The sequence below is a fragment of the Gymnogyps californianus genome, chromosome 5, assembly GCF_018139145.2.
Source record: "Gymnogyps californianus isolate 813 chromosome 5, ASM1813914v2, whole genome shotgun sequence".
NCBI classification, from domain to species: domain Eukaryota; kingdom Metazoa; phylum Chordata; class Aves; order Accipitriformes; family Cathartidae; genus Gymnogyps; species Gymnogyps californianus.
In genome coordinates, this window is record NC_059475.1 from 26,789,145 (window position 1) to 26,845,814 (window position 56,670).

Below are 56,670 nucleotides of genomic sequence, written 5' to 3' on the forward strand. Positions count from 1 at the left end.
CACAGCACATCCAGCACTGGTCACAACTGTTGTTCCCTCCTCATTCATGCACACGGCATAGAGCTACTCCTCTGCAGAAATAATCATAGTTTCTCTCTGACCTGCCTTTCTAGATGGACCTACTCCAGATTTCAACAAACCCGGAATATCTCCCTTCTTGGCTGTCTGCCATTACAACACACTCCAGATGACACCTGATATGATCAATGACCCCCAAGGCTCAAGCTTTGAATTCTTCTAAAGGAAACGACATGCGTATCTCTCTTAAGTAGACTATTCAGAATCACAGAACCCCAGATCATGAAAAGAAACAAACCAAACAAAAGCTCATCAGATCCCTTCATCTCCAAGAACAGGATTTGCAGGTGGGCTCTCAAAAAATCCCGTTAGTTAGTCACCCATGATAGTCATTGATGGTATCTTTTCTTTGCTGTTGAGAGACTTCATTGTAAGTCAAGTGATGCCATCTGCTAACAGCTGATCATTCCATTTCCAGGTTAGTAATAAATATACAAACCAGCAGCAGCCTAATGCAGAATTTTGAGGCACCTCCCTGTTAACTGTTACCACATCAAAAGTGGAGCACATATAGGTTTACTTCTTTTAGCCTTATACTGTCCCACTACAAGTTGGTTTACCTCTTAGTGAGTCTTTACATATTCTTGCGGTATTCTTTTTAATCCCTCGGCTTGTTTGAATCACTGCTTACTTTGACATTTCTCATGTTTATAGTGATACAATACAGATCAAGGATTAAAAATATGGCACATATTGATTACCAAGGATACAATCAACAGCAATAAAACTGGTAATAAGGAATATGCATACATCAAGACCAGAAGGTCTGCACTCCAATAAGGCCACATCGAAGATGACTTAGCAGCAGAAAGCCTGGGGTCTGATAACAGGAGGATGGGAACAAGGTTTCAATATGTCACATGGGCCATTCCTGTTCTCTCAACAGGAAGGCAGCAATAAAAATACCCAGAATGAGAAAACAAAGATGATAAGCAGCAGCCTTACTTAAGAATTAGGGAGGATGAAGAATGCAAAACTGAGGCCATAATCATGTCATAATAACTGCTTGATTCCCAGAGGATATAAATTATAGTTTGTTGTGCCTGGTCAAGACAAACCTAAGAGACATACCAAGGACTCAACAGCTAGTGCCCCCTGTCCTTTGTGTCACACACACATGGTCCTGAGCAGACCACTTAGACACACCTCTTGGTGCTTGTGAGCATGAGTGAATGAGTGAGTGAAGTAGGAGTGAATGAGTGCAAGTGACTGAAATCAATTTTATTTAAAATAACTATGAGCATCCTCTTCCATGGAGTCTTGAACTGAGTTTTGTAACACTGATTCTTACACTTCTAAGGCTGCCATTTATTAATGAGTTATGCCATGAGAATTTTCATGATACTAACACCAAAAAAACATTCCAGTACACCCATGGGGCTTCAAGGGATATGTCCTTGTGGGGAAGAGTTTCACCTGCAGTGAAGGCAACAGTATGAGATGGCACTAGGAGGTCTAGCACTTTTCGTTCTTCCCTTCTCCATTTTTGGGAAGTCTATTCCTTTCCCCTCACAAAACCTCTACCCTCTCCTGCCTCCTTCCTAGGGACCCACAGATAAGGCAGCTCTGCTCTGTTTCAACACTTTTCCAGGGAAAAGGAGTGAATCCACTGGCTGCTACTGGGTAGAAGCACAGTCCGCTTTTCAGCCCTCTGCCTCCCCTCAGCTGGGGCAGAGAAGGCATGTAGCAGTATTGCCCCAGTGAGAAAGAAAAACTGGCGGAGGCATAGACACGACTGGCAGAGGCAGAGCAGAGCACAGCTCATCTGGATTACACAGGACAATACAAAGTATATACCTAATTTATAATACTGTAGTATCCTAGTACTCAATCACTTTGACCCCAGTGGCAACATATATATTTAGAAGGGCAATTCTGTCATACTGTTGATAAATGACTCATCACTGCTATCATTGCTAGATGATTAAAAGGAATGCATTTGTCTAGGCTATGCTTAAGATGAGCATTCTCATCTCCTGGGAGTCAGTGGTCCATTCATTCCTCCAGGAGCAGTAAATTGGCTGTTGAGTAATCTGTCCTCTGAAATGTGTAAAGAAGCTGTTAAGAGAGCACAAAATATGTTTAGCCAGCAGTACCAGCTGGGTGTGAGCCCATCCAGGATACTCTGTTCAGCTGACAGCTGTTACCAGAACCACATGAGGGTTAGTCTCCAACTCTCTCATGTCTCATTCTGCTTGTCATCGTCCCCTTTGTTTTGCTCTGTAGGAGGGGAGAAGGAGAAAGATATAACATAGGGATGATGCAGCCGCTGGTGGGTAGAGAGCTAGAGAGGATTTGTGTGGTGGCAGGTGTTTAATATGATGTGCACGCCACGTTAGACATGCTATTGGGGAAAAGAGTGGAAGGAAGTTCTTGTTATGCCATAAATTGCATCCTTGCACTAAAAAGGAAATGACTTTCTGGTCATTCCATCTGTCAGTCCTCTTCCTCTCTGAGGAAAGCTATTCCTTTTTCTTTTTTTTTCATTCTCTCACTGTTTGTTGTGGGGATCAGCCTCATGACTGGTACATGGGTGCACCTGAGCTCTGACACCTCATGAGGAAGGGAGTGGAAAGGTGTTATGTGAAAACTGATTCAAATGTGTCGGTGCACAAGTCCAGCACTTGCTGCAACAGGGGAAAATCCTGGTGCCTGCCACAAGAGGGTTAAGTGGAGATGGAGGTTGGAAAGCAGAGCATGCCAACACAGGGCAACAAAGGCTTCTCTAGGAGAAGCATTACTAGGTGCCCCATCTGTACTCTGAGATGAGTACACTGGCATCTAAATTTCTCCCATAGCAGGTGGGTATAGTCGAGTGAAAGACCTTTGGTGTTGGAGAGCTAGAACTTTTTTTAAACATTCAGATCTTTACATCTTCTTTCTGGAAGTCAGCATTAGATTTTACAGGGCTAACAATAAACATGCTTTACAAAACCCCAAATTTGCTCTTCAACATAGAACAGTAATGTGAAAAGCCTGCTATTTTGCTGTCAGCAAAAATCAATGCCGAGTTTCAAAGGAACAAGCAGTACCCTTGTTGTTGTTAGGTGACGATCTAAGGCAAGCCAAGCTTTCTAGAGAGAGATACGAGCTTTTGTTGGACCGAATAACACAGCTGGTCTATAGACAAGCTTTTGGACTCACAAATCTCCAGAGCAGGAGAAGGTCAGACATGAACATGGTCTTGGGTAGACAAAAGCATGTCGTTTCCCCCAGTTACATCGTTTAGTCTAACTAACGCTGTTACCTCCCCCTCATCAACCTGCCCGAGGACCGCCGAGGTGGGAGCGCTGCCCCGCGGGTCGCTTCGCCCGGGAATGGAGGGCGCCGCGCTCTCGCCCCGCCACCCCACCGCGGCCCGGCCGGTCCCACACCGCTGCCGGCGCGCCCCCATCGCCCGGTCCCCCGGCCGATGCCCCCGCCGGCGGCCTGCCCCGGGAGGGGAGCAGCGCAGGGCGCTCCCCCCGCCTCCCTCTGCCGCCGGAGACGCCGCTGTGGTGAATGGATGGTGCATAATCCCACGGCGCCGGTTTCCAGCGCCCTTCCCTCCCGGGAAGGCAGCGGGGAGCCCAGCCCGGCTTTCACACACCGCCGCATCGCCCCGCCGCCCCTTCCCGTGTCGGCGCTCACACTCCTCCCCCGCCCGCAGCGCCCGCGGGCGTCGTCGCCTCCCGGAGGCCGACCTGCTGCCGGCTGCGACAGGGGCTCCAAGCCCCTTCGCCCCGCTGCCCCCCTCCCCTTCCCCTCTCCCGCCCGCCCCCGGGCCCTCCTCCCTTCACTGATTCGGCGCCGGAGCCCCGGGTGCCCGCGCCCCCCTCCCCAGCCCCGGCCCCCGCCGCCGCCGCGGCTCCCGAGCTGTCAGTGCGCAGGCAGCGCCGCGGCCCCGCGCACAGCCCCGCGCCGCCAACGGCCGCCAACCGCCGCCAACGGCCGCCAACCGCCGCCAACCGCCGCCGCGGAGCCGCCACCGCGGGGCGGCAGCAGGTACCGTGCCGCGGGAGCCGTGGCTGGCGGGGCCGGGCTGCACCTGAAAGGCCGGGGGTTAAGACTGGGATTCCCCCACCGGACAGGAGCGATGGGAGGGGGGCCGAGGGCGGGCCTGTCCCTGGCGGCGCCTGTGCGGAGGCCGTCGGTGCGGAGCGGTGCCCGGGCGGCGGCAGAGGGGCCGTCGGGGCTCTCACGGCGGCGGCCGCGGTTCTTGCGAAGGCGGGCGTTCAGGACACGCTGCGGTGTCCGAGCCCGTGGCCCTCGGGGGCGGCGGACAGGGCGCGGACGGCCGCCCGGGCGGGCTGCGCTCCCTCTCTGTTCCCACTGAGAGGCTGGACAATAGCGGGAAATGCCTGAGTTACCCTCCCTCACCCCTTTTATTTCCAATATTAAATGGCTAGAATTTATGTGGGAAAGAGTATGAAATTTTCGCCCCACTTAGCATGGAGCCGAGGTTGGAGAACCTCGCAGGGGCCGGCCATGGGGAAGGGCATCCAGGAAAATTCCCACAGGGGCAGTTTCTCAGGTGGGAAATAGCATTAATCTTGCATGGATCTCTACTTTAGTTTCCTGGGGGAACTGAGTCCCAAGGGTTTTCCCAAGAGTAGCATGTGTGACTGCTTCTGTAATGTACAATTTTCTGTCAGATAATCTAGTTTAATCCTTCTCTGTGTACTTGGCAATCCCACAGTCATCTTCTCGACCCACTCCCCAAAAGCTCCCAGGGAAGTGGGTCAGCATCTCTAGATGATATTTCTTATCAGACACTCGGTGAGTTTCTGCACTGCTGACTGACTAGAAGGCAGCAGTGTGACCCTTCAGTTTATGCACATACTGAATGAGCCATGCTTCAATTATTCATTCTGATGCTATTGCAACCTTCTGCAGTTTCTCTTCTCCAGGGACATGATGTGTAACAAGACTTTGAAATACGTTGCCAATGAGGCTGCAATGCTATCTAGGCATATGGCAGCTGTTTACTTGTCTAGCCATTCTTAAGGGTTAATTTATAGCAGTAAAAGGTATGTCAAGGAAGAATGAGGATTCCCAGTAGGGCAGCATTACCCTCTACGTTCCTTCTCTTCCCCTCTAAAAAGCCATAATTCAGAGTACTGAATGGTTAGTAGACTAGGCTTTGCAAATGAGTTTCATATTTTCTGTCTGGAAGAAGTAATGCCTTCAAAGTACATTTGGTCTCCGTAATGGAGAACCTATGGCTTCAACATGGAATTGATTTAAATCTGATAATTTCTCAGTGTGGCAGACATTTGCTGTTTTGTAGATGAAGAAACAAATGCAGAAATTAAATACATTGGAACCAGAGATTTGGCGGCAAAACTTGGAATCCCATTTGTTGTTATTTATGTTTTACTAGTGTGATCATCTGTCCATTGTGCTGTGCTCTCCAGAGAGCGATCATTGATAAACTGAGAACCATTCATGTTTTCCAAATACAGGAGGCTGGGTGGACCCACAATGGCAGCAGCTATACTTACGGAAATACAGGATAACTATGCTGTGACCTGTAGTCAAGTAGATGTATGATAGCTTTTATATTCTCCATTTTAATAATAGACATATTTCTGAACAGCAGCAAGGCTGACTGTTGATCACCAGTTCTTGGAATACTCACTCTTGTATCAAATAATAATAAAGATGAACACAGGCACACAGAGAAATACTGTATGTCTAAGGTGTAAAGAGCCAAGATAGTTTGAACCTTCTGTGCATAGGACCCAGTAATATGAAGACCAAAAGAAAAAGAGGCCAGTGCTTGTGAAACGTGAACATGCAGTGAGCCTCCAAGTGATCACTGTCATTCCACCGAAATTTCCACATTCTTATGGTTAGTTAGAGGCAGAGAGGATTGAAATGAACTAATCCGATAGTGACGGTAGATTTCCAAGGTGGAGAGTACCTCTGAGAGTATAATATTCTCAACCGAGAAACGTCTCCCTCCAAGAGATATTCATCTCTACATTGACTCTAAGGCATGAGAATAGAGCAAAAAATAGGGCTTAAAATTGCTAGAGTCTTAAAAATGCTGAAGTCTAGGGCTTTGTTACCAGCATCTGAGGTCAGATGTTAGGATTTGGTGGGTTTTACTCCTGAACTCTTCCTTTCACCCATCCTTTTAAACGCTCAAAGTATGAAGTGTACATTCTACTCCAAGGTGCACAGTTAAGGAAAATGATGTTCCACTTGCCTTAGAATTACAGCTTACTGACTAGTTTGTAGGGGCGAGGATCTTTGTACTGTGTTGGAAGACACATTAAGGCTTGGCAATTTGATAGTTCGTCATACGATATTTGAAAGACTGACTCCGATTTTCACCCAGTAGATATTAAAAGCTTCAGCTCTTACTTCTTGATTGACACCCAGAAATTTAGTATAGATCCCATTGCCCAGCAGATCCAAGCTGAAGTAAAGTCAGGACTTCGTTTTTCCTTTCAGCTTTCCTTTACCTTTTCCTTTGCCCCCATCCCAGGAAAGGAAATTTGCCTGATGCTCAAAGGAGATACGCCAGTAATACACAACTGCTGTGCTGCTGGCTCTCTTGTCAATCTGTTGTCTCCCCCTGAGTGCTTTCTTGTCCCTGTAAAGCCTCTCTCTAGCTGCATACTTCCTCCAGACAGGTTAGAGAACAAAGGAGGAATTCCTGCTGCATCTAATCAAAGGTCTGAGGTTTCCAGCAGAGGTAACACAGCCAGAATCAGGAGATGATCACAGCGCAAGCAATAAGTGGCTACTCCAGAGGCTAATAATTGATTACTAGCGCCCCATTGGGAAACAATACAAATTCATAAAGTCCTATTTCTCCCTCTCTACCCTCCAGCTGGTTAATTCATCCCATGCATGTTTTCTGCTGTGCCAGAGCCTCAGCCACAGTGCCAGGAAACCTGTCCATATTGGGTTAAGGAATCTGGGGAGACTGTGGTAGCGGTTACTGGAATGAGAGCCAGAGCCAGGTGAGAGAGTCAAGCCACTGTTGTCAGGAGGAATACCAGATCATCTTTATTCCTTTGTACACAAAGGCTTACTATCTGTTATGTGTCTGCTTGTGACCACAGCTGGTGTTTGAGCTCTGAGGAAAGGAACCTGCAGTCCTTTGGTCAAGGGCAGATGCAAAGAAAATGTTTAGTACATTGAAATCAACTAGCTGCCTTGGTGCATCCCTTCCAGTGTGTGCTGCTGGTGTAACTACAGTGAATGTAGTAAAGTATGACATTTCTAATATACCCCTAAGTCTATGAAGAGAGCTGGTCACATCTTTCCCATTCATCATTTCAGTATGCCAGCAGGTTCTAACAGAATTTGCTTTTGTTCATTTTACATTTTAGAAGATATTTGTGGCATAAGAGTGAGAGATTTAATTTGGTTTTTTTAAGTAAAAGTTGAGATTCTTGACCGTGGTTGCACATTAATTTAAATATTTGCTTTGGTGAGGCACAGGGCATAGCAGGTGAAGGAGACTATAAACTGGGTAAACATGATTTTCTGAACGGGAAGATCTTCTTTAAATAATATCAGAAGATTCAGAGCTCATAATCTGTGTGCTTTTAGTCTGTGCTAGTCCTTCAGAGAGGCCACAAGCTGCTTAAAACTGATATGACAGCTGTGTCGGTGTGTCCTGGATCTGCTTTTGTTCAGTGTTTTCTTAGATGACCTGGATTGTAATATAAAGAGTGGATGTATCACATTTGCCAGGGACATAAAACTGTGAGACTTAAAATATACTGGAGGAAAAGATTAGAATTCAAAATTATTCCAACAAATTGGAAGAACTGCTAGGAAAAGAATTGGATGAAATTCGGTAGGGATAAATGCAAGGTACTACAATAAGGCAGGAATAATCAACTGCATAAGCACAAGAGAGAAGTAAATGACTAGGTTGCAACTCTGCAGAAAAGAATCCGAGTGTTATGATAGATCACAAGCTGAACATGAGTCAATGTCATGCTGTTGCAAATGAGGGCAAACATCTTGCTAGGATATATAAAAGACATATAGTCTGGAAGACATGTGAAGCAATCCTCCTGCTCTGTTCAGCATTGCTAACGCCTCAGCTTGGAGGCTGCGTGCAGTTTTGGTTATTACACTTTGAGACAGGTGTGATTCAATCAGAGAGAGTCCAGAGAAGGGCAGCAGGACTCATCACAGGTCAGAAAAACGTGACCTGCAAGATGATTTGAAATAACTGACATTATTTAGCCCAAAGACCAGAAAGCTGGCAGGGGAATATTACAGTCTTCAGATATAAAATAGAGAAGGGAATGATCTTTTCTTTGGGCTCATGGTGGATGGAGCAGAAAGCAAGAAGTAGCAGAAAGAGAGATTATTTTAGACTGAAGGAATAATTTTCTAGGACCTAGGATAATAAAAACTGTTGAATATTTTGTCTGGGGAGGTTGTGAAGACTCCATCATTTTAAGAACAAGTTAGACAGTTACCTATGAAGAATGAAATTAGGCTAGTATCTGTGAAGAATGAAATTAGGGTAGTGATCCCATCATGGGAAAGACTATATGACGTCTTAAGTTCTCTTCTAGACCATTCTTCTATCATTTTATGAAGGCAACATGCTCATTTCATGGAAGTGAAATAAAAGCTGTCTGCTTGCCCTGTTCTGATGTTTGTCTGATATCCAAGGGTAGCACAGCACCAAGAACACAGTGCAGCTCTTTCTGAAAAGAGCCTGAAAGAAAAGTAAGAGCTTACTAGAAGATGGTTAAAAGAGGTCTCTCTTTTTGGAGAAGACATAAGGAACGGGACATTCTGATTTCCCTGGAGCAGATGCTTGACTGAGTCTATGAATGCTGAAAACAACAATATGGAAGAAGAAAAATAAATGAGGATTAGCAGTTAGCAAAATGATCTGAACTGAAAATACAAACTCTTCTAGTATTTTACTCCTTGAATGAAAGACTGCAGTCCAAAAATGCTTTTTTAGAGATAAAATGAAATAAAATAATGGAATTCAGAATAGGAATTAAAAAAAGCATAGTTCTACAATTTATGGTTTTAGGCATTTCTCCAGGGAGAGAAAATCTAGGTCCTGTAGTATTCATGGTTTAACATATATTGTTTAATACAAATGGAACAGACAGTCCCCTGTGCATGGTGAAAAAATGCTGGATCTCTGTGAGGAGTCAGGTAGAAAGAAATAAGACAGCAATGATCATCTCATTTGGATGCTGCAGTGGAGAGCTGCACATAAGATTCTGAATAGAACATGTTTTGAGTCCAACCAAAGCATTTTTTAATCCTCTAAAGGGAGAAGGATTTTTCTCTCTCCCCAGGCTTTAGACCTTTCCACTCAGACAAAAAGAAAAGCTCTTAGAGAAGTTAAAGACATACTGGGAGGAGTGTAAGTGGTTTTTATAACAACCAGGCAATAAGGAATTTTTTCTATGAAAACAGGTATTCTCTGGGACTGAAAGGCTGCAAAGCAACAATTGGAAAGAATCTGTGTTGAATGAACAAGACAAGGAGAAAATGAAGAATTAGGCTGCGCTTTTTAGAAGTCTGTTTTCATGGAGCTGTTGCTCAGTGAACTGTAGCATATTAGCATTATAATCTGGTGTCGTTTAAACACTTACACTGGAATTATCCATAATAAATTGATGGAAATCCTCATATTTTGATTTACTCTGGGACATGTGAGCACAAACTGTGACACTGTATAAGCTCTGATTGCTTCCCCCTGTTCCCATCTTCCATTGCTTCTTGAACACTTTGGGAAAAATAATGATTTGCTTAGAAAGCTGGTCACTTGTTCCCCCAGATATTTCAAAGTAAATTCACATCCCTTCCACCCAAGGACTGACCAGTGCTTCACATTAGCTTGTATTGCTTTGCCTCAGTTTATTTCATTGCTCCTCCTCCCATCCTTCCCTTTGCTTTCTTTACTTCTCATATGAGTATATGAAACCCAGTCTTTATTTGGGAGACAGAAAGGGTATCCAAAAGAAGGCTTACTGTGACCCAATGCTAAAGGAGATTCAGCTTTGGAACAAGGTGGTTGTGGAAAGAGATAAAGCAAAGGATAGCTGATGTAAAAAAATCTCCTTTTTACTAGTAGTAGGAGGAAACAAAGTGGAGGGGTTGTTCTCTAGGGAACTTGGGAGGAAATCTGAGGCAGGCTGGGCAGAAAAAAACTGAACGTGCTGGAGGGGGTTTGGCAGACGGTAATCTATTGAAAGCTGATGATAATTGTCTTGAAAAGGAAAGGTGTTAGAAGTAGCTAGAAGGAAGGTAGGGGACTGAAACAATTTGAGTAGAGAGAGCACTGGCTTGAAATATGAACTGAATGTGAACATTTGGGTTTAGGGTGCATGGCTGAAATTTCTCAGTGTGGTTGTGAGGAAATTGTGTAGGCTATTGCAAATGGCACTTCTGTCAGTATGAGCTGCATATTTAATGCAATGTAACAATATCCAAGCCTGCTTTAAATAAAGCATCTGCATAACAGTGTTCAGAGCAGCCATATCCTTCATGTTAATTCTTTTTTTTTTCTTTTATATTATGTCCAGTTAGGGTCTAAAAGTGTAAAACCTGCCAGTGGGTTGCTGGAGTCGTTATTTCAGTATTTTAGCAAAATTCTTTTCCTATAAGCAAAAATCAGAGGCAGCAGCTTCAAGCTGTCAGAGGCAATTTTGCCTAGGAGGAAACTGGCTGGTCACGCAGATGAGCCTGGAATCTGTGAACACTTGACAGGCTCTGAGCGCTTTCTCACTGTGAATGAGGAACTGATGAGTGAACAGCAGTGTCCAGCAGCGCTTTTTGATGGTAATGCCAAAGCCTTTTACCAGCAGCTTCCCAGTGCAGATGGAGTTTTGCAGAAATAGCCACACAAGCATTTCTACTGCCATTATGAGGGGACTGGCGTTTTTTAAATACTGGAAACCATATAATGCCAGAGAGCAGATATGGGAAAACTTTGTAAAACTATGTATGTATTGAGGAGATTGTTCAGCAAATGCTTCTCTTTGTCCCTCCAGCCAGGGCAGTAGACTCTGCCTTGTGGGCAGCAGCACCTCTGTGTCAGATTGTCACAGAAAAATCCAAGTTCAAAAGCACAACTGTGAAAACTTGACTTGTACAGGATTTAAGGGAGGACCTTCGTAGCTCCCTGTTGAAGAAGATGACAAGCTGATGAAATCCGTGGACCAAAATATACTCAGAGTTTAAAAAGTGGAAGAAGGAAGAAACCGGGGTTTTCCTGAAGATATCAGCTGTCAATTCACAGCCTTGGGATGTCTGATTTGCATCCGCTATAGCCTTCTGAGAAATAGTTGTTAGTAAAATGGCTAAAAAATTGAAAGGGCCCAGGTTCCAGCTGTCTATAGGTATTCCTCAGAGAGGTCTCATTACAAGGGATTTGGCAGGAAAGACCACCGGAAATGGGGAACTGCACATTGCTGATTGTGAAGGGCCAGTATTAACAAACATTGCAATGACTAACTTAGCTAACTTACTTTGCTACTTTTAACTGTGTATCTGTAGACATAAAAGAAAGAATGCTACTGGGCCGAGAATTTGATAAACCTGATTCATGAAAAGCAACTGATACTGAAGAGCACTATGTGTATTGCAGAATTTCATTGTTAATCAAGAACTTCTGTACCAGCCAGGGGAAGTCTGGGTCTCAAGAGACTGTCTGGTGACAAAAATGGGGGTAGTCACATGCAATGATTATTCTTTAAATGATTGTTTCGTGATCTGTCTACCAATTCACTGGGTATGAAAGCAACAGGATTGTCATGTTGGACAACTGGAGAACAGGACCAGAAAAAAGACTAATTAGTGTATGTGGACTTTGACTGACATCTCCCTTTCCCCAAATAGAGTTTGTCAGAGCAGAATTTTCATTCTGGAATAATACTGGCCTCTGCTTTGGTGCTGAGCACATGACGCTTGTTTCTTCTCAGTTCTCCAGCTCCAGGCCTGTATCCTGTCTCAGCAGGAGGAGGAGCAGAAAAGAAGATGCCAGAGCAGAGATGGAAGATACACAGATCTTAATGCCTTTTATCACCTTTTTCACTAAACTAGAGCTCAGTGAATTTCCAAATTGAGATGTTGCAGCATGTTGGCAGTGAAGAGCAGCACTGCAGTGCAATTCACAGTGTTCTCTGAGCATCTTTGCAGTAATGAAACAGCAGGGCATGAAAAGAAATGAATGTGATTTTTTGGCTGAGTGTGGTGGCAGATGTTAAAAGACAGCATGCTTTCCTGCCTTACCTGTCAAGACAAGAAAAAAACTCCCAAGGAAAGCAGCATTCCAGTAGGCAAATGCCCCAGTACAGACAGAGTTTTTTCAGATGGATTTGCAAAGTCTACTGTCAGAAAATACCAGTCAATAGCATGTGACATTTTCTCTACATATGTTATAGTGCAGCCTTTGATGGGTAGAAAGACCAAAGCAATTATGTTTCCATTGATGAAACATAGTGTTACAAGTTGATCTATCAAGCAAAGGGAACTGAATCTCATCCTTTCTGAGTTTTCTGTTAACTGCAGGTAATCAAGAGGGGGACCAGAGTTACCCAACTGTGAACATCTTCAGTTGCATTGCTAAATCAACTCTTAGCAGTCAGTGAGCTCAGGCATGACTAGGAAACAAAAATGCTTTTTATTGTCGTTGCATCTAATCCCAGCTGGCACTCAGGTATCCATTAATTTCCTTAGGGAACGGCTACTGGACGCCACAGGCTCATCCTAACTTGTGATTTGATGATCAACCAGCAAGAACCAGCATATTCCCTCTAGCTTTTACCCAGGTGGGTGATGTGGCAGGTCTTAGAGCAATGACTGGAGGGCAGCATTCCAGTGAGTGGGGGAACGGGTTGGAAGCAACAACTGCAGGCACAGAGCTCCAGGAAAAATGAGAATTATGTGCCCACTCAAGTGAGAGAGAGAAAGAGAAGGTGTGGCTATGCAGCTAGAGAAGAAAATGGACAAGAAAAATCTAAAACTTGTTCCTTTTATTTATTAGGACCTTACATAGCAGTTAAATTAAAATCATATATTGGCTGATACAAAGTGCAGGAGCACAGACCCACAGAAAGGAAATTGAGGACATAAAACCATTACAGAGAGGACAATGAAAAACCTTGAGAGTACACCATAGATTCCAATATCTCTTATAATATCTCCAATATCTCATGTACAACAGTTTTCAACAGGAAGGTATAACACAAAAGTTGCGATTCCTGTAATGTATAGACAGTCAAAACGACTTTCCTATTTAGTGTACCTTCATGGGTGTCAGGTTCCACAGATTCCTATTAGTTCCTCAACAAATAAAGCTACTATTAACAGCTGTTTTCATTCTTAATGAGGGGACGAGAGGAGAACATGAAAGCAACGCTGCAAAATTTTTCCCGACTGATGGTGCTGTACCTGACAGGTCTGCTGGATGACTGGGCATGTGAATGAAAGTGACAGTATGGAACAGGAAGGAAAGTCAGTACAGCCTGTGTTTAACTGGAACACTTACTCTCATCCTGATGAAATTTCCTTTAATGTCTATAAATATTTGTTACAACTAAGGATTAAAAAAAAATTGACAAATAGGGCATTGTCGTGGTTTAACCCCAGTCACCAACCCAGCACCACGCAGCCGTTTCCCCCTCCCCCTCCCAGTGGGGTGGGGAGGAGGAAAGGAAAGAAAAAAAAGTAAAACTCGTGGGTTGAGATAAGAACAGTTTAATAACTAAAGTAAAATAAAATACTAACAATAGTAATGATGAAATATAATAATAATAGTAATGAAAAGGAATATAACAAAAAAAAGGAAGGGGGGGGAAGAAAAAAACCAGTGATGCACAATGCAATTGCTCACCACCCACTGACCAATGCCCAGTTAGTTCCCAAGCCGCGATCCGCGCCTCCCGGCCAACTACCCCCTGTCTATATACTGGGCATGACGTTCCATGGTATGGAATACCCCTTTGGCTAGTTCAGGTCAGCTGCCCCAGCTCTGCTCCCTCCCAGCTTCTTGCACACCTGCTTGCTGGCAGAGCATGGGAAACTGAAAAGTCCTTGGCTTAAGATAAGCACTACTTAAGCAACAACTAAAACCTCAGAGTGTTATCAACATCGTTCTCACACTAAATCCAAAACCCAGCACTGTACCAGCTACTAAAAAGAAAGTTAACTCTGTCCCAGCCAAAACCAGGACAGGCATCAACTCTGAGAACAGCATAGGAACCTCCTCTTCTGGTCTGCATGGCTGGAGGATGAAAATATTCTTTCAACTGCATTGAAGGGAACTGCTGCTTAGATACATAGAGGAAAGTGTGGTTTAGAAAAATCAAAAAATAACAACCTATAGTGTAGATACCTACCTGTAGTAAATACTGTAAATACCTACCTATAGTCTCTGAACTGTTGCTAGATTTACATTTGTTGACAGAAGGAGTGGGGATTATCCCGAGAGCTAAACTTTCCTTCACTGGAAGGAAGTGGGGTAGAAAAACTGAGCCATGGTCTGTAACAATAAAACAGAAAGAATAAAGGTGTTAGAATCTGAGTTGATTCCAGAGTACTGATTCTAGTGTCATGCTGCGCACCTAGTGTTTCCACTTTGTGACTCACAGTTCAGTTTACCCTATTGATTATAATGCAGAGATGGTTTTTTAAAAAATGTCCCTAAGGATATGAGCTACACCAGCACTTCAGGAAAACCTAAGAACAAGCTTGTGTTCAGTGGGGCTGTCTAAACAGCTTTTTCATTCTTTATTAACCCTTTACAGTTCCCATGCTTCATTAGTTCTTGGGAAAAATCTTTTTTCTGCCCAAACTCTTACTAAAAGAGAAAAATTACAGGAGTAGTCTGTGATGCTGAACCCATCTGCATCTTCCTTAGGTTCCCAGGTTTTGTCTCCAACCCAGAAACATCTGCTGCAAACACTTCTAAACTTTCTCCCTCATTACCTCTTAAGAGAGTCTGTCATGGTCTGTATAGCCATTACCTTCCTCTTCACATTCTCCTTTAGCACTGCTGTGGTACTAACTGGTTCTTGCTTGTTGATTCCAGTTGGTCAGATGATGAAATGGAACCGTCCTACTTGCTGACTCTTTCATTTTAGCACCTTTAATCCTGCAGGGTTTGGGTTTTTTTCCCCCAGACTTTATAATAGCATAGTAAAAGTAAGAAATCTTATGCTACATTTGCTTGTTGTTACCCATGTCCCCTATCCTATGTCTTCTAGACTGTAAGCATCTTTTAAAAGCTCTTCTACGCAGTCCAGCAATGTGCAGTTCAGCAGGCTACCAGCTTCTTTGCAGACTACCATAGTTTAAATATCTTAAGCCAGGTGAGAAGTTTAAAATCAAATCATCCCTGTAACTAAGTCTTGTTCATTTTTAAATAATAATTTCCCATTTGCCTTTGGAATAGCCTGAATTGCGCTGCTTGTGCTCAGCGTTCTTCCTCATAAGGTGTCTGTCACTCTAGTAGGTCTGTTGCTGGGGCAGTCTGTCTGGCAGCGTCCCTGTGCTTCATATGGTTTTACCTCCACAGCCAAAGCAAAAAAACCAGGACTTCTGTGAAAAAGTCCTCCCGCTACATGGCTTCCAGCCCAGCCACCTGGAACAGTGAAATTGCCCTCTACTCCATTCTCTGAGGTCTCTGTGCCTTTCTCTCTCTTTAGAGCTAGCTTTTGCACTGGCCAGTCTGCCTTTTGGGGCCTTCCTCTCTCTCTGTCTTAACTGAGATCTTTATGGTGTATGCTGCCAAAGTGTCAGTTACTTCCTTTTACCTATCAAAATACCTCCTGGTATTCCAGGCCAGACTGTGTCTGTTAATCCTTTATGCCAGTGTGATCTGCCTTCTGGTGCAGCAATCCGGTTCCTCCTGGAGAGAGGGGATGCTTCAACAAAGCCTTGTTCCACAGGCTCAGCATCTCTTGTGCACACCAGGAGACAGAAATGCACACAAAAACCAGGCTAAAAAAGGAAATTAGGTTTGGGGGTGGGAAAAGAGATGATTTAACTTTAGCATTACTGTAACTGTAACTGGATCTATGCAAAAATTCCTACTGTTGAAATGGTCTCAGTGTTTTATGTCTAAAGGTAGCAGTGTTAAATAAACACTGTACAGCAACAGACTTCTGGCTTTCTGAAGCTGTGGTTTCCAGTCTTCTCTGGCCTATGCTTTCACAGAGACCATTTATCACTGAACTCATTCCCAGCACTGGCTAGTTTTTTTCACTACTTACTGCTGGTGTGATTTCAATGACAGCTTATCAACAGTTTCTTTAACTGCATGTGCAGAACAACTTTATGGTATTCAACACATTTTATGAACTACAATTTAAACTGAAATGTTCTAACAATGTTTTCTGTTCTACCACTTCTGATCAGTGTTAGAGTATGTTTCTTTGCTTTACAGTTTTTAGTCTTGTTTGCTTGGGGAGTGTGTATGTGGTGGAGAGTAGGATTTGTGTAATTTATTCATTTAGAAAAGGACGTAAAAAAAAATTATATTACATTTTAAAGCATTAGTCTGTTAGAATAACTTCTTGCTCCCACCTAGGGTTTATTGAGCCATCTTCTCTACTAAAACACCACTTTTGTCTGTCTAAATGAACATATTTTTAAATATACATAGTAGCCAAAACAGAAGACACAGTGTGTCACCCTGGCACTTCAAATGTGCATAACAACTTTCCTTGAATGCTGTTACAGGAAGAAAAATCTTAATGTCAGAACTATCATGTTTCCATTTTGATCAGTGAATATACATCATCTTATATATCATCATTTTAGCTTAAACAGAATTGTTAGGGCTTTGGTTGAAATATAGCAGGTTTAATTAATATTCTGAAGTGCAGGCTAACATTAGAGGCTTATGCCAAAATACAGCCTCTCCATTTCCTTTTCCTGAGTATGGCTGGAGTTGAAGCACTTCAAAAGAATTTTTGTCTCTCCACAGATCTTTGAGTACACAGAAGCTGGTTTATTATCTTAAAGGACTCTCTTGACTCAAGAAAACATTTAAAATTAAGTACTTTCTATATTAATGCCATACAGTTCTGTCATTCAAAGTGTGGCTTATAGTTTCCAAAAAGCATCCTGAATGCTTCAGACAATGTTTTACCTCTCAGGATTGTTCCAGAGTTCAAAAAACCACATTCATCAAAAGCAGAGAAAGGCCAAAGCCGTAAGTGAATCCCTGATTTTGTCACACAGTACTCTTGATACAGATTTTGCTTTTGAGGATCTGCTACAATTAATTTCTCCTTGATGTTGGAAGAAGTGATGCATTTGCATCATTATCTGATGCTCTTAATCTGTATTGGATGAGTGGAACAGACAGTATGTGGTATCTGGGGAAAAAAAATCATGCTAACTATAGTCCAAGAAGGCTGTTCATTACACAGGCTTTCACTGATTCAAATAATTGAAACATTTGCAGCTGTCCTTAAATATTAGAGTGAGAGCTAGGAAGAACAAGGCTTTGCTCTTGCAGCTTACAGGATTTTAAGAACTTTTACTAACAGTTAATCCAACTGCACGGCTTCACTTTTGTTTCACATCTCATTCTTCAGTGATCTGGGTAAAACTCCCACTGAAATTAAAGGATTCTTGCCTAAGGTAGGACTAGGGAATCTAGCTCATTAATATTTTGGAATAAAAAGAAAACCTTTGTGAGTTTTACAAGAAGATCTGGCCTGCAAGTCTAGAAATGGGGTGACCTTTCTATTATTGAAAGTCCTTTTGTAAATCCATGGATTTCAGTAGAAGAGTAAAGCTAATTGTCTTTCCACTGGTGGATTGATTCTGTTCCAGGACAGAAAAATCACCTCCAGCAAGCACAAAGCTATTAAAGTTTCCTGGGTCATGCAAATGGTGAATTCTGTCTCTTTCTTCTCAAAAAAGATTTGCGACTCCTATTCTGCAATGTGAGCCACTACCATTTTAGCCCCTTCTTTTCAGGTCATTAATTTAATGTCAGTGCCTTTGAGAACTGTTTAGCTCCATCATGTGTTTTGTGCCTCCTATTCCAAAACTAATTTCTTGACTTCTTCCCTGTGGGCTGCTGTCCCTGTTGGTACTGCCTAATGTAACGGCAGTAGCATACCTTGTTTATCCCTTGGGTCTGCTTAGCTTCATTGCATACTTCTGCGGTGTTACCACAATAAGGAATGGTAGGGGAGGGGACAAAGGGCCCTCATTCATTTGTAAATGTAATAAGAATAACACAGCTGCTATGTATGACACATGCATGGCCCATGCTGAAGACCCACTTTTCACCTCTAGCCTGGGTCTTTCACCTCACTCTGCAGTTTTAAAACTTATGCCATAGCATGAACTTAAGGCTGATACCACAGTGTCCATGGTCAGCCTCACATCCCTAATACTATATCTTCCCTGCTGGAAGAAAGCTATCCCAGTAAAAGACTTGGCCACCAGAACCATTTGCTGGGAGAACAACAGAGCATTTTGGAAGCTTTATCTTTCAGACTTATTACACTAATACTCAAGTCCAAGAGTTGTCGTGAGTTGCCTCTGTTTATGGCAGCCTGGTAGCTAGCTGAGTCTTCCTAATGATTGGCAAATTATTCTTAGACTGGTTTAGTGTGAGAGGCAGTTATTAGATACTTTCTAAATTATTTTAAAAAGATAAAGAACCTAAATAGTCCTGAAAGTGGTGAGTGGGAGCTGTCAAGGAAACAACTTGCTAATGGAAACACAGCATAATTAACTGCCTTATTTAAATAACTTGCCAGTAAGTTATTGGGAAGAGCTGATAAATAAGGGACTGTAGCAGCAGAGAGTCTTTGCAACTGTAACTGAGTGATCCAACCTTTAATAAGTGACCTTATTACAGAGACATTAGCTTTGGGACAGCAGCAAGGGGAGTGGCCATTTGAAGGAACATAAGGTCAGATTCACTACAGAGTTTATTAAACTGTTTTGTCTTTTTGTGGTTTTTTGGCCAGCAGTGACATGCTTGCAGTATATTCCCTGACTCCTGGATATGCTGAGCAAGGTCTGGAGCACAGGCAGCACTTTAGAACCAGGCTGGTTAGCGCGGCTAAAAACACAAATGCCAAATCCTTTCCTGTTATTTCTTGTCTCAAGAGTGTGCAGCCATGTCACAGTCATCCTGGTTTCCCATGTGGCCACACCATGGTGATCACTGGAATAACAATGGATGAGTATGAATTAGAAGCATCTAATAGCCCTTTTAAGTTTGCCTTTAGGGCTTGGTTCTCTAAGCTGGAAGCTGAAATGAGCCTGCTGTGCTAGATGTAGCACTCTGCACTCTGCAAAAATAATACTGCAGAACTAGAGGCTGAGCTCACAGTGTAACAGTTTGGGATTTAGTTCTTGGTGGGATGTCAGGAACTATTAGTATTGTTTAAATGGCAGCAATGCCCAAATGCTGTACAGACATGGGAAGAGAGAGTCTTTGCCCTGAGGAGTTCACAAACGAAATGGCAAAGTGAGGAAAAATAAAGACAGCATGGAAGCAGATGCATGGCAATTAGCTATGGCTTAATAGTTCCATTGAAAATGCTTTCTTAAATTAATTTGCTGGATGAAAGATAATCTGTCAGACCTGCCATTAGCTGGTTAGTTCCATGTAAGTGTCATGGCTAGGGTTAGTAGCAAGTGAATTTTCAACTGTGAGAAGGCAGTAGCTATGGGAATCAGGTATAGAATAAGCAATCATGACTTAGGAGGTCTCTAGTCCGACCTCCTGCTGAAAGCAGGGCCAACACTGAATGCAGACCAGGTTGCTCACAGCTTAATCCAGTCTGGTCTTGAAAACTTCCAAGGGTGGAGATTTCACAATCTCTCTGGGCAAACTGTTCCATTCTTAATTGCCCTTAACATGAAATTATTTTGCTTATATCTGGTCTGAATGTTCCCCTTTGGATTTTATGACCATTGTCTCTTACTCTCCCACCATGCACATCAGTGAAGAACCTAGCTCTGTCATCTCAGTAAACTCTTCACAGGCACTGGAAGGCTACTACTAGATCCCCCCAAAGCTTTCTCTTCTCCAGGCTAAACAAGCCCAGTTCCCTCTGCCTCTCCTCATAGGGCAGGTGCTCCAGACCTCAGCCGTCTTGGCTGCCCTCTTCTGGAGTCACTCAAGTGCCAACTAAAGGGGAATAATCCCTGCCTGTTGTTACTGGCTACGTTCTGTTGATACACCCCAGTGTGCTCTTAGCCTTCATTACTTGCAGGGCACAGCACTAACTCAGGTATAAGTTATTGTTCTCCAGGACTCCTAGATCCTTTGCAGTAGCACTGCTACCCAGCCAGTTAGTCGCCAGCCTGTACCAACACATGGGGTTAGTCCATCCCAGGTACAGGAATTTGCATTCATCCTTGCTGAATTTCCTTTCAGTCCATTCCTCCAGCCTGTCTAGGTCCCTCTGAATAACAGCTGTGCCTCCAAGTGTATTGGCAAACCCTCTGTTTTGGTGTTATCTGCAACCCTGATGAGTGGGCATTTTGTCTCCTTCTCCAGATCATTGATAAAAAATATTAAAGAGGACATCTGAAATTAAATATTAAACATTGGCCCTTGAGCCTGACAAACCCAGCCAGTTTTTCACCCATCTAGTAGTCCACTTATCTAGATTGTAAAATCACAACTTGGATCCAGGAATGCTCTGGGAGACTGTAGCAAAAGCCTTGCTAAAAGGTAGGTGACATCCACTGGTCTCTTCTCACAAGAAGGCAATCAGTTTGATTAGACATGATCTGCCCTCAATTGATCAACACATGCTAAATGTCATATCCTTTGCCTAGAAATGTGTTCCAAGAAGAACACTCCATGATTTTCCCAGGGACCAAAGTGAGGGGCTAATTGGCCGACCAGCCTGTAATGTAGTTCCTTAGGTTGTCTCACTTGTCCTTTCTGAAGATGGGTGGAACATTTGCCTTTCTCCAGTCACCAGGGACCTCCTTTGACCTCCATGACCTTTCAAAGGTGATAGAGAGTGGCCTCAATATGACATCAGTCAGCTCTCTCAACACCCTTCGGTGCAGCCCATGGGGTCCCATGGACGTGTTCAGGAGAAGCAGGCTAAGTCAGGAAAAACATCCTGAATTCAGGCATGGAGGAAAATACTGAGATGTTTGCGAGAGAAGTGATCTAATGTAAAATTAGGACATGGATGGATATTTCTTTTTGTCTTTGCTAGTGTGTCACTTCCATGTAATTAAGTGAGAATCTAATTCATTCTTGGGTTCATATCTATTAGAGCTGCATTTCAGATTTCAGTTTTATTCTCAAGTGTGAAAGAGCAGGGACTGTAGGTCAAGCTGAATTCCTGTTGGTGAGTGATTCTAGGTATCACATCTTGCCAAAACAGGATCCCATCGCCACCTCACAGTCTATGTGGATTCCGTCTGCTTTACTTCTATTACTAGGCCATCCTAGTTGATTCAAATATTTACCCCTTTATCCTTTTTAATTCAGGATTTGTCTTCACCCCTCCCCCCAACGAGTAGCAAGTTTTGCTCCTGTTCTGTGAATTCATTGTTTGCAGGCTGGCAAGGCACCAGTTCTGGGGTGACAGATGGGGCAGACTGCAAACCAAGCAGTTGCCTCCCAGCCTGAATGATATTTTAATAAGCACAGAGAGGTGACAGAGAGAGAAGCTTCTCACTAGAATGACTGGCAGTTTTGTTTTCAGCCTGAAAGCACTAATAGATGATTTTTGGCCTCAGTCCAAAAAAAAAAATCACAGAAACTAGAAGCAGAAAATCCCATTAGCTCCTAGCTTATCCCTCTTTTTTAAGGGTCAAAGGAGTTTTTTCTCTCTGGTCTATTATCCAGATAGGGAGTTGTTTCCCTGTTTCTGGTATTTCAGTTCTCTCTCAGGGATTCTATACTTTGGGAGACTTGCCTTTTATTTATCTTTTGTTTTCCTTCTTTTTTTTCATTTCATTCATTTTCTCCATTGTCTTCCTTCCTTCCCTAAACATTCCCTCTTCTTCTAGTTTCTTTACACTCTTCACAGATTCATGGTGAAGTCTGTCTGAATAACGGGGTCTACCAATTTACTTGGCTTCCAGCTTCCACATCCTGTGAAACAGCTAGTGCAGTGCTAGGCAATGGCATCTGCATGGGAATCTCTAGAGCATATGTCCTCTTCTCCCTGCTCTTCAGCTGTATCTCAGTTGTATAATGTAGGGTCTGTGTAGGGCTTTGTTTCATCCTTGGTCTTATGAATAAAAGCACTACAAAAGGGAGCTCTGGCAAAGCCCCAGCAAGCTCTGAGACCCCTCTGCATTGTGAGCAACACAGTGTTTTGCAGACAAGCTGTAGGATAGCTAGGCTTTCAAAGGAGAAGATTCTTTTTCTTCCTACGAGTACAGGGAAAAAAGGTCCAGCTCTCGCTAGGAAAATATCAAAATGGTGCTGGGATCTGAACTGAGGTATGGTCCCGTACACTGATCAGAGAATGCACTGGAAACTTCTCAATATTTGGACATAGACCTTCATGTCTATTTAGCAAGATTCAGGTCTGGGTTTCAACTGGTGTATGAGCTGGAAATTAATGAGATTCCTGCTAAAATATGCTTCTTTTTCCTTTCAGATACAATGATGACACTGAAGGTTCAGATGCTGTTTGGCTTCCTTTGCTGCATGATTTTTCTGCCTACAGATGGCTTCCCAGCAGACACCAGTACTGAATTTCGCTCTGCTTTCTCTGTGGCCAGAACCAGCAGCATGGAAGGGAGCTCTGAGATGGTCATTACCTTTGACAAAGTGTACGTGAACATTGGCAATGACTTTGATCCCAAGACTGGATTGTTCCGCTGTCGGATCCCTGGAGCCTACTACTTCTCCTTCACTGTTGGGAAATACCCAAAGAAAAACTTGTCTGTCATGCTGATGAGAAACAAGAATGAGGTTCAGGTGATTGTGTATGATGAACATCACCGCAAGGAACGGAAGGTAGCCAGCCAGAGTGCCATGCTGCAGCTTGACTACGGTGACACAGTTTGGCTGCGTTTACATGGAGATCCCAAGTATGCTCTTTACAGCAATGTGGGCCCCTATACAACTTTCAATGGCTACCTAATCTATCCAGACACTTCTGCCTTCTTCCAGAATGCTCTTAGCTCTCAAGAGCTGAGGCCACACCATCACACTATTCAGCAACTTCCCGGAGAGCAGAATGAAGCTTCACAGCGACACATGTTATCTGATCAAGCAAACAGGGAACAAGACCCTCGCTCTGCATTTTCTGTTGCCCGCTCACAAAGTCTCCTGGGGACAGATGACAAGCAAACCCAGCATGAGCCAATCACATTTGACACAGAGTTTGTGAACATTGGAAAAGATTTCAATTCCTCCACTGGCATCTTCTCATGCCGTATACCTGGTGCATACTATTTCTCCTTCACCATTGGCAAAATGCCCTTTAAGACTATGTCAGTGAAACTTATGAAGAACCACAATGAGGTGCAGGCCATGATCTATGATGACAACCACTCCAAGAGGCGGGAGATGCAGAGCCAGAGTATCATGCTGCCTCTGCAATATGGGGACACCGTTTGGCTCTACAGCCATCAGCACGATGGCTATGGTGCCTACAGCAACCATGGCAAGTACATCACCTTCACGGGCTTCCTGATCTATTCAGAGGCTCAGCCAAAGCAGCTTCCAGGTGCCAGCTCACCCCAAGGGTCAAATAATTAAATGCAGATGTGAAAGGAGCATAAGAAAAGCCAAGGTGCCATGAACTTGGGCATAGCTCCTGTTCGAATATCATCCTCTACTTTGAGCATGCTATCATGTGTCCAGTGCTTCCCTTATGCTGCACGCTTGTGCCCTGTCTGCAGGGCCACTGCTGTGTCTGCCATTCATCCGTAGAAAGGTCTTTACAGGTTGTATGTGTGTGTCCCGTGTTGGTGTTTGATTTAAGCATAAAGCATGAGGTAGTTTTGGGGCAGGGGTGGGGCAGTGTAGTGAGATGCTGAGGATCAGAGAACCACTGCAGTAACTTTCCTGCAGATCCCCAGCATCCAGAAAGCAAAGGATGTGGTGACTTTCCTTGCATATCCGGGGAGGGAATGAATGTAATGAAAATGAATGTAATAAAAATACAAAAGATGTAAAATTTTCTCAGATTGGAATTTGTTGTTACTTGTGAGAGTCGTGTGCTTGTCACTGGCTGAGGTACCAGTTCAGGAGAGAAAGCAGCCTGGTGATCGCAGGAGCTGCAGTTACTGAGTGTTACTGAGCCAGTCTGTCTGGGTACACTTTTTTATCGTTTGTGTGTGTGAAGTGTTGGTACCTCTTATGATTTTATTGCAAGTTTCACAATATTTGGTGCTTTTCTTAATCTGACATTGATGAAGTCAAGAAGCTGTGTTTGAGAATCTCAGCTTCCATTTGAAGAAAATAATACATTTAGAAACAAACAAAAAAGTAGGCTTCTAGCCCTTGTAGTAAAGGATGAGGGCTCAAATCTACGAACAGACCATCCTCTGAAAGCTCGGAAGCAAGGTAAGTAAGAAGAATAAAAAATGTATTTTTAAATCTCTTAATATTTGGGTCAGGAGCAGGCTCATAATGTGTAAGTGTGAGTAGTACCATGGCATGCAATGGCAGTGTTGACTGCAGGCGCATTACATGCTCCAGAAATGAGCTCCTTGAATACAAGGGTATGGCTAACCTGCCATATGCTGTATCGGTAACCTAGTGCAAACGGGATCAAAGGTACCATTAAGCGATACTTTCAGCATCTGTGTTCCAGTGGTTTCCTACACACTGTGCTGGGCCGAGCCGCAGTGCTGCTGTAGAGAGAGTGGCGTGGCTGTAGAGGGCACTGGTGTGTTGCCACAGGGCAGTGGGGACTGACGGCGGGATCCCGAGGGGGGGTAGTAGGAAAGCAGGAGGCTGGAGGCTTCATCGCAGTGCGATTGGTGCTGTTTCAGTTGCGCTAAACCCTGGTTTGTGTCCCAAAATACATAAACTGCAAAAGTGCATCATCTTGAGCACGCATGAAACTTTGTGACATCACTTGAGTTTAATTTATAATCTGCTCAACAGATAGCAATGCTCTTAAACTGATCCTAACAAAATCCTGAATTCAAATCAGTGTATTTGCATCAGAGTCACCAAGCCAACCCCCTCAACCTTTATCCAGATATTCGTATAGCTCAGACTGTATATTCTCCAGCTAGACAATATTTTCATGCACTAGTGCCATCCCAGCTTGGCTTTTTGATGATATTCTCTGCTCGAACTGGACTTGTCTGCAGCCACTCCCTGCCTCCATCACTCCATACATATCCTAGACATTAAAGACTGGAGGCGTATTTGGGAAAAGGATGAAGGGTGGAGACTGGAGGCATGTAAAAAAACAGCATAAGAATAGAAGAACATTAGGTGGGACACTAGTTTACTAGAAGTTATACTTCAAATAAAATGCTAATCTGAATTCCTACATCCCCTGGGGGAAAAAAAGAAAAGAAAAAAAACCCAAAACCAAAAAACCCCAAGGAACAACCAACCTGCTTTATGAACTGTGTATATCTGTCTTCTCCTGTCGTAGCCCTGGCCTGACCTCTAAAATCATTCTCTGTGGCATCTCGCTTTCAGGCTTCTTACTCCTGCCTCACCATTTCTCCTCTCCATCTGTTGGGCAACAACAGCTTGGAAAAAGATTAATTAGGTCAAAAGCTAGCAGTTCCCACTTTGAATGTCACACGTGCTTCCTTTGTTGAGCATGGAAAATTAAGAGTGTATTGATAGAAAGGGAATTATGGATCCCATCATCAAAGCACGTGCAATGAACGTTCAAAATTAATGTACCTATAGTGGCAACGGGAAACCTAGTAGAAATGAAAACGAAAATAAAATCAAAACCCTCCCGAGTAGATAATTACATTTATTTAATTCCACACTGCAATGTGTAAGACAGAGAAAGGTTAATGATCTCCTTCTACAAAATAATTGTTTTTCTGATTTTGAGGATAGAGATTGTGTATTTATTATGTTTGGCTTGTAAAGTGCCATAGCTGTACAAAAAACTTCGTAGAAGACAAAATCTGCTGAAGAAATAACTAGGTCACAATCCGTAGGAATTTAAATGAGATTTAAGGAAGTATATGCCAAACTGATAACTGACACAAAGCAGTGTACATATGTAAATATGATATGCAAATACTAGAAAGCTTCATGGAATACATACATTTTCAGGTGGCTTTTTAAAGAAAAATGAATAAGTGAGATGGGAAGTTACTACAGACACATAAAATGTGATGCCACATGAGCAGAAAGCTGAAATTAAATATGTGACCTATATCACGAAACACAACAAAATCTGCTTAGCTGGTTGCTGGGGAGGAGAAAAGATACTGCATTTGGCTGAAACCACAGGGGCAATATAAGGAGGCTGAACTGAATTATCTGAAGTGAAGTCAGCTAGGACACCAGTGTAACATCCTGGAAAAAACTGCCAGGGCATCTCCCCAGTAAGCATCAGTGATCAAGATAGATAACACATCTAAATAGCACTGCCCCCTTCAGCACAGCCCACTTACTTAAAAACCAAAAAACAAACAGAAAAAAAAAAAAACCCAAAACAGGAAAGAGTGAAATGCACTTTATAGTTTTGTCCTATTTCATTTAAAAATAAAAGCTTGTGTATAAATCCTTAGAGGGTTGCCAGCGCAATGCAGAAAGCAGGACAAAAAGGTGTGGCGTATTTGTACAAAGTCCTGAATAATGTGGAAAGCATTCAAAATAACCAAGGTTGCAGCTGAAGTCAAGCGTGTCCTTTTCTACGGTAGTTTCCCTTATTAAGTTTCTCTCTTGGTCCTGGCCAGGTTAGAACGATAGAAATGTTTCAGGGATGCTAAATGTGAAGGCTTCTCCTTCCAGGGCCAGGAAGCCAGCAGGAGAGTGGTATTCGCAGGGCAGAGCCCCTTGCACAGGTCACGAAAGATTTCATCGACCAGCTGAGAGAAAAAACTAATCCAGAGATTTTTATCCAGACCTTGTATGGAGCGAACCTGATAGGCACAGTAAACACCGGTGAAAAGGAGACGGTCAAACTCTGTTAGAGGCAAGGGGGTATCAGTCAGTGAATAATATCTCAGATGCTGCTCAATCTCTGGCGGTGTTTTGGGAACTTCACCCTCTAAAATCTGCATGAACCGCTGTGCCGGGCGCAGGGAGGCCAGCTCTTCATCCCGCAGCCAGATTGTCCTGTTGGCCTGAATATCCAGCCCTCCCCAGAGCATCTGGAAGAGAAGAGCAGCATGTGCATGGGAAGCCCAGCGCAAACCCTCTGCCAATTATAACCGAGCTGTAAAGCCATCTGCAACACTGCCAAATCTCGGGCCAGACTGAGAGGCGGCCGCTCCCTGACTCGCTGCCCACGGCCCGCCTAGTCCCACTCCATGTCCTTCTCCACCAGCCCCACACCCCTTTTCTGACCAAACCCACACCTCAGTTTCCCCGTGGGACCCGTCCAGCTCTTGCCTCCCGCCCTGCCTCTCCCGCCGCAGTCCCGCCCGCAGTGGCTCCCCAGCACGGCCACCTTGGGTGGGGGGCTTGGCCACTTGGTGGGGGAGTCATCTCACCCAGCAGGGGTGGTCCCTTGCCCCACCCCGGAGGTGTGAGGTGCCATGGAGAGGGTCAGAGCCCCCTTCAGCTGCACCCTGCAATGGGAGGGAGCACAAACGCAATTAGGGCATTGCCGAGGCATTTTCCAGGCACTCCTGAAATCCAGCAGGGATGAGAACAAGCAGAATGTGTGAGTTTTTACGTGCAGGCAGGTGGGAGTGCGGGTGCTAACAGTGCCTCTGCCCATGGGCCCCCAACTCCCCGGAGACCTCTAACATGATGTTGGCGTCCTCTGGGCTGCGATGGGGTGTGTTGGCGCTGGCACCATCCCTGCTGTGAGGATGTTCATCTGGAAGATATCAGGCAGACTTTGGTAGCACAAGACCATGGCCCTTCCTGTTTATTTTTGTCATTTGGTTGTCAGTAATCTCTTCAAGATTTCTGAGCTGCCACTCATAGCTTGCCAAACATGACAGATGCTGACCACGGGATTTTGATGATCAAAACAAGCTTTTTAAGAGAAGCAGAAGTGGTTAAGGGAGGCAAGTGTAAGTTTTGGATATGATGGCCCTTAATCCTGCCAACAGAGCTAAAGCGTACGGCAGCAAACACACTTGCTCTGACAGGCAGCAAGGAATCCCCTCACGCCGGGTGTGGGTGGGTTTTGAACTGATGGGTTTTGGTTGTTTGGCAGATTTTGCTGGAGAAAGTAATGCTGCCCAACAGAAGGAGGGTGCTAGGAGGCTCCTTGACCTGCTGGTGGAAACATAACCTGATGCTTATCCTGGTTTTATACTTCTTCCTTGAGCATCTGCCTCTGGTGGGGGCAGAGGGTGAGGGTAGAAGAAACCCGGTCGGATCCATTATGGCTCTTCTTATGTCCGGCTAATCTCTTGCTGGGCCACCCGACATCATTTAAACCGGGAAAAATGGATACGACGTCAGAGGAATGGGAGTTTATTAATATGAGAGTCACATTAATCCTAAGAATTCTTCAAATTTCACTTACTAATACTTCTAGTGCTTTAATTTTCTGCATTTATTTTGCCTTTATTATTTCTTTGTGAAAAAGGAGACACAAGTAGCCTCGGTCCAGGACTGTGAGAGGGAGGCTGCATCCCCTCCCTTCTCTATGTTGATCAGCGTAGTTGTGTAGCCAAGACCCTCTTCTACTTCTTACAGACTCTTCCTTCAGGTCAAGAAACATGAAATGGAAAAAGCTCGTATAAAATAGTAGGCTCTCTGACACTTTTTTTTAATTTATTTTTATGTGGATGAAGGATTTTTTTATATAAAAAAGAGGGAGAATTTATGTTGAGTACTCCAGACTTAAGGTCAGCAGGTGCTTATAAAAAGTAGAAAAATTATTTAATACCGTATGTGTGTGATGACTACTACCGAACCCCACTTCCAACTTTCCATTCTTGATTAAAGCTTTTCAGGGAGACGTACGAGCTGCCTGAAGAAGTGCACTGACACCCCCCAGGCTGCAGAGTTTTGTTTCTCTGCACAGCTGCAGGCTCCCTGATCCAAGCCAGCTGTGGCTTTGGAATGTGCGCAGGGATGTAGCTGCCCTTTCCTACTCCTCCATGGATGTGCCAGCAAGGCTTTTAGCTCAGGTAAAAATACTGCATCATCTGAAAATTTCTTTGCTGGTCTTCTCTCTGCTAACTGATCCACTAGGTTCACAGATCCCTCTACTGAGAGATGTCTGATTGGCTGCAAAGTCAGTGAATTTGTTGAATAGCCGCCAAACTGCTGTTATTAGTAACTGTCTCATAAATATATGCAGTGTTAGATTTTTGAGTAGAGTGAAACAAAAATTAAACAAAGCATAACAAATAACGTATTGAAATTATAACATAAATATCCTCTGGAGAAGGAAAAATGGTCTCTTACTTACTTTATCATTCAACAGGTTTTTATTTCCCCAAAAAGCATCTAGAAAATCCACAAACATTTTTGCAGGAGCAGACTTTTTCAGTGGAGACCCAAGAAAACCCTCCCCCTGCCACCAAAAATAGCAGCAGGTCTTCAGCCTGCAAGTAGGTACAAGTGCCTCCCCCAGCAAACAACCCCAGCTGGGACTCCAGCTCTGTCCCGTGTCAGCACAGCTAGCTGACACGTTTGACCGTATTTGAAGAAGCATGCAAAGTGTCGCGCCACTGGCATTGCACAAACGTTTGCCAAGCCAAGAAGCCACATCGCTAGCAGGTGCACCTCCTACCTGTCAGCCTCTGGGATCCAGCAAACACGCACAGGATCAGCCAGGCATTGAACTGCACCTGGGCCATAGCAGCTGCCACCCACTCCGTGGACAGTGCCGTGCGTGAAGTGAGAGCGGTTTGCTGTGGCGTCTTCCCTTGCTGCTTCTGGTCCCAGCAGCCTCTGTTGGAACGGATCCATCTTTCTGTGCTTCTGGTTGCAGTCCTGGGAAGGGCTTGCAGTTCAACTTGCTGACCCTGAGGGATATTTTCCATCATATTTTGGAAACTTGGAAGACTTTGTTGTGAAGTTTTTGGCAGAATTGTTTAAGCTTCTTTTCCAAAGACTGATTTCCCACTGCAATTTATTATAGGAAGCTATTAGTTGCAAGAAATTTCACTACACTTGATTGCCTCTGAAGAAGGGAGGATCTCCTGGTCCCTTCCACCTCTGCACAGCGCCTCTGTCACATCTCCGTGACACTTCTGCTCAGCTCCTTGGCTTCATTTTCAATTTTCCTGTTTCCTGAGTTTGAAAATCTGCAAACAATCCTGAAATGTCACAAACGGATAAGGCTGGCAGTCTGTGCAGATTCATGGAAGGGCAGTAGCAGCCAAAATATACAAGCAGGCAGATGAAATTTCATTTGTTCAGTTCTGTATCAAACCTCCCGGAGGGAGAACTCAATATACTGACCTAGCAAACAGCAAGGATCAGAGCCAGCCAGGCTTTAGCACCTCATCGTCCTCTCCTCTGACAAGACTTCTGGGTTATGATGAGCATAGTTTGCCTTAGATGTTGTGAATTACACAGACAAAACTTCATCTGACTCCCTTTGCAACAGATATCTGTTGTCTACACATCTTTGCACTTTTATTAGTGCCCAATCCCCAGTCAAGCTGTTCTGTATTTCTACTCTGTATTGCACAGTATGGTCCTGGGTTCTCCAACAGGTTCTGAGATGCCAGGGTTATACAAATATGTAATCATATGTCTAAATAAGTAATAATACCATCTCCCTCAGGTTAAAGGGGGAAAGAAGTTGCCTAGAAAAGAGAAGAGGTGGAGCTGAAATGCATACCTTTCTCAGCAAGTTACAGGGTGTCAGTTTGTAGTGACTACTGTCACCAGATGATAGTTTACTGAGGGTAGCGATGATGTTCCAGTTAGTAAGTTGTCAATGTGCAAAGTAGCATGTCTTCTGAAACTTCCAGGATCTATAGCTGTACCTGGCAATATGTGGACTCAGACCAGCTATGAAGAAAAGCAGCACATAATGGAAGAGTCCCAGATTTGTCACGGAAGGAGGGGCCCTCAATATCCAGAGTCATTCTTACTCTCAGTTTGGATCAAAATAAGACCTGTGTTTCTGTCATAGCCTTGCCTATCTTCAAGTCAGGCTACACTTCTTTCAGTTTTCATTATTTTCTGCTGCTTACGCTTTAGTTGCATCCCTTTCTTCTGGGATGAGATATCTTTTATTAAACTGTGAATCATATGCTACTCAAGAGGCAGACACTGATGACCCGTCTGTGCAGTGAGACTGATGTGCCTTCTGTTTTGTGCCAGAGTCCCTTACAATCCACAGTGTACGCATGACTGTCTAGAAGTCACTATGCAAAAAAACCTGCGTCTTATGGGCCATGAAACAGCCTCCCTTTAGCATGCAGCACATGACACAAGGAGTTGTCCAGGATTTTGGCCAACATTTGTGAAGGCCATATATGATTTTGTCAACAGGAAGATTTCCTAGGAACAGCTTGCAGCTGAAGTGCCTAGAAGAGGACACCCATGTTGGCGGGAGGGAGAAGAGAGGAGGCTCAGAGGCTGTGCTTAGGTGACTGATACAGTGGCAGGCAGGGGACAAGCATCAGTGGTAGATGCTGTCTTGAGCTAGGGGGATTTTGTAGAATTGCCTCACTACTTGGCACAGAAAGGCAATTGCAAGAGTGATAAGCATATGCCTTAGTTGTTTCTAAAGCAGCAGTAGTTACGTTGTGCACAGAAACAAGCCTGAGTTTCTGACAGCTGCACACAGTCCCTGCATGTATGATTGCAATGTTAGGCGGTGCACCTGCTCCTCCTGAGGGATTTTGTCCTTGCCAGGTATTCACAGCTGAGTGTGCACAACCCTGCCCCTCTGCACGCCCCCTGGTCATACCGTCTGTTGGGAGCAGTTTCAAAACATCACATCAAGCCAGGTTTCTGCAGGGGCACCTTGACTGGTTTCATCCTTTCCACCATGACTTCCTGAAGCAGAAAGATGGGAAAGGGGAACAAGATATGAGGTATCAAAAACTGCAGGAGCTGGTTGGATGCTGGTTGAAGCACAAGGTGTGGTTAATACAGCACCAGAAGAGCCTCTTTGGGAGGGAGGTTTCTTTGAGATGGGATTGCAGGGAGATAGGCAGCATTTTCACAAAAGGGAAATTCTGCTTATAGAATTGGAGAAATCTCTTGCTTTGAACATCCCGCCCAGAACTTGGAGAGACCACAGTCCCCAGCCTGGGTCTGTCTGGCAGGTGCTGAGGGGAGGAAGATGAGAAGAAGGTGGTTGAGGAAAGAGGGGAAGGAAGGACATACATGGCTTCCAGGGAAGGTAAGGTTTGAGTCACTGGAGGGGAAGAAGGAAGAAAACCTTGAGGGAAGTAGGAGTGAAGCACCAGATGGGACCTCTACTGTTAAACTGGTATTTTCCAGGTATGGTGCTGCTAGTCCTTATGCAAATGCTTTCCTTGTCTTTTTCTTTTGGTTTGTGAGCGGCATCCACTGCTTGAAGGAGTAATGGGCTGTGTAACAGCGACAGGGAGGGCCTCATCCCACTGCACCTACCCCCTCTCAGGCCTCACACAACTTGGAGAAGATGTCATGGGATGCAGTGTGATGGGTGATATGGGGCATGTCGTCATCCAGCCTGTGCCTCAGTAGTCCCATAAGCTCTGTTCTGCAGGAATGCAAGGCCCAGTTGAAATCCCCATCTGGATTTTGACTGGAGATCAATGATAAGGGCCTATACAGACTGTGTGGCCATGATGCAGGTGGATACCCTGACACTGTCAATAGCCATAGCCTCAGGGAGGAGAGTCTGCTCGCCCGGCTGTAGGGAGAAATGCCAGAGTTCTGGAAAACACCAGCAAAACCTACTCAGCTGGAGAAGCTCAACATGGTGACTGTGAGTCATCACCTAAAGTCTATTTGTCCCCGCAGTACCAGAAAATCTCTCTTCTGAATAGTGTGTCTGTAAGTCAGCTACATCTGACTTACATCTCATCCAACATCCTCCCACAGCTGGGAAATCCAACCCAGGCAAACAAGCCTCGTGGAGGCCGGCAGCGTGGACCAGGCAGAGACAGAGGATTTGGAAGACAGCTTTGTGCTTGACCAAGCTGACCACAGCCTTGCCCAGCACGAAGCAAGTGCCCACCAGCCACAAGGAACCCGGAGCGAGCAGGCTCCATAGGCAAGAATGGCCCCTGGAGGTCAGGAGCGGTGGAGGAGGTAGTGTGCCAACAGCGGCAGTGCTTTGTGAGGCTGTGTAACCTCTTGTGCCCTGGGGCAATGCGTCTGGGTGAGTAAATTGCACTCTTCATAACCTCCGGGGCTTCACTAATGAGAAGAGATTTGGGTCCATTAGCAACTATTCCACATATTAAAGACCTGCTGGAGCCAATGCCTGTCCCCAAAGGGCTGGCTACTTTTCCAGTACACACATTCTTCAGCAAACCTTGCATGTTGTCTAACTTGACAGGGCATTGTGTCTAACATTTCTTGATGTTACGTCAATCAAATTCTCCCTCTGCACAAATATTATATTTAAATGGCAGTTTTCCTTCTGTTCCTGCTACCATCAGTATTCTCACTTATCCTACTGGGAAATACGTATTTTTTACGATACATAGACAATGAGTCTTGGCATGGTGCCTCAAGCAACCTGGGATGGGGGAGGGAGAACTTGGGGGGAAACATGCTTTATAATTTTCACAGTACCAGAAGTAGTGCCAGGAACTTTTCTGTCTTGTGCAATAGGCATTGGTATGCAAAAAGAGCCACTGCAACAGAAAACAGAACCAGCTGTGGAATGTTTTGTAGGAAGGACTAAAAGTACATTTCCTATTTAATCAGCTCAATTGATGGCAGATCCTAAGTGGAGCTAAGAATTGTATAAAACCCCAAACTTCTGATTTGTGTTCCCTTCTCTTTCCTCTTTCCTGTAACGAGCTATAACTTCGAAGGTGAGTGGCAAATGCTATTAATTTTAACTAGGGAACACTGTTCTGAGTCACATGAGTCACAAACACTGCCAGCCACAACAGCCTGAAACAAATTTAAAAAAAAAAAAAAAAAAAATTTAGAAGCCCATGCTTACAAGGCTGGGGTGGAAACAAACATGAAACCTGATTCCTACCATACAGTTCAGCTCTTTATTCTTGAAAACAGATCACATTCTAGTCACAACGAGTACTTGTCCCTTTTTTTTCTTAATTGAATTTATTATTGTCCTATTCCTTCTTCCATCCCATACTCTAACCTCCCCCAAACCCCTTTTTTAATTAGTGCTTTTACAATTTAAAAGCTTAAGTAGTGATTCAGGGAATCTCTACAAAGAGCTTGTGAATTATTTTATGAAATTTCTTATACAATAGTTTTCAGATCTTAATGAGGTCAGTCAGCTTTCTGACACAGAACTGCGTTATGCATTTTCTGGACTAAGGACAAGGGACATGACTGCTGTAATGTAATCTCATTCAAACAGGTGGTGGGTGGACTGAAACAACAGTATTTTTCCAGCTTTTTTGGAGAGAACTGAGATTTTTCACAAGAGCAAAGATAGTGGTAATTCTATTACATCATACAGCTCAAAATAATTGGAACAGTGACAAAAAGGCATAGACTCTTGTCTATGGGACAAGGGAAGTGAGATATCTTTGACTCCAGGAAAAAGCACAATCTGAAGATGCTGGAGAAAGTAAAGACTGCTTGATTGTGAAGAAAAAGCCAGCATAAGGGAGTGGCACGTAAGAGGTTACCTGCAACTCCTTCTTCTGCCAGGAGAACAGACACTGACCTAATTCCCAAGGAAACAATGCAGAGATTTCCACAATTGTTTTGGTCTGGATCCAGGTACATCTTGTGTTGCCCTAATAACAACTGTATTAAAACCATTTACAAAAGCTTTGCCTGTTTGCTATATTATTACGGTCTTCCAAGCACCCATCTTGGACCTGAGATACTGCTGTCCCATTGCTTAAGCTACACAGCTGCTTCAGTACAGTCTCCTAGTGAGTGCTCAGGTTATGATTTATGCCTGCAGGGACAGCTAGCAGAAGCACTGTACATAAAGCATCTTAGCCACAGGGCATGCCTGAACTCCATTCAATTTACAAATCAAAAAGACAAATCCAGTGTCTTACAACTCAAAGCAGCAGATAAACATCTACCAATTGGATTATCAGGATTGTAAATTAGCATCCCTCACCCTGTGCTTTTCATCTAGTTTGAAAACAACATTATTCATGTAACCACAACAGGCAAGAATCTCATATCAATTTTTATTATTATAAATACTATGTTAGAACAGAAAGGATGGTGCCGTGCATCCACTCCATTCTGCTGCTATTTTGCATCTTCTTTCTTGGCTCCGGCTTCTATTTTCAGCGGTTCTGGAGCTGCACGATAGGCAGGAAATGCCTCCCAAGGACTATTCAGATCAAACTTGCGAAACTCCTGAGATAGCTCCACAGGCTCTGCCACTACCCGTTTCACTTCATCATCATACCGCACCTAGAACAGTGCAAAGGACACAGGCCAGTCATTTTCATGCAGTCCCCATAGCACCTCTGCTATTTGCTGTACACAGTAATGACCCGGACCACCCTCTGGTACAGGCAATCCTACTTCTTATGCCATGGAGAGGCCACAGACCTCTGCCACAGCTTCAGTTCCCCTCGTTATTAAACCAAAGCCCTCCAGATGCCACCAAGACCTCTGGACTCCCCAGGAAAACCCTCCTCTTTGCTACCACATACCTCAGGTGTCCTGACTAACCGCTCTGAATTAGGAGCATCCAGCCTACAGTGCATATGAAGTCCACATGGAATAACATTTAGTTTGTCATATGACAAAGGAATTTCTCCTGAGTCACTGAAATAAGGTAGCCCGTCCACCTGGCATAGCTGGGGTCTACTCTCATGAATCTTTATAATACGGCAGTTTGTTTGGTTTCAGTTGTGCTTCTTAGCCTAACAGTGAGAACATGGGACAAAAAGACAACCAGGGTGAAACGCAGGTGAGTACCAGACACTTCTGACTGGCTTGCTTTATCCTCACTGTGCCAGTCCACATCTCCAAACCACAGCTCAGGAGATGCTGCCTGGTCTTCACTTGCAGGATTTGCTGTTATTTCTATTTTTCTTAAAACCCTCTGTTGCTTGCAGAACCTCACTGTTTTCTCCCGAGACTCAACTCAGTCTTAGAACTGCACCAAATATGACTGCTTCTGCAAGGCGGTCATTTGAAACTAGACAGATACCAAGCACACTCTTATCACTTGTGGTTTGACATACAGACGTAAATATTTGATAAATGGCAAGAGTCAGTTCAACTAGAGTTTTATAATCTGGGCCTACAAAAACTCAACAAAGTGGAGTTCCAACTGCATTAACATCAGTTCAGTCCTTTATTGCTCTGGGCATCTCCAGTTTTGCAGTGGAAAGTTAAATCTTCCAGAAGACATGCTAAAAGCAGAAGCACTTTCTCTGCCTGACAAATGTCTTTGGCATACAGCACTTGAAATTTGCTCAATGTTTCTGGCCTTAGGCTGCTTTATTATGGATGATACTTTGTGATGACTTCAAATTTCCATGCAGGAGATCTATACAACTCTTCCAGAATACAGACAAGTGAAATATCCTTAGTGCCTTTCGGACAAAGGATTGTAAAGCAGTCGCATCTCTGTACTGAAACTCAGATAATAGTATTGGAGAGATTTGATAACTTTAGACATGAACATATCTCCTACCTCCACGTAACCAGAGAGTGGAAAGTCCTTCCGGAAAGGATGGCCCTCAAATCCATAGTCTGTGAGGATTCGCCTTAGATCAGGGTGGTTGGCAAAGAAAACACCATACATGTCCCAAACCTAAATGAAAGGGAGCCAAGTAAGTTGGATTCGATTAGGAAAAAAACCCTTCATGTATTACGTCCATAAAATTTCAGTTATGTGCCTGGCTTTGCACAGTGCCAGCGAAACTGATGCAGGAACTCATTCAAAAGCAAATCAAACACCCTTTTATCTCCTGCTCTGAAAAGGCAGCCAGGGAAACACTTCTCTCTTTCTTCCTCAGGGCCCCGGGAATCAGTTTAATTAGGAAAACACAGCCCCTCCCCACAAAGACTCTGCTCCCAAGTACACTGGGACTCACCTCTCTTTCATACCAGTTTGCTGCCTTGTGCACAGACACTGCTGAGTCAACAGGTGTCAGCTCATCAGTGTATGTCTTCACACGGATCCGACTGTTGAACCGCAGAGACAGGAGATTGTACACAATCTGCAGCAGAATAGAAGGCGGCATTGGTCTTGTACGGCATTTATGGCGGCATTTATGGATCTCTTTGCAGTACAGTACTGGCTAAGCAAAGGCACATGAAGACTATTTCAAATATTCTTTATCAGCAGAATCACCTTCAGCACTTTAGAGCTGGGCACTAAAAGACACGATTACAACTGAGGTTCCAACAGCTTATGACTTTAGTCCTTAGAAGTGTAACAAAAATGATGTGAGATTTAGAAAACGTGACTGATGAAGAAGAGCTGAAGTAAAGAGGGATACTAAATCTTAAAAAAAAGAATACTGAAGGGATGGACACCCTCGACAATAGTCTTTCAGTAGTCTGTCACAAAGAAAATGGCTATCAATTATGCTCAGCATCCAGTGGGAGAAAGCTAAGAAGAAATACACTTAATTTTCAGCAAAGAAGTTGGATACCAGGGAAAATTGCTAACTCTTCTGGTGATGAAGTACTAACAAAAAGGCTGCTTATGAGGATTACTAGAACCTCCAGGGGTGGGGGGCTGGGGGAGGAATACTTACTACAAGCAGACTGAAAAAACCCCAAACCTTTGTAAGTTGTGTAGCCTTGTTTGATACTGCCTCTGTGAAGGTGGCCAGAAAAGGTGAATTCATTAAGGTCTATATATTTGTATGACTCTACCACCTTGATTTTTGAAAGAAAAATCCTGAATTAAAAAATCTTTAACTTCGTCAGAGACTGGAGGCCTTTGAGTTAAAGAAACTCTTTATAACTCAGGATTTTTGCCTAATCACAAGTTACGTAATTAAAAGTCAAAGCTGTTATTAGCAAAGCAAGAAGGAGCTATATTTGAAAACAACAGACATCTGATTAGCTAATATAGATAAAGCAAACCTGCTACCCCTCACTTTCTGAGCTGTTGGTAAGTGATTTAATACCACAAGATAAACCAAAGGGGGAAAATAAATCAGCTACTTTTCATTATCCTTGTTACTTGCTGGGAACTAAAAATCTCCCAATTCACTTCTCTTGCCCAAAAGACACTCTGCCCAGATTAGACAAGGGAAGACAGACATCTCTTCGTCCATAAGGGTCCCTAAACCATAGTCAGCCTACTACAGCATGTGAGCCCTAGGTATTTTCTGCCACTGTCTTTTACAGGTCTTCCCAAGTTAAAATACAATAACGTCTTTGCAACAATACTGTGAACAAAGCTTTCTAATAGTAGGTGAGAAGAAAATATGCTGAGTCTGTGGTTTCCCCAAAGATGTATGTTTTCTTTTTCTATCTGCAGCTGCAATTTTTCTGCAGCTGAAAAGCTATAGGGTGAGATATTCAAAAGCATCTGTGGGAACCAAATCTCCAATATTCACTGAAAGTCAGTGGAAGTTCAGTGCCCGAAATCTTCTCAGAGCTTTCTGAAAATCTGCCTCATCTCCTATTTGGTCCTGACTTTCAGAGAATGTTTTTAAAACAACTAAATAGTTTTTTGTTTTGTTTTTTTAAAAGAGGAAAATTGTTAAGAAGATTGATGGGATTTAAAGAAAAACATGATCATTTGTGTCAACAGCAGCTGACAGGCCTAACTGGAAGAAGGAAGAGCACCAATTCACATCTGGCCAGAAATAAGTCTCTAGACACTTTGGTAAAACCAAACCAAAACAAAAAAAAAAAAAACCAAACAAACAAAAAAAAAAAGAAGAGAGAGAGACTTTCAGCAGAGCACAAAAGGAAAGCCAGACTAAGAACCCATGCAGTATTGGCTCTGCTACTGCTCCCATGATCAACAGATGAAATGAAACCCAGCATTTCAGAGTGGATTTTCTTTTCACTGTCAGAAAGCAAAAAACATGGTCAGAGCTGCAACAGCACCCCCAGCCATCAGCACTTGTGAAACTCTCCAAGTCCTGCACCTATGAGCAGTTCTTACCTCAAAGCGGTACTGCCGAGATGGGACATCAACAGCAGTCAAGTCAGCCAAGGATTTGAACTGGGCATTAGTATGATCTCGAAGGAAGGTCAGAACTGGAATGATCCCATCTGGATGGATCAGAAGTTCCAGCTCATTGAAACAGGTCACCTGATGAAAACAGTGGAAAGGGCATGAGTACAAACACCAATAGGACTGAACATTACGCTGAATCCAGCAGAACACCCAAACAAAGAGAGTATATGGTACAGCAGACACATAATGACATCAGATAAAGGGGCTTAATAATAGCAGTAACTTTCATGTAATTCTGACAATCTTTCTTCCCTAGAACAACTTCTGAAAACAGCTAACAAACAAGTAGTGTGTTCACGGGGTCCTGTCCCCCCCACAAGAACAATTTCTTGAACAGCACCTACCTGTACTTGCTGGATATACTTGGGCAGAATCTCAGCCACGTACTCCCCAAAAGCACACAGCTGCTTCTGTTCTACTTCATTTTTTGGTCTGACAGTAGCTAAAGAGACAAATAAAGTTCCCAAGATTATGGCAGGGAATACAGAAAGCTACAGAAAGAAGAGTGGCAACTCCCATCTCTGACTTAAAAATCCCTTTAACCTGTCTAGCTGTCTCTCAGGAGCTCTGGCAGAAGCCACGTAGGTTCAGGTAACCTGCAAAGTTTATTTATAGTAAATCCAAAGCTAAAGACAACATATGTGTGTAGTGGAATATATAGGACACTGTAATAGAGACTACACTATAGCAACATACATGTGTTGTGGTACACAGAACATGGAACTAGAGACTCTGATAAGGAAGGAAGTTTGTGTCAGTGCTAGACAGAAATTTTTTTGTGCACTGTAAATACAGCAGGAGGAACAGTCCAACAAGATGACAGAGAACCAAATAACAAGATGAAAAAGAGATGACAGAACAATCTGAGCCTAGATACTGCACATGACATTCAGCCTGGGTCTAGAACGGATCTTTTTTTCTAGACAAAATAATCCTGGGTTTGTTTGATGTGCCAGTATCTAAGCAACTCCCTCATAAACAAAACACCCTAGGATCTCATGTTGCCTTTTTTTTTTTTTTCCTTGGTTATGATTACAAATATTCCTCAAGATTCAGGGCAATGAGGGGCTATGAAGCTGTTACTCAGGCACAACTTTGCACAGAATAAGCAGGCAGGCCCACGAGAAAGGATGCAGACGGGAATCCAGAGCAAGCGGGTTATCAACAGAGCCACTTCCCCGCGCATGATTCACGTTTATGCGTGACAGGCACCAACCGTTTCCCGATACGCTCACTGAAAAGGTTACAGCGCGCAGAAACTTCCTCAGGGCAGCCAAATGCCCTAACGCCGAGCCGGGAGCTGACAGGGACACAAGCGCGCGCCTCGGTCTCTTCCGTTGCTCCCCCCACGCCCCCTCCCCGCAACCAAACCAACGGCCCCAACCGCAAGACCACGCCGCGGCCCCCACCCCGCTCCCGCTGCCGGCCCCGCTCACTTACGGCGAGTCTCCGTAGCGGAGCTCCCCGCCAGCCGGGCCTGCGCCGCCGCCGCCGGGCCTGCGCCAGCTGCAGAGAGAAACGGACACGTCTCACCGACCGCGGCCGCCCCCCGCCAACCGCCCGGCCCGGCCCGGCCCGAGCCGCGGCCACGGGCTGGCCGAGCCCCGCCGCCTCCTCGGGACAGGCGGCGGCCGGCGCCGCCACGCCCCCTCGCCCCGGGCGCCCTCACCTCGCAGCGCGGCCCGCGCCAGCCCCCGCGCCGCCGCCGCCGCCAACATCCCTGCCGGGGCACGGACGGGCAAGGGCACGGACCGGAACCGGAAAGCGCCGCCGTCGCCGCGGTTGCCCCGGGGGGCGGAAGCGCGCGAGGAGCTTCTCGGGGACGCTTCCGGGTCGGTGGCCGGAAGCGGCGAGTGCCTGGCGGCGCCTGGCGCAGGGTGAGGGGCGCGGAGGAGCCGCTGGGGCACCCCGGGGCGGCGGCGGCGGGAGGCTCCGGGGCGGCGGCATGAAGGGAGGCGCCGCAGGTGGGTGCCGTGGGGCCGTGCTGCGGGGGTCGGGGCCGGGGGAGCCCCGGTGCCCTGGAGCGGGCTGGGAGCCCGGCGGGAGGGCGTGGGAGCAGCCCTGCCGCCGGCCCGGACGCGGAGGCAGCGAGCTCAGTGGAGATGCGTCCGCCGTCGGGTGCGGGCGTGAAGGGCGGGGGGGCCCTGGCAGACCCCCGGGCTGAAGCAGCGCTGTGGGGGCGAGGTAACTCTCTGGCGGTTTTCATAGCGTTAGCGTGGCTCTAACGGGGGTCTTTACTTTTCCGAGAAATAGCTTTCCTTTCCTTCCCCCCCGTCCCCAAAGCCTGAAGTTGCCGTCAGTGGTGTACCTGGGTTCCCTGATCCCAGGCGCTGTCATGGCATCCGCGACCCTGTCAGGAGCAAGGAAGGAAGTAGGTCTGACGGGCGTTGGTTACGCCAGCGTCACCTATAGCCTGGCATATGGCAGGTCATTGCTTTGGTAATGCAAAATATGCATGGAGTGTAAGATTTTTGCTTTGTGGGACACTTTACTGTTCCTGCAGCTCTCTTTCTTGATAGAGGAGATGCCATGGATGCAAAGGGGAACTTTGAGTTTACAAAGAAGAATTTGAGATTTATGGTGGTCTTTAGCTGCTGTTGGCATTTCTTTCGTGACTTGGCTCCAGTCCTCTCGAAATTGTGCAGGGCAGTGGGGGCAGCTGGTTCTGCTGTGCCAAGAGGGCAGAGTAGTTCATCCGTCCATATCCTGGTGCTCTGTGTGGTCACTTCGGCATTCTGGGCTGCAACTTCTGAGCACCTTGACTGTAAGGATCAAGAGCTTTAACTGAAGGGGGAGCTAGTTTGCAGGATAGGCTTGTACTTGGTAAAGCTGGAAAAATAGTACCAAAGTGTTCTGTGCTAATTGCAGTTCCTGTCTCTTACAGACTAATGTATAGGTACTTTTCAGACAGGCCAGAACTATTGTAAAATCACAATAAGGGTATAATTAAGGCAGGCCATCATCAGGGATGGGATGGACTTGTTCAGCCAATTAGGGATGTAGACACTACTTCCCGTGAACACAACTTGAGCAAAGAACTTGGGAGCCTTCCTGTATCAAGCAGAGCTATTGTAAGAAAATGCATGTTTGACAAAATAAAGCATGGAAGAGTAACTATCAATCTCCTGGAGAAAAAAAATCTCATCTTTGGGAAAGACTGTACTGGAAATCGTGTTCAGTATTAGTTGAAGAAATTCGTGATATCAGTCACCATGGCTGATAGTTGAGGTGTAAAAATAAGTTTAAAGTGAATGCGGGCGGGCATCTATTTGCTCCTAATGCTGTCAAGAGCCATGTTAAAAAAGAGCTCTTTTCTACAGCAGTCCTTCTCTGGTTCAGAAGCTTTTTCAACTCACAAACTGCTTGGAGCTCTGCAAACAATCTCTGGTACCTACTAAGAGCTGTTATCTTTTAAATTGAGTTCTCCTTCCCACTTGGGAAACAGTGGCTAACAACATCTAACAGGTTATTTTGCATGCTGAAGGTGTCTGGCACATTAACAAACTGAGTATAACCATCAGTTATCTCATTTGGTTAGCTTGAAGGACTGGTGGTTATGTCTGGCAGACTTCTTGTGCATCTTTTTGGTAAAAACACGTTCACCTTACTTGATACCGCAGCACAGATTCATCATGTTGGTTTTGGATGGTAATTAACTCCTCCTGATTATATGAACTGCTGTCTGTGCTCTTTGTTAGTATGATACTGTAATCCTTTCTCCATCTAGCCCAGCTATGGTGCTGCCACATTCTTTTGGCTTCGCGAGTTTCGTAGGGCGGCTGCTGGACTTTCCACTTGAATAACTGTTGCTGCATTTCTTTGTGTCAGTGAAATGAGTGGTGAAAAGATATGCACGTCTCCCAGTTCTGCTGGGATGTGATGCTCACTGTACTGGAAGTTTGGTATATATTATAATTTTAATTATGCCAACTTCTCGTTTGTTGTTTGAGATTCTGAAGCTCAAGCAGAAGTTTCTGGCTGCACTATTTATATTCAGTCTAAAATATGCTGGCCTCTTACCAATATGTTTGATTTTCCCTTGTACCGTGAAGTACTGCATAATCTTGTTAGTGGAGAGAGAAAGCCATGTAATTATTGTGATTTTACAGATTGCTGGAGGTCTGATCTGTGCAGCACCATGGACTCATCAGAAGAGACTGGAGGCTCCTCTGCAGAAGAAAACTACTTTGTGAACTACACCTTCACCGACCGCTCCCACTCAGGCCGCGTGGCCCAGGGTATTATGAAATTATGCTTGGAGGATGAGCTCTTTGCTGATGTTACAATATCAGTGGAAGGCAAAGAATTCCAGCTGCACCGTTTGGTCCTCTCAGCTCAGAGTTGCTTTTTTCGTTCTATGTTCACTTCCAACCTAAAGGAGGCCCACAACCGGGTGATTGAGCTGCAGGACGTTAGCGAGAGCGTCTTTCAGCTCCTTGTGGACTATATTTACCATGGGACTGTAAAGCTGAGGGCAGAGGAGTTGCAGGAAACGTATGAAGTGGCAGACATGTACCAGCTGACTGCCCTTTTTGAAGAGTGCTCCCGTTTTCTGGCCCGTACGGTGCAGGTTAGGAACTGTCTGCAGGTCATGTGGTTGGCAGATCAACACAGTGACATGGAGCTCTACACAGCTGCCAAACACTGTGCAAAGTCACATTTGTCTCAACTGCAAGACACAGAGGAGTTCCTGCACCTGCCTCTCCGCCTGCTGACAGACATCCTTACAGGTAAGTTGTTCTTGAGACTAGCTAGGAAGTGGATGTGGAAAGAGACTTTCAGAGAGTCTATCAGGGATTGAACAACATAGATGGAAAGATCCAAGCTTTCATAATCACTGTCTATTCAGGGGCTTAGCTAAGCAAAGCAAAACATTCTGGATAACTTAATCAGAAAAAAACCTATTAATTGTTACTGGACATGAAGTATCTAAGCTATAGAAAAGGGACATAGAGGATGCTGGTAATTCCCAGCAGTTCCTGAGTCAACAGGTCAGAAGTATTACAGGTTTTTTAAACGTAACTTAGTAACGTTCAACAATTTGTTGTATTTTTGTTTGCATTAAAAGTAAAACAAAGAAACCTTACCAGAAATGAACATCTTATGAAACTCTTTTTTTTTCTTTAGTTCGTAATCATTTAACATAGTAATGCAACAACTCAACATTTGTAAGAAGGCATGAGCACGAGCCGTATTTTTAGACTATGTTAGTGTTATTAACAATTGCATATAATTGTTAGGATTATTTAGGTTAGGCACTCAGCTGACTGAAATAGAGGCATTGTAACATCTTAGGTAATACAGTAATTACCCTTCTTGTAAAGGTAATAGCCTTCCACAGTAATGGATGCAATGACTCAGTGTTGTGAAGGACGTGTCAACACATCAACAACTTAGTCCAGCTGCCACCAATCCTTAAAGATTCTCTGCTGCCCTAGTAGGTACAGCCAGCACTTGAAAACCTCTCCATGATGCTGCAGTCACAACCTTGTTCATTTATGTATCATTGCTAGAGGAAGCAAGAATGTAGAAGAAGCTCATACATTCAAATGTGCTGGACTTGGGACCAGAGAGATTGCCCCTTTCTTGCTTTAATTAAATAATTTTGTAAATGAGTAAATAACTATACTTTGTGTGTCATGTGTTTTATGTGCTGTTACAACAATAAACCTACCATGACTGGCTTCTTCGGAATACTGGCAAATCTGTCCATAAGACTTAAAATAGCCTTTAAAGTTGATGCTATGCATATGAGGGTCTTTACAGATATTGCATTGTATTATCTCTATTGCATCTAAAGAAATTCACAGTCAAAAACCTATTGAGAATATGTACTGATAGCTCAAAAAACCTATGATAAAATTAGAGTACTTTTGATAACTAGCTAAAGTTTTTAAACTAAGTTGTGAGTTCATTAAAAAAATAAATTCCTAGAATCATGAAATAAAGCTATACAGGTCAATCACCCTTAACTTCCTAGGGATTCCATGTAGCAACCATAGCTTTAGGACTATGGCCTTTAGTGTTTGTGGCCCTAAATTAAAATAATTGTTCAATAAAACTTTTTTCCATGCATCATCTATTTCCATATATAGAATCACATTACTCAATATTTATGCCAAAACTTAGCTCATCAAATGGATTAAAATCTGAAATATACTCCTACTGCTGGTAGGGAAAATCTTTTTCTTTTGCAATTCCTGCATCTTTGGTTAGTTAATGGAGAATTAAATAGAGGAAGCCATTAGTGGCAAGGATTAAAATTCATTTCATGAAATAGTAATTTATTAAGCTTACCTTTTGTTGCATTCTAGGACCCATTTCAAAATCAAAGTTTTTCCATTTAACCACTACACGTGATGGATAGCTTATGGAAATCCCTTTTACTAATAAACAGAGTTGAAATACCTGCTTTTGTTCCACGCTTTTTCTCCTCCCTTCCAGTATAGAGAAAAATGTTGGAATTTGTCTGATGCCTTCAGCATCATTGAATTCAGGGTTTGTCATGAGAGCAGACTTCAAAAACAGAGAGCCTTCATGGGGAAGCCTCTCAATGAATACAGGCATAATTGCTGGCTTTCAAACTGGAAGTAAACACCTAAAATCTTCTAGGTAATGTAGTGATGACGATGACGCAGTAGTTTGTGGCATAACCAAAACTTCCAATTACGTCTGGAAACAAATTGAGATCTGATGCAGTCTGTTGAGTGTTTCCTACTGTCACACTGCTAAAGAAAGCTATAGTAGCTCATTGGGGATTTCCAAATGTTAAGAGGATAGCAGCAACACCAGATGTTCAGTCTTGAGGGTCAGCTGTCTGACAGTGCTCAGAGAAGAAAAATTTCTGCAGATGACTTTTGCTAGATAGGTTTCTAGGACCAGCCAGAAAAGCAGCTGCTGAGATTCTCAAGTAAGAGAATCTTTTTGCCTAAATGCTTAAATAAGAAAGTATTTTTAGTCGTCACAAAGCATGTAAGTTCTCTTTCCTGCCCTCTTTCTCTCGGACGTAGGTTCCTTTGTTGAAACTCATCCAAAGTGCTTAAGTTCTGGCAGCTCTGTCTTCTGATATTTATCCAAACTAATTTCATGTAGATATCTGGCTGGCAGTGCTGATCATGCCTGCCAAAATCTATAAACCTCTGTATCTTTTTTTTCCTCTCTAGAAAGTAGGGTTTGTGGTGGGAGTCAGGGGAGGGAGTTGCAGAAAAAGGATGTTCCTGAGTACGTGCACCTTTGTCTAGGTATCATAAATGCCTTTCTGTCCCCAAACCACAGATGGCGTTCCATGTTCTCAGAATCCAACAGTTGCCATAGAAACCTGGATCAACTTCAACAAGGAGGAGCGAGCGGGCTTTTCAGAGACGCTGCGATCGAGTCTGAAGGTATAAAAAGACCTTCTGTTCTGGGGTTGGTGTAGCACTTGCTGGTTTCGCACTTCCCAAGGCAAGGTATTCTGCTCACAGGTGTGACTTGAAAGTCGCAAAACACAAATGCCATTGAAATTCATGGTGCTTCGTGAGGAATACTTCCATTGTCATAAATAGCAACCCCACTGACAGCTTTTTTTATTTAACCTGAGGCTGCTTTCACTAGCAACTGGAGCAATGCCACAAATAACTTATTTCACCAGATGCTCAGTTACCAAAGAGACCATTCAGAAATCTGAGTTTGGCATTCCCCTTACAATAACTCTACTCCATCAGTGATGTAACCAGCCTTTACCTGAACTGCAGACACTTGGGTTCCAGTGAAGTCTGTTGCTATTTTGCTATGTCAGATATGAATGGTATCTTGAAAAGGCTTTGAGGCTCTGAATGCTGAACGCTATAGGGTGGCAGCACCTGGGAAGCAGGTCACACACCTCAGGCCCACAGGTGGGTCCTAAGCTGAAAAATTCGGTCTTAGGCATCACTGATGTTTGTAAACAGGTCCAGTTCTGCTGACACACTCCTCCTTTCTCTCAGGTGATTGGAGAAAATGTTCACATCTACCTGATTGGAAAGGAGTCGTCACGTACACATTCACTCGCTGTCTCTCTGCATTGCGCTGATGATGACTCCATAAGTGTGAGTGGCCAGAACAGCCTGTGTCACCAGATCACCGCAGCCTGCAAGCACGGTAGTGACCTCTATGTCGTTGGTGGCTCCATTCCACGACGCATGTGGAAATGCAACAATGCGACTATAGACTGGGAATGGTGTGCCCCTCTGCCCCGTGACCGGCTCCAACACACCCTTGTCTCTGTGCCAAGCAAGGATGCAATATATTCACTGGGGGGAAAACTCTACAGGACACTCTCTCTAATGCCGTCATATATTACAGAGTACGAGACAATGTCTGGACAGAGACCAGCCAGTTGGAAGTGGCAGTCTCTGGGGCTGCAGGTGTAAACCTTAATGGTGTCATTTACCTGCTGGGCGGGGAGGAAAATGACTTGGACTTCTTCACCAAGCCCTCTCGGCTAATTCAGTGCTATGATACCAACACAGAGAAATGCCACGTGAAGCCATACGTACTGCCTTTTGCGGGGCGCATGCATGCTGCTGTACACAAGGATGTGGTGTTCATTGTAGCTGAGGGGGATTCACTGCTATGCTATAATCCCCTACTGGATAGCTTCACCCGGCTATGCCTGCCAGATGCCTGGAGCTCAGTACCATCCCTCTGGAAAATTGCCAGCTGCAATGGCAGCATCTATGTCTTTCGTGACCGCTATAAAAAGGGTGATGCAAATACTTTTAAACTTAACCCAGCCACCTCTGTTGTAACAGTCACAAGTGGCATCAAAGTGCTGCTCACTAACCTGCAGTTTGTCCTGGCCTAAGCGGGAGAAACAGGCCGTCACAGAAAGGGCAGCAATGGTGGTCTGCTGTGCAGCTCAGAGGCACTCACCACCCTCAGCACCAGTCCCGATTACTACGAGCTCACAACATCCAGTAAAGATCCCATCCTCTATACCTGTGCAGAGGAAGTACAGGCTTTCTGGCTGTGGGCCTATTCTTTTACATAGCACTATTAAAGTTGAACTGCTGCATCTTAGATTTCAGATGAAGTAAATGCTATTACTTTGATCACTTGATGATAAGCTGCTTGTGTTTGAGGCCCAAACTGCAGCAGATGGCTTTTTTAGCCTGGAACCAATCCGCCAGTAACAAATCCTATGGCATATGGACAACGTCCTCCTTTGCCCAGGCTGCTAGCTTTAACTGCCTGGGAGACTGTGTGTTGCTGCCATGTCAGTCACAGAGTTAGATGTGCACTGTGTCCTCCAGGGATGTCCCCATTTAAACATTCCTATGTCCCTATTGCAGAAGGAGGGACTGGCAGAAATACTTACAGCAGACAGATTCCAGAGCTGACCCGAAGACCTTTAGTAGGTTGCATTATTCAGCACTTCTCCTAGAGGAGTGGTAACAAACTGGAAACTTGCTTACTGCTGTCATCACCTAGCATAAAGAGGGAGATCGTTTTTATGAGCATTGGCTTCCTTTACTGTACAGGGAATCCCCACCTGTAATCATAACATAGTGTTGGTAAAAGGTGGAATTAAGACCACTTCCTCCTACCCCTCTCTGTTGGCACTGTAACCCTTTGGGTAAGAATCTGAATAAAGTCTCTGCTGAGACAAAGTTTTCTGTTCCTTTGCTGCAAATATTACAGAACTTCCTGTAGATTGCAGTTTGGCTCAGCACTGATATTGTGTGTGGGAGAGAACAACTATGGGGCTCCAAGAGAACTAAGATATTAGCCATAAGGAGAGAAAGCTTTAATGAAACAGCCCAACCTCCCCTTTACTGTAATTTATGTAAAAACTTCTTTATTGATGGTCAAGAAGTACAATGCTTAAGCCTTTGTTAGATCATTAAAACGTAAGGTTTTTTTAAAGCAGCCAAGACAGAGATTTTGATAGTTCTTACTGACACTATGCAGTTGTCCCAGCGATCATGTGCCTGTGAAATGTCTCCAGGACCTGGACTTGCTTGTGCCGAATGAGGATGTGGGGACGTATCTTGGCAATAGCCTCTATTGCTTCCTGAGGGCTCCAGTGATGCAGCTGAAAAGGCACAAACCCTGCAAGTGAAAATCCATTCCCTCCCTGCACCAGTTAATGGAGCCTTCCTGGAGGCTACAGGCAACATTAGAGTTGTTAGAAAACTTGCTGCTTTGCCCCTTCTGTTTACTTCATGTTCCTCTCAGAGGGGCCTGAATGTCAATGCAAGTTCATGAAATGAGTCCCTCAGTTAAAGAGGGCTGGTTGCTGCCTGGGACCTCCATTTTCTGTCTCACTCATGCTTCCATCATGTTGTGAATAGTTTCCTGTCCTAGTCCCACCAGACCAGAGTTAAAGTGCAGCTTGCTTTTTTAATTTTTTTAAAACTTTACTAGTACTCCCATCGCACTTCAGCACTTAGTGAGAAAATTTTCCCTTCAGCACTAAGGGAAAATTTTCCAGGTAGCACTTAATAACAACAGAAGAATCCACAGGTGGGATTTTGTTCTTAGTGCTGGCTTACCCAGTTGGGTCTGTAGAGGAACTCAGAAAACCAAAGTCACTTCTCTTGATCTTGAATTCTATTTATTGAAAAGCTTAGAAGGGCTCGCCATTTCAGTTAACCAAGGAGAAAATCTGAACAAAAAAAATGGATGTTTATCTGCTCAGTGAACCTACCCTCACAAGTGACTTGTTATTCCCATCTCAATCTGTTCCTCTAGAGAAAGAGTTAAGAATGGCAGAATCATTCAAAACCTGTTGAGAACTTAGCATATTAACAGCCCAGAACACTGAGTAGCTTCCTGAAGCCTGACTGATCTGCCAGAACCAGCAACAGATACTATCAGACCACGTGTTTCAAAGCTTTGTTGCAACAACAGTTTCTCTTTCCCATAAGATCAGAGCATCTTTGCCAGTGCCTGTGCTAATAACTGAGCTGGCAGAGGCAGACCGTACAGATGAATGAAAAGACTACTTACAATGGCAGCTATATTGCAGCTTCACCACTATCTCATCGCCAGGAAGCATTATCTTGACAGTATCATAAGCGCAGATGAACAAGGTATGCAAAGATAAACTAGATTATCAACGAAAGCTTAGACTGCAGTTCAGCAAACACTAAGTTTCACTTGTTCATTTACCCTGCATTTGCCACATTCTACAAAACAGCAATGTAAGTTTGGGGCCTAGCTATCTACCTCTCTTAAAATGGGTCTCCAGTCCAAACTCTGTAAAATCATGGAATATTAATGCACCTGTACATGCTGAGGCTTCTTGAGCAAAAGCAAACTGTAAAGGTTGGCTGTATTCACCCAGACTGTATGAAAATAAACCCCATTTAGCATAGAATCCTTCTTACTTGAATTAAATACGCTGCCACCATGGTGGCACTGCGGGAGCGTCCTGCCTTGCAGTGCACATAGACACTGTTACTGCAGGCTCGGTGTTTCAGTATGAATTCAACACCCTTGTGGAGGTTTTCCAAGGTGGGGACTCCAGTTAGATCCACAGTGCTGAGACGCAGTTGCTCCACTCCCATTGCCTCCCATTCCTGAAACGGACATAGCAGATTCGATCAGTTAACTTTTTGGGGTTTTTTCCCAGAAAGAAAACCCAGAACGTGTTGAGACAGTTGGGAAATTCAGTGGGGTTGTAAGCAGACTTTGAATGTCAATCCTTTAAATCAGATGTATGAAAACTTTAGTGCTGCCTATCAGAAAGGAGAAGTTAAAGGGAACTGAAAATATGTGGTTCAGCTAAAGAAAAGGAGGGGACCTGGGATCTCGTCCCGAAAGAAGAGGCATTCTTGTATTTGCATAGTGATGTCGGTGGATTTAATGCTCCCCTTCCCTCTCTGCCACTGTAGCTGTAACACTTGCATCCTCACGTTTTACTGCTTAAAAGTCAGCTTAGGTACGAAGAAGGCACGTCTTTGCTGTCAGAGGACTTGGCGGTCGCTGCCAGGATCACGGCAGGAGGCAGCTAAAGCCTCACCTGCGCCGGGCCAGGCGGAGCACCGGCAAGCTCCCCGGGCTCACCTGGGCGGAGCAGCAGAGGAAGCGGGTCTCGTACTCCTCGTTGAGGGTGACCACGGCGCGCACGTTCTCCTCCGCCACCAGCTGCGGGCACAGGCACCGTCAGGCACTGCCGGCCGGCCCGCCCGGCCCGGCCCGCCCCGCCGCGCCCGCCTTACCCTGCGGCTGCGTCCCCGCAGCGGCAGCGCCCCCAGTAGCACGGCGCCGTCGATGCGGTGGAACCAGGGCCGGCGGGACCCGGGCAGCCGCGCCCGCACCGCCGTGTACAGCAGCGTCGGGTAGAAGAGCAGCCGCGCCGCACCGGCGCCCAGCGCCTCCGCCACCCCCATCGCGGGCGGCGCCGCGCCGCACCGGGCTGGGCCGGGCCGGGCCGGGCCGCGCCGTGCCGTGCCGGCCGAGGGGCGGGGGAGCGCCGCGGACGAGCGCACTGAGCGTGAGGAGACGGGGGAGCCTGCGGCGGGCTCGGGGCGGGAGCGGGGGGCGCCGGGCGGGCCCACCGCCGCTGCCGCGGCTGGAGCGGGGCGGTGTCAGGCGGGCTGCGGAAGGGCTGGCCGGCCGGGGAGGGCAGGCGCGCGGCCCCGGCCCCTCCACCTCGGGCCCGCCGTGGTCTGTCCCGGAAGCACCGCCATCTTGCGGAGCCGGCCTGAGGCGGCGCAGGGAGCTGAGCGGGGCGCGGGTGGATCCCCGGGGGCAGGTGAGGGCGGCGGCCGCCAGGAGGAGCTCGGGCCGGGCCGGGCAGGACAGGGACGGAGCCGAGCCGAGCCGAGCCCAGCCCGCGGAGAGCGCGATCCGCCTCGCGCAGGTAACGGCTCTTCTCCTCCTCCTCCTTCTCCCCTACATTCCCCTGGGCTCCCGCCGTGAGGCCACTCGTGCCGGGCCGCGGCGGCAGCCTCTGTGGCGGGCGCCTCGCTCCCCCCCGCCCGCCTCTCCTCCCCGCGGCGCGGAGGGGCTGGGGCCCGTGGGGGAGCCTCCGTGCCGCCGCCCTGTGCGCGCCACCCCGGGGGCAGTGGCCGTCCCGCCGGGGCCCGGAACCGGAGGCCGCCGGTTGCCGTATCTGATCCGAGCGCTGACAGCGCCTCGGGCGCCGCCGGGCCGCGGGGCGGCGGCGGCGGGGGGCGCTGCAGGTGCGAGCGCAGCCCGAGGTGGTGTCGCCATTGGCGGGGGGGGGAGGCTGCGTCGGGCCCGGGGCGGCCCTTGGGGCGGAGGAGCCGCTCCCCCGGGCTACGGCTGCCGTCAGCCTGCCGGGCTGAGCGGCTGAAGCGCCGCGGAGCGGCCCGGGCGTTTATCCCAGGAACTTGGGGTGCGGTTACATGTCGTCGGGGGCACGGTAGGGGTCTGTCTTTTGGACTAGTGAAACGTATACCGGTATACAAGGGGGTAGAGGCAAGTCGGGTATACGAGAAGTGCAAGCAGGGGAATTGCAGTTCAGCACAGTGTGAGGATTTGCAGTTTCAAGTGTGAGAAGGCATGACGGACACTACTGGAATGAAGTAGGAACAGAAATATAAAAACCAGGAGAGACTGAACGTAAAATGAATGATAAATACATGAAGAAGCAATGAAGGTTGATAACAGCATGAGATTTTTATAGGGCTATTTATGAGTAGGAAGTTGAGAGGCACCATTATAATAAGGTGTGGAACCTTCACTCCTTTAAATTCCTGAGGAATCGTGACCCAGACGTTTTCACCTTTAAGGCTCAGGCATTCTCTTCTGCCAGAAGATGTCGGGGAGCAAATGTTGCAGCTTTCTTGTATGTACTGCTTGAGTGTGGTCATTGAGTGTGTTTCACCAGGAGCTCACTTGTTTTAGAAAAATATTTGGTGAGGATTTGTATCTTGAAGTATCCTTTGTTTCTGGTCTACAAGAGCTTGAACTTTCTGAGTGTCTCGAATTTTTTTTTTTTTTTTTATTTTTTGTGTGTGTCTGTCTGTCCTTCCAGTCTTACTCTTTGTACTAGTGATCACAATAATTGCTAAATTATCTCCTGGTGCCTTTTGCTGTCTTCTCTGTTGCTTTTTTGTAGATTAGTTCATCAGGTGGATTTTACTGCACTGACTTGGCACTGCATATCCATAATAAACCCATCACATTTTTTTTCTTCCCCTCAGCTATGTTCTTGGGAGCTCTGCATAATGTGAGATACTGTACTTCCTAGAGTTGTGTCTGGACCCAAGTCTTTAAGAGGCAGCTTTGTTGGAAATACTACTGCTGTGGTAGATGTTTAAAAATACTACTTACATTTTTATGCTGAGATAGGAAATGTTAAGGTGGGTGCAGCTTGCATCCTGCAACTTAATATGTTCAGTTGCATTCCTGCTGATGAAGAGTCCCCAGGGAAGGAGCACAATTCTTGTATCTGCTCAGGGACATGGGTGCAGATGTATATACCAGTAAAATCCCTAAATAGGGATTTTAAAATGCGATGATGTAAAGGATTTGTTTGTTTTTTAAAGGTGTTTACTGTTCCTTTCAGCTTGTGCTCACTTTCAAAATTATTGTTCATATTTGTTCTGGGAAAGTATACGCTGTTTTGTGGAGTGTGTTCACCCTTTCTGAATGATCACTCTTGGATGGCTGTGTTTTTCCTTTCCCTGTCAAAGTTTCTGATGTTACCTTAGAGAAAAATCAGTCCCAGATCCTACCTCCTTAGTAACGTGCTTGCCCTTATATATCTGCTTCTTTTTTGTATATGAAACAAAGTAATAGATACAGACTTAGGAAATTGTGTTTACATGCGAAAGAAAGGAGCACAGCATCTGTGGAAAAGTAGACGATTGAAAAGTGACTGTCATAAAATCATGAACACTAAAACATGAAGATTTATGTGTTAGGTGTAGTTTTGTTTTGAACGTATATGGCTACAATAATGAGAAGAACTTACCCGTCTTTCACAGTGGGAGATATGGTAAAGAATTCCACAGTAGTACTGTGTACTTATTACTGTATCCGCCTTTTTGCTAGTCCTTCAAAACTAGATGCACTTGTAAGATTATCATTACATGGTGGGGGGAAAGTGTCTTTAACTTTTATTTCTTCTGCTACGAGTAGGGATTCTGAAGACATGCTGCCTGGCACTACTCTTCCAAAGGGAGAAGCAAGAAAGGTGGCTATATCATAGATATGACATAAGAGAAATACTTATAATGTGTAACTCTTCTTTTGAAAGTACTGCAAACAATATTATGCTGAATTAGTTGAATTTCATAAAAGATAGATGTTTATGTGGTTCTTAAATATTTTAGACTCGCATTGAGTTAAGTAAAATACTACCTATAATCCAGTCTCTAGCTGAACTTAGTAAGAAACTTTGTTATGAGCAGGTTGTTCCTTAACTATTTCTTGCATCTTTTTCTGAAATGTGGTTATTGATTGTCTGTTACTATGTTTCTTAATTTCATCTGTTTGCCTTCTGGGTCTTCCACTGCAAATTTCTTCAGAGGGCCTGCTCTAATTTTTTCTTCAGTGCTTTTTTTAGGCTAGGTGGGAAGTGATACAAATTATCCTTGTTTTTGAGATTTCCTGATTATTAGTCTCTAACTTGGGTATCTAAGAAGAACCTACTGTTCTGGCTGTTGAAATAGAGACTGTTGTTCAGCAATATGTCCATGAGGCAGTCCAGTTTTCCAAGTCATAATGTGAGTTTTGTTACTGAAACAGCATCAACAGTCCAACAGACTCAGATTTATATTTCTGCATTCTTATTTATCAGTCTTGACATGAATGTTTTAAATGTTTTATTTCAATCTAGGCGTGTTCAGTATTGCTTCTTGTCCTTTAGTTTACCATTCCCCAAGACTATGTGCAAAGTTATTGACTGCCTTGGTAACTGCCTTCAGGCAAGAAAGTATCATTTTTATCCATTGATCAGTTATTGGCAGCAGAAAAAAACAGTATAAATTAAAGCCGAGTAAAGTACTCAGGGTTTATTAGAATGGGAGTTGTAAATTGAGAAAAGTTACCCAGGCCCTCTAATGGGTATTTCTCTTGAAGTATCACAACATGTTATCTTGAGTTGTGATCCTGTTACAAGATTTCTTAAGGCAAGAGAGATTATCTTGATTGGAAAAAAGTAACCAGTAGTTTTATTGCCCTTCCTCCTGTCATTAGAGATGCTTGTGTTATATGAAAAAATGCCAGATACTACCTTTTCTGCTGTTGCTGTGTACACCTATTTTAGATTGTCCTGCCAAGACACTTTGTGTTTGGGGCATAACAGTGAAAAGAGAGTGCTTTTGCATTCACATTTTCAAGTGGAGATTTCCCAAACGTCAACTGAACATCATCTTGCTTGCACCTGATGCGAGATTCAGCCATGTAAAGCTAAAATATATGTTAGGTCAAAGCAGGAAATTTGGGTAGAGCAAGGGAGAAAATGTAAATTGCTTTAAAGCTGCAGTGCAAATTAGTCTGCAAATGCTTTGCTGTAGGGATGAATAGCTCGCAAGTCTGAACTGTGATAAACAGAGCAGGCTTATTTGTTTGACAGCAGTATAGTACGGCACAGTCATCATCACAGGTAAAGGAAGTCTTCTTTCTGACATCTTGAGTAGCATAAAACTTCCAGCCATCTTAGCTCTGTACATTTTAAAAGAAAAGGCATTGTTACTGAGTTCAGGATGAACAGTGAGCAACTAGATAGGTGAACAGAAGTCTTCAGTAGTTTTCAACTCTCAGCGAAGAATTTCAGTTTGGGCGATACAGTTTGTGGCACAGGTATAGGTGTGTGAAAGTTTTATGCCAGAATTGGAATCATCGTCCATAAGCTGTCTTCTCTGTCCCATGTATGCATATTACCCTTCTATCTTCAGTATTCTCAGTATGTCATGGTCTGTTTTTTTTGTTTTTAGAAAAGATATGCTCGTTTACTGGCTGCTCTGTTAGAGGCAGAGTACTAGTGGCAAACTGACAAACTGCAAGTTTTGGTAATGAGCCTGTACTGATTTAGAGTAGATTTATGACTGATTTAATGGCTTGGCTTGCGGTGGCAAAGTTCCAGGTAGACTAAGATTATATAAACTGGGCTTAAAATCATATCTCTCTGGGATTTTCACACTGGTTTAACTAAATTACTTGTAAATATAACTTGGAATAGCTGGCTTAGATATTGCTGAAATTCATGCAAATGAGCAGGCACTTTGGGTTCTTTGTCCTTTTCAGCAGCATACCTCAAGGAGATCTTGAATGAGCATGTGGATAAGAGGATGAGTGTTTGTTGAGTATCCATTGTCATGCTGGTATGATATCTGGCAGGCTTTCCTTTGCAGACAATTTT

General features: G+C 44.7%; 5 protein-coding genes across 5 annotated transcripts; 2 read left to right on the forward strand and 3 right to left on the reverse strand.

The window, feature by feature from the left end:
• Positions 1–4,458: 4,458 nt before the first annotated feature.
• Positions 4,459–23,762, forward strand: C1QTNF4 (C1q and TNF related 4). Its single transcript, XM_050898282.1, has 2 exons — positions 4,459–4,591; positions 22,641–23,762. The coding sequence occupies exons 1-2, from the start codon at positions 4,459–4,461 to the stop codon at positions 23,747–23,749; spliced, it is 1,242 nt and encodes a 413-aa protein (XP_050754239.1). The 3' UTR covers positions 23,750–23,762.
• Positions 23,763–26,825: 3,063 nt separating this feature from the next.
• On the reverse strand, positions 26,826–29,922 carry FAM180B (family with sequence similarity 180 member B). The gene is made up of 3 exons (XM_050898250.1): positions 29,856–29,922; positions 27,898–27,977; positions 26,826–27,303 (listed from the first exon to the last, which is right to left on the reverse strand). Exons 1-3 carry the CDS (start codon positions 29,920–29,922, stop codon positions 26,860–26,862), a joined length of 591 nt encoding a protein of 196 aa, XP_050754207.1. The 3' UTR covers positions 26,826–26,859.
• A 5,446-nt stretch (positions 29,923–35,368) lies between these two features.
• Positions 35,369–41,092, reverse strand: NDUFS3 (NADH:ubiquinone oxidoreductase core subunit S3). The gene is made up of 7 exons (XM_050897533.1): positions 41,038–41,092; positions 40,809–40,874; positions 39,713–39,810; positions 39,294–39,443; positions 37,255–37,380; positions 36,852–36,971; positions 35,369–35,614 (listed from the first exon to the last, which is right to left on the reverse strand). Exons 1-7 carry the CDS (start codon positions 41,084–41,086, stop codon positions 35,447–35,449), a joined length of 777 nt encoding a protein of 258 aa, XP_050753490.1. The 5' UTR covers positions 41,087–41,092; the 3' UTR covers positions 35,369–35,446.
• A 180-nt stretch (positions 41,093–41,272) lies between these two features.
• Positions 41,273–49,196, forward strand: KBTBD4 (kelch repeat and BTB domain containing 4). The gene is given in 5 exon segments (XM_050897896.1): positions 41,273–41,332; positions 43,478–44,098; positions 46,644–46,750; positions 47,333–47,636; positions 47,639–49,196. Coding segments are annotated over 5 exon segments (1,605 nt in total). The 5' UTR covers positions 41,273–41,313; the 3' UTR covers positions 48,193–49,196.
• Positions 49,197–49,275: 79 nt separating this feature from the next.
• On the reverse strand, positions 49,276–51,724 carry PTPMT1 (protein tyrosine phosphatase mitochondrial 1). The gene is made up of 4 exons (XM_050897897.1): positions 51,554–51,724; positions 51,399–51,479; positions 50,720–50,911; positions 49,276–49,422 (listed from the first exon to the last, which is right to left on the reverse strand). The coding sequence occupies exons 1-4, from the start codon at positions 51,722–51,724 to the stop codon at positions 49,291–49,293; spliced, it is 576 nt and encodes a 191-aa protein (XP_050753854.1). The 3' UTR covers positions 49,276–49,290.
• Between the last annotated feature and the right edge of the window lie 4,946 nt (positions 51,725–56,670).

What these genes read in the sequence shown, in the direction of transcription:
- FAM180B (XM_050898250.1), bottom strand. Translation starts at nt 29,922, where the DNA reads ATGGCCCAGGTGCAGTTCAATGCCTGGCTGATCCTGTGCGTGTTTGCT. An exon ending in TGGATCCCAGAGGCTGACAG is followed by an intron (nt 27,978 to 29,855) that starts GTAGGAGGTGCA and finishes GATATCTTCCAG; the next exon opens with ATGAACATCCTCACAGCAGG. An exon ending in ACGCCAACATCATGTTAGAG is followed by an intron (nt 27,304 to 27,897) that starts GTCTCCGGGGAG and finishes CTTCTCTTCCAG; the next exon opens with ATGCTCTGGGGAGGGCTGGA.
- C1QTNF4 (XM_050898282.1), top strand. Translation starts at nt 4,459, where the DNA reads ATGGCTAGAATTTATGTGGGAAAGAGTATGAAATTTTCGCCCCACTTA. An exon ending in CCACAGGGGCAGTTTCTCAG is followed by an intron (nt 4,592 to 22,640) that starts GTGGGAAATAGC and finishes TTTTCCTTTCAG; the next exon opens with ATACAATGATGACACTGAAG.
- PTPMT1 (XM_050897897.1), bottom strand. Translation starts at nt 51,724, where the DNA reads ATGGGGGTGGCGGAGGCGCTGGGCGCCGGTGCGGCGCGGCTGCTCTTC. An exon ending in TCCTCTGCTGCTCCGCCCAG is followed by an intron (nt 50,912 to 51,398) that starts GTGAGCCCGGGG and finishes TGTCCGTTTCAG; the next exon opens with GAATGGGAGGCAATGGGAGT. An exon ending in TGGCAGCGTATTTAATTCAA is followed by an intron (nt 49,423 to 50,719) that starts GTAAGAAGGATT and finishes GTGCCTTTTCAG; the next exon opens with CTGCATCACTGGAGCCCTCA.
- NDUFS3 (XM_050897533.1), bottom strand. Translation starts at nt 41,086, where the DNA reads ATGTTGGCGGCGGCGGCGGCGCGGGGGCTGGCGCGGGCCGCGCTGCGA. An exon ending in GGCGCGGGCCGCGCTGCGAG is followed by an intron (nt 40,875 to 41,037) that starts GTGAGGGCGCCC and finishes TTCTCTCTGCAG; the next exon opens with CTGGCGCAGGCCCGGCGGCG. An exon ending in CTCCGCTACGGAGACTCGCC is followed by an intron (nt 39,811 to 40,808) that starts GTAAGTGAGCGG and finishes TTGTCTCTTTAG; the next exon opens with CTACTGTCAGACCAAAAAAT.